Source organism: Heterocephalus glaber, unplaced genomic scaffold, assembly GCF_053883595.1.
Source record: "Heterocephalus glaber isolate CG9 unplaced genomic scaffold, H.glaber_assembly_v1.0 deba00001778, whole genome shotgun sequence".
NCBI lineage: Eukaryota > Metazoa > Chordata > Mammalia > Rodentia > Bathyergidae > Heterocephalus > Heterocephalus glaber.
Window position 1 is genome coordinate 1,405,129 of NW_028258465.1, and position 72,089 is coordinate 1,477,217.

A 72,089-nucleotide genomic window follows, 5' to 3' on the forward strand; every position below is an offset into this window, starting at 1 on the left:
AATGGTGCTGGAAAAATTGGGCTTCAACTTGCCAAAGATTTAAACTAGACCTGTATCTCTCACCATGCACTAAACTAAAATCAAAATGGATTAAAGATATAAATATTAAAATAGAAACTCTGAACCAGTTGGAACAGAGGTTAGGTAGAACCTTTGAAGACATTGGTGTAGGAAAAGATTTTATGAACAGAACCTCAGTTACCTGTGAACTAGCACAAACAATCAACAAGTGGGATCTCTTCTTATTAAAAGGCTTCTGCACAGCAAGAGAAACCACCAGCAGTGTGAAGAGACAACTCACAATGTGGGAAAAAATCTTCACCTGCTCTTCCTCAGACAAAGGTCTGCTATCTTGAATCTATAAAGAACTTAAAAAGATCAGACCTCCCAAATTTAAAGGCCCAATCCAAAAATGGGCATCTGAAATGCACAGACATTTCTCAGACAAAGAAGTAGAAATAGCAAATAAATACATGAACAAATGTTCAACATCACTGGTCATTTGAGAGATGCAAATGAAAACAATGCTGAGATTCCACCTCACTCCAGAAAGAATGGCTGCTATCATGAAATCAACCAATAGGAAATGCTGGTGGGGCTGTGGGGAAAGAGGAACACGGCTCCACTGCTGGTGGGGGTGTAGACTGGTGCAAGCACTGTGGAAATCAGTATGGAGATACCTCAAAGAACTAGGACTGGAAGTCCCATTTGACCCCACTATTCCACTGCTGGGGATCTTCCTCAAAGAATTAAAAGAATCATACCACAGTGATATATGTGTGCCCATGTTCATAGCAGCACAGTTTGTGATAGCTAAAACTTGGAAACAGCCCAAATGCCCATCAACTGGAGACTGGATACAGAAAATGTGGTTTTTTAATAAAATGGAGTATTACTCAGCCATAAAAAATGAGAAATTAGAGACATTTATAGCTAAGTGGATGCACATTGAGATGATACTCTTAAGTGAAATAAATAGGACACACATTTATAAATACCAAATAGTTTCTCTGGTGTGAGAAACTGAAAGTGTAAATAAGGACTAAATGTATAATAGGTAATGTGAAATAGGAAGAAAAGGGGCAAAGGGGAAGGAAGTGGGAGGGCTAGGGGAAAGGATAGAAGGGAATGGGATTAATATGAGAAAATGGAAAAACAGGAACAAAATCTTTGTAAATAAGGAGGAATGGAGGGGTTGAAGGAGGCCTGGGCCAGGGTGAAAAACAAGAACCAAGAGAGACTATGTAAAGGTACAAATTTCCAATGTTGAATGTCATTATATTGTATACCTAAAATGTACCAATGATTAGAATGAATAATTGATAATGTAAAATAGGAAGAAAAGGTCCAAAGGGGTAGGCTTAGTGAGAGGGGCAGGGGAAAGGAAAGAAGGGAAAGGAAAAATGCTGAGAAATGGATAAAATGGAAATAAAGTCTTTGTAAATAGGGAAGGGTGGAGGGGGTGAAGGGAGGGCTAGGAATGGGGAAAAAATAAGAACCAAGATGCATCATGTACAGGTACAATTCCCAATGAGAAATGTAATTGTGTTGTATGCCTACAATGTAGCAATAAAAGAATTTAATAAAAAAAAGAGAAGTAAATGGATTAATAACACAGAACCTCCCAAAATTTTACCATTTGGAAATCAATCTAGAAATGTGGGGTGTCAGCGTGGAGCCCAAACCCTAAAGAATTCTCAAATTTGGGTGAAGATATCTGTCCCCTAGGTCTTCTACGAAGTTAATTATATTAGGGTAGGCCTATTGCCTGTCCCTTGTATTGGTTTGTATCAGTTACCTATCTATAACACCATTTGACATATAGTCTGAACCAAACTAATACACATGAAGTGATTATATCCCTTTTCAAAACTCATATAATGGACGATTGTTGATCCTTGATTTTCTGAAATGGTTAGAATACCCGAGAATGCTGGTAAGGTGCCATTGTCATTAGGGGTTCAGAGCAGTAGAGTCTCTGTATTCCTCAGTGCACCTGGTGCTGACCCAGCTCCCACACACATCACTACTGAATCCCTGTGGGGAAGCTGCCCATTGCTCAGTGAAAATCATCTAGTTTTGTGCCTCTTAAGTTTCTTTGAAACCTGACCATTAACCTATTTCATTCATGAACTGAGATGTTTCAATTAGACCCTTCTTAAATGTCAGCGTAAGTGAAAAATAAGAACATGAGACACTTAAGATAAACTCATGAAATATGGAGACTAATGATCTCAGAAAGATATAAACACTGAAGAGATCAAGGGGAAAAATCTCAAAACAACTACAATAAATATCTCCTAGGAGACAGGAGAAAGCAGTATATCCATGTATTTATGGTACAATAAAAGTGAACAGTCAAGTAGAATGATTCTCTTGGAAATTCCCTTTGAAATATGACAGTGTAAGTAAAAAGACTGGAGGTTACATGTTAAATTTCAGAAGATTTTTCAGAAAATAAAAGGTTAAAAAGTTTTCAAAAGTAGCACAATAAAGGAATTAAAGTCCTTAATATGATAGCTTATGAGAGCAGAAGATCATTAAAAACTAATAAAATACTTTATAATGACAGCATCTATTGTACACTCAGTGCAAGGAATGAATTATAAAATTCTAACAAAAGTACATTAGGAAATTTCAGGAACCAGCATTAAAGATACAAAAGTCTTCCAGAAAGAAAAATGAGTAGGACATACATTAGATTTAAGATGTGAATGACATTAATTTCTCAACTAAATCCCAGGATTTTTAAGGAAATAAGAAATGGATTACAAATTCTGAAATACATAATTTGCAAGCTAGTATTCTATAGTATTATAGAATAATACTCAAGTATAAGGATTGATGACATTTAAAAACAAAGTTCATGGTTACCATTTATATTTTATTTTTAAATTAATTTTATTGGTACAATTTAAGTATATGTAATGATCACATTCATCAAAGGGAATTTGTATCTGTACATGTATATCTTGACTCCTCTTTTTCTCCTAACCTTCCACTCCTCCCTTCCTTATTTACAAAAGCTTTGTTTCCATTTCTTTCTTTTCTCATTTGTTTTCTTTTTCCTTCCTTTTTCTCCCTCCCCCTTCACAGTTTCCCTTTCCTTTTGAACAATGTCTTCCTATTTCACATTATCTATTATACATTTTAGTCCTAATTTAGCCTTTCAGTTTCTCTCTCACTCTAGATAAACAATGTGAAATTTACACGTGTCCGTATTTACACATATTTCACTTAAGTGTGTAGTCTCAAGGTGCATCAATTTGACTAGAAATGTCTAAAGCTTGTTTTTCTTTATGGCTGAGTAGTACTCCACTGAATAAAAAAAAACACATCTTTTTTATCCATTTATTGTTTGATGAGCATTTGGGTTGTTTCCAAGGTTTAGCTATCATTGAATGGGGATGTGCAATGATTACTCATTAATTGGGAACAAATTAATGTTAAATTAGAAAATTAAATATTTTAAAATGTGAATGATGTTTAACATTATGTGTCAATTTCACTGGGCCCTGTGAGTATATAGTTGTATGTGAGTGTGTGTGTGTTGATGAACACAATGATAACACAAAAAAAAGATGGAATAAAAACAGACACCTGCTTGTCCCTCTTCCCTCTCTTCTGCCTCCGGAGGACACAGTTTTCCTTTCTTCTGCCAAATTCAGCTCTGAGGTAGAAATTCGGAAAGGGGGAGCAACCCTGCTTAGACACCAAGCCCGACAGCATCTTCCTCTTGGGCTTCCAGCCTCCACATCCAGGAAAAACAAATATTTAGTTTTTGAATGACTGATTGTGTAGTATCTTTAGAACATTGGGAACACAGTAAAATTGACATTTCACTCAGATTTCACCCATTCCACTGTGCTATGTATGTGTCTCTGTGTATTTAATTCCAGGGAATTTTTGTCCATGTGCAGACCCAAGTAACTGCCACCTCAGTCGAGTGTTCTTTGACCACAGGAAGATCTCGATCTGCTCCCCAACTCTGACATTGGGAACCAAGTTTATTCTGCATCATGACACCTTCTTTAATACTGGGGCTGTTACAGACTTAGAGGCTGTCTTGAGCCTCTAGGAGGTGCAAGAGCTCATCATCTAGGCTGGAGCTCATCAGTGGGTTGGGAAGAAAGAGTCACTGAGATCAAAGGAGAGAAGGGTGTGATTCCAGAAGAAGCACATACAGCTATGTACAGTACACAGTACTTGACAGTGTGATAAATGACTGTTACTGTTTTAGGTACTTACCATAACATGCTGTGCTTTTCATCCTTTAGAGCATAATCCTACTTATATAACAGAGTTTACTGTAAAACAGTGTGCTGCTATGCCCATGGTAGCCTCCTGTATCTCATGTTTAACTGTGTATTTGGATAATATCAAGGGGCCATCACAGATGATTGACATATGCCTTCTCAGTTTTCACTTAGAAGTTGGCATTCTGTGTGGTACTTTGCGATACACACGGATGAAATTGCCTAATAACGTATATCTCAGATTATATTTCCATCATGTGTCACCTGACTGTATGGAAATTTAAATTAAAAAAAAATTGGGCCTATGTGGAGTCTACTAGTTAATTAGAAGTTTTTCTCCAGACCACTATTTGTTCAATATTAGTTTTGAAAATTCTTCTAAAACACATCACATCCATTGATGTCTTGTTAATGCTTGAGATGTTTTTTAAATTATATGGAAAAATGTTTAAGTGCTTTTCAGTTTTGCTTTGTTTAAGTTCTATTGTATTTGAATATTATTATAGTATTTTTTTCCCTTGCATTGCTTTTCTTTGAATAATTTTAATTTTTGTATATGTGTGTGTTTAGTGAATGATAATGAAGTTGCACATTTATTTAAAAAATTTAAAGTAAGGGGTACTGCCAAATTCATCCCTGGAAGCCAGCATTACCCTGATACAAAACCACACAAAGACTTAACCAAAAAAATTTTTTTAAAAGAGAGAGATGAAGAAAAGAACCTAGAATCCAATCTCCATAATGAACATAAATGCAAAACCTTTCAATAAGATGCTAGCAAACATAACACAAAAAGATCATGCATTGTGACCAAGATCTTTGCTCTTGTACACCTTCCCTGGGATGCCACGGGCCATTGGACATAAATCAGTGAATGTAATTCATCACGTACAAACATCACATGCTTTTCCTTTTTACTTGTCCTTCAGCTCCACTCCCTCCCATCTACCCTAAACTTCAAATCCTCTTCCCATTTCCAAAAATTCTACCTTCCTATTTCCTATCACATACCTTTTATTTTGTTCTTAAAGATATTTATACTTCGATTTCATGCTATGAGAAAAAAACATGAAATATTTAAACCTTTTAACTGACTTACTTCACTTAGCATCTCAAGATGCTCTTTGCCCTCCTAGGTTTGGTCTTGCTTTGGTCCCATGGTTTTCTAAGCCTCCATTTCTCTCTTTTTGACTAGGAATGTTTACCTTGTACTGGTGTACCTTGGGATTATGGAGCTTGATTTTTTTAAATTTTTATAGAAGTGTACAGTTAAGAGGTTGCCTTGAGTCTTAGAAGAGACTTGGTCTTGGACTTTTGAAAAATTCTGTAACTACTGAGTCTTGGGGGAAAAAATGATTGCACTTTTGGACATAGGAAAGGTCTTTGTATTATATTAGCCAGAATCATGAACTTCTGTTCATTTAGGGATTAAGTATGATTTAAGGAGATGAGTTTGGGTATCACATTGACAAAAGGTAGGATGTAATTGTGTCAACGTATTTGGCTTAAGAGATTCTCAGAGAATTACTAAAACACATTTCTGAGTGTGTCTGGATGGTTCATCAAGGTGTAAAGCTGGGTACTATATATGATCCCTGATGCTTCCTCTCTGGCACTGTTCCCCTTCTGTTTCCCAGCTTCCACGGACAGAATGTCTTTGTTTTCCCACACTTTTCCACTATAATGTTTCTGCTTGGAATTAGTAAACCATGGACTGGGTCTTCTGAAACTATGAGGGAAATGAAACCTCTCATCCTTAAAGTTGTGAATGCTGTGTGTTGTGTCTCAACTGATTAAGGCGGTGCTTCAGCCAATCATTAAAAAAAAAAAATCTGCTCATTGGCCTGATGAATTATTTCCCCCTTTCAAAAAAAATCCTTAAAATTGAACAATTTTGTTCAAAACAATTTCCCAGAGTTGCCCCAGAAGTCATCCTTGGGGAGGTTATGTCACTTCAAAAGAGAGGTACTAGAATTAGGATTATAATAAGAATCCATAGAAGGGCAGGCATTTAAAAAATTTGTTTGTTTTCTAGAAGAAAATATTTTAGAGTCAGACAATTCCATGGGAGCTGGCAGCGGTTGGTGCAAATGTAACTCTTCTGCACACTGAGTCTTCAGCCACCACCCTGAAAATTGATCTCTGACCATGGACCCAGCGATGTGTGTGCCCTGGGCATTGGAAAGCCAGAGAGGAGCTCTGAGGAGCTGAAATGTGAGCTCTCAGGACACGAACTGTGGATGGATGGAGGAGAACCTTGTCTAGTTAATTACATTGATGTGTAACCCAAACTTCTATTCAAGTACCTGCGCATTTACACTCAGTGGGCTGTGAGGCTCACCTAAACCGTAGACTTCCACCTGGGTTCTTTCCCTTGATTTCCCTTCTTCTGCCAAAAAGTTTTGAGGTACTGGGGATGAAACTCAGGGTTCTCTCACTGAGCTACATTTCAAGCTTTTCTTTTCTCACTAAGTTGCTGAGCTCAAGCTGGTGACCCTCTTGCTTTAGCCCCCCAGACAGCTGGGATTACAGGCCTGTGTCACAGCACCTGGCCAAACACATTTTTAAACAACATGAAACAACAGCAGAAAAGAAATCAAAAGCAACATAAAAGATGTGGAAACAAAGTCTTTGTAAATAGGGAAGGGTGGATGCGTCGAAGGGAGGGCAAGGGAATGGGAAAACAGTAAGAACCAAGATGTATCATGTAAAGGGACAGATTCCCAATGATGAATGTCAGCATATTGTATACCTGAAATGTACCAATAAACTTAATTTTAAAAATTACCTGATTCCACCAAAGATGCCAAAAAATGGAAATAAGAAACCAAACTCAGATACCAAACTGAGAATAAAAAGCCAAGGGGCTCAAGGCAAAGAGAGGAGAGTTAAGATGCATGCTGACTTCAGACATCCATGGAGACCCCACATGCTTCCACAGCCAGCCCAGGAGCCTTGGGTATGGAATCCGACAGAAGGCCGGGCCCGCTGACATGGAGTCTCCATTGCACCTCCAGGAAAACTCTGGAAATAAATGAATATTACCCAAATGAAAGCAAAATAAGGCTGTTGAGATATTGCTATAGAAATAGAGCCAACGATTACAACTTTCTTTCACAGAGACTCCAAGGTAGACAAGGGAGCTGGCAAGTGCAGTAGTAGAACAAAGCAAAGGCTCCAGGTGGGCCCTGACTGGAGAGCAGGAGGTGGAGCTCAGCCCACTCTAAGTGCACAGCCTTGTGAGTATATTGGTCTTTCTATGATTAACCCTAAGTTACAAGTAGAGGCCAAAAATTAGGGAAAAGGAAGATAATTACTGTTCAAGACCTGGCTCAACTTTTATCCAGTTGTTAGAGGCCGTGATTTGACTACCTGGATTGGTAGATTATGGGTTAGAGTTCTATTTTTATATATGGTTTGGCTGTTGTAAGTTACTGTATTCAATCTCTTAACTGCTTGACAAGAATTGGAAGTGGGGAAAATTGCATGGCTACAAAGAAGCAAGAATGATTGTTCCATGTTTTGACTCTAGTGGTGGTTGCCACATGTGAATATGCTTATGAAAACCATAGCACACTATTCCTACAAAAGGTGGATTATACTTTATTTCCATTATAGCTTGATAAATCTGGCTTAAAATAAAATTAGATGTAGCCTTATTATATTCTCCAACATATTTTAACTTTTTTTCACGTGACTATTGATCTACATAATAACTTCCAGTTAGTACAAGAAAAATGGATGAAAAGAAAGTGGAAGGAGTCAAAGTAATTTGCAAAGAGTGGATATGTTATGCCAGGGAATCAATGCTGATCAAAGAGCAAAGTGAATCTGAGAAAGACTGCGATGCATGGCATGAAAATGATGGGTTCAGGATCTCCCAATTAAACAGATGAAATTCATTATTGCAACCAGTTATGGTTCTGAGGTAAAAGTTTCTCCTAGCAATGATTTCTCTGTGTGGCTGTAGAGTAGATATGAAAAATAATTGGAAATAAAAAGTCCAGGCAAATGATAAATCATGAGAAGAATGGATCAAACACAGGGATGGAAGAGGTAATTGTGGAAGAAAGAAATCTATTCCCTAAAGGTATTAATTTATAAAAGAGAGTATACATGAATTATATAATTAACAAGAATAGAGACTAGAGCAGGGAAATGGGGTCAGATTACACAACCCTCGATGTGAAATAAGTTTTCACTTTATTTTTAAAATGAGAGAAATAAAAATTTGGAGAGGAATTTACATCGATTCAGGTGAATGGTAATTGACTTAGTACTCAACCCTGGCATGTCACGAGTGCCTGAGAATCCTTAGTCTCCTGCAAAAGGTTGTGCAAGGAGGTAGTATCCTTAAAATACAGTGAAATTTCAGTTTCAACAAACACTGTGGTTGGAAAGTGGTTGAATGCACATGGGATTTATTGATAAGAGAGGGGGACTTCGTTTTATGGCTCAGATCTAAATGCTCCCCAGAGCCTCCTGGGTTTGGAAGGTGACTGGCTTTGGAGGTGCTCTGTCCATTGGATGTTCTGCAGCAGGTTGGACCTGGGTGGATTTGATACTGCGAGCACCATCTGGAAGTGAGTAGCCGTGGCCCTGCTGTCCCTTTTCCCTGGCTGCCTGGCCACTTGGTGTCAGGCACTTTCTCCCCGCGATGGGAAAACAGTGAGAAATTGAATAAGGCACTTCCCACACAGTCTTCCTTTCTGAAATCTTCTTGGTGCTGTTCCATCCTTCTACACGAAGCTGTGTTTTTGCCTGTGTAGCGTCTTTGCTCTTCATCGGGTATCTTTGACTGTCTGGGTCTTTGCCAGCTCCTCTGAATTTAACATGCTCAACTCACCTCCTTCTCCCAACAGAGATGAGGATCTAGCCATGGTGTGGAGAGAAAGGAGGAGACACCTGCAGCCAAGTAGTCTGGGAAGTATAGAGCAAAGCTTTCCTGTCTCTTTAGAGTCGACACACGGTCTCCTTTTCTTCTGCATGTATTTTTGTTCTGTGTTTTTTTTTTTATCAGATAGTAAAGGTATAGGGAGGTCTTTTTATCATGTAACTCATCAATTTTAGATGTGTGGTTGGTTATGTAACATATGACAACATCCACCAATAAGACGCTGTAAAATATCTGAATATGTTGTTGAAATATTTATTCTTACCATTCCAAAATTCAGATGAAAATATACACAGGAGAGCTGCACTTTTTTGTAATAATATCACACATTTTTTAAAGAAAAGGTTTTTATACTAAATATATTTATATATTTTATTTTAGCTTCTCTGTCAAACAACAATTTTCAGGCTTCTGAAATATTATTTGTATCCTTTTCCTTTTCCCCCAAATTGCTGGTTAATGCAAAAATAAATCTGAATATGTAACACAAGGATTTCAAAATACGAGCAGAAGTTATTTACTGTACCTAGCTGATTACCTGACTGAGGATATGATAACAATAAGAGACTCCTACGTGCATGGCCTTTACAATGCTACTGTAACAATTTTAACACCACAGTAGCTTACTAGTACACTAATGAGCAGAGTGGCAGAAACCCTTGGATATGAATGAATGTGCATATTTTTAATATTCAGGGTATTAGGAGAGCTTTGGTACTAACCTCTGGGAACACATCCTTCCATATCTTAATTATATTTCTAACTTTAGGAGGGAGATCAGTCATAATTTTAAAAAATACTTTCTTAAATCAACCCAAATAGCCTGACAAACAAACCAGCAGTAAACTAGGGTACTATTTTCATTACTATCAATGGATACAATCCCATTCCTCTAAAATATTGTCATTATCCTATATCGGTTCATTGTTTTGTTAGTTAATGTTATACCAAAAGAAAGAAGAAAGGAAAAAAAGGGAAGAAAACAGTTGGTGTTGCATTAAGCAGATATACTTCCTCTTTCTTAATATAATTTCTGTTTCTAATCTTATTTGTTACTGATTACTTATGGGACATTATGGAACTCAGTAATTTCTAGTCAATTCAAAACTATTTATTCTATATTTAAAAAGACATAAAAATGCAATTGATTTTTAAAAGCTAAAGCAAAAAATAAATATCAGAGCTATTAATTTCATTTTTCTGAATGAACAAAAGCCAAGAAAGCACAGAATGCACATATATTTGCCATCATTTGATATAACCCAAATATGCTGACTAAGCTGTTATCTGAAGCAAAAGTTTATTTGGTAAAGAATAACAACTAAAATACAAGAGTATAAGAAATAGCCATTTGGGATTGTACTTTAGATCTATGCCAATAGATTATTCTGATAGGAAGGTGCAGAATAATTATCCATGGCACCAGAGCTTTCCATTAATTTTCATGAACTACCTTAAAAGTTCAAGGTAGAGGTTAACCAGATATTTAGGTTTTAAAAAATTGTCTGTTATTTTTATTTTTTAAGTAACTGAAAGTTTGTCTTAGAAATACAGCTAGTAAACTGTTTAGACTAGAGAATAAAATTTATAAAACAAAGTAATAATTTTAGAATCTATTCTAAGAAAAATGAAATGTTTATAAAATCACAACATTTACCTAATAAAAATTAATGCTGTCATATTAAAATAAAATTTATTAAAATGTAACAAACAATTTCACTTTAAGTTGCAATTCCTTAATAAAAAGTCTAGTCAGTTGGTTTTCTACTGTAACAACTTGTCAATAAATGACAGAAATCCCATGGTTAGTTCCACAAAATATTAACGTTCAAATAAGAATGATATGGACAATTTCTAAATTAAGTTTGATTCTCCTGCTATGTTATTTTCTAATTTAGAAAAGTTACCATTTCTGTATGAAAATATAATAGAATAATGTTTCTATAATCTTCCTGAGATTATCCAAGGGCTCACCAAAATAAGTGACATCTAATGTTAGCAAGTTCTTTAAAGAGGTCTTGAAATCAAACTATTGCTGGAGCCCCAGGGTGTCTTCCTTTCAGCATTCCCTCTCAACTCCTCTCTCCCTCCTGGCTGCCTCTCCTTTCTCTACTCCCCTTGCCCTATGAGTCCTCATCTCCCTCCAAGGCAGAAACTTTCCAGCTGTGGTTTTGAGCCTCTGATTTTCACCCAGGGGGTTGTCACTTTTTACTGGCCCCACTCACACATACACAAATCTCTGTTCTGTACACAGTCCACTGTGGTTTGAATTCTTGTGAATTTCTTAAGAAGAGAATGCTTCCTCTACCTTCCAGACTTAGTTCCCAAAGAAATTTGTCCAGCAGATGAAACATCTCTTCCCCTAAGTCTTACACAGGCCTTGATGCTGTGCCCAGCTTCCTCCTCCTTCTGGCTCCACTTCCTGGTTTCTCTGCTCAGTTCCTCCTGTGTAGAGACTGTGAATATAATGCTCACATTCTCTCTTTCACCCCTGTTCTCAATTCACCAGCACTTAGGGCTTTAGCACTTGACTGTCAATTTCAATCTGAAAGCTATCTACTTCCACAGTCACACTGATGTCACATTTAAACCTTTAACTTAGGAAATTTCTTAACCTTTTCCATTCTACAACAAGGGTAGCAAGCAATGTAAATTTTGAGGCATCTGTCCCCCAACATTTGCCTGTAAAATTTCCCTGATTATTTACTATGCTTTGAGAATGTCATTCATAGAACATCATCCTCTGTGCTTGGTTCCATGATTCAACTTTCTGTATCTAAAATACATGACCTGTGGTATATCCAATCCAAGGTCTTGTCATTCATCACCTTTTGTTGATCTCAGTGCCCTTGAATCTTATTTCCCTGAAGCCACGGGAAAATTTGTAGTAACAACATTATTACTTAACGTTGAGTACTCAAATCAGTGCCTAGAAACTAATAATGTCTGAAATACTTTTTTTTCAAAATTAAATGCATTTGAGATAATTTTATTTGAACATATAAAGGAATGTGCTAAAGCAAAGAGATCGTAGATTAGAACTTCAGCTGTCATTTCTCTATGCTTGGATATCCTTAATATCTCAAGTAAGAGGATTAAATGTAAATTAACCTTTGAAATAAAATAAACAGGAAAATATTAAATACAAATCACCAAGTTAACTTCTGTTTAATAAATGACTAGGTGCTCTCCATTAGTCTGTTGGGAAGTCCATAGCTGCGAAAACTGGGAAGTGATAGCAAAAACTGGCACAGAGTTCTGGCCATTTTATATGCTTTAGAAAAATTTGATGACTGAGATAAAAATGCACATTGTAGTATGTGCATCACAGTATATAACGTCCTTCAATGTTAAAATTGTCATTGGACCACAGGTGTCCAAAACTACATCCAGGGACTATGGTGATTCAATATCATTTAGGAATGATGTACAACTAAGAAACATAATTGTGAAAATATGTATGTATACCATGAGCAAAACCAACTAACTATGCATATCAATTTAGCGATACACAACCCTTTTATGTTTCTCCATTCTTAGTTTTTCTGTCGTAATGATGGATTTTTCCCCAGCCCTTCATTTCTTGTTTTGTCTCCATACTAGCCAAAGACATACGTGTGAGGCATATGGCCAGACTTTAAAAAGGGCATAAAGTCACGGAAAAGGTGAAAACAAATAGACAATAACAAATAGTGAGAATCTAACCTAATAGCATTTGTTTCATAACATGACCGTTCATCTTCAACAATAGATACTTTGTCACATGATTCAGAACATTCTTATATATAATAAGAATTTCTCTAAAACTAAGCTAATGTATAGTTATTTGATGTCCAATTTAAAACTATAACTTATATTTTATTGTATATCTTCTGACTTTTTGTATTCAGGAGAATTGCTTACCAACAACAAAGACTGCACTAAGTAAACAACCATACATTTTACTTGAAAAATTTTCAAAAGTTTGTATAAAAATTATACAATCGATATGTTGTAGCAATATAAATTTCAAGAGTATGGCTTGTCCCATAGAAACACGTGTTTTCCTTAAAGTAAATTATTTTTAAATTTTCTTGTATTTTTTTTCTTAATTAAATTTTATTTTTTCTAGTTGTACCTACAAAGAAAGAAAGGACACTTTTGGTCTCTTTGCAAATGTCAGTTGTCAAACCACTAAGTATCAATCTCCTGAATATGGCCATAAATGGATCATGATTACTGAAACTGAATTTTGCTTGTTAAATCTAAATGTCAGGGAAAGATTTTCACTATTTCATTTGTCCAATGTCCTTTGCAAGTCATTATTTAACCTTTGGATGTACTAGATTATAACCGCCCCCCCCAAAAATATTTAAAGTGAAAAATGCATTTGCTATGAAAAACCCCCAATTAAAAGCTAGTTGTAGATTAAATATTCTGATATAGATACCATGATTGGAAATGTTAATATATTAATCTTGTAGAAACAATGTTATAAATTATAGTTCACCCTAGCTTTCTAATATTCATTTTTAATCCTTATGAAAAATGGGAGCATTTACCATGTGACTTGTATGCATTTAAGAGAAAGTGAATTACAAATGTTAATGGACTGATTCTCAGCCTAAGGGGAGCGCTCTTTACAATACCAAAAAGAAGTTAGCTTCATTATTTTAGGAGTTTCTGAATGTGAAGAATTTCAAGAGCTTTAGAGGTTCAAGTCACTTGCTTTTAATTACCAAACATATACTCTATGATTTTTCTCCTTAGAAAATGTTTCACTTTTTATTTGTCAAACAATTAGTCTTTGACATGAAGAAAGAAGATACATGAAATAAGGATATGAATAAAAGATAGCACCAAATAAAAGAACAAAGGGATAGTCAGAAATTAGAGCGAAGGAAGTAATTAGATTCATTTACAGCTAAAGGGCAGGAATTGAGAGAGAAGAGGGAAGGTATTAAAGGAATCTTTTCTGACACATTTATAAAGGTGCTTCCAATCCATGAAGTTTAAGATACAAAACTATATTTGGTGATATGGAGTTTAGGTGTGTTTCTTATAATGTCTCTATAATTGACTCCACCCTAGCAGTAAAATCAATATATTGCTTCTGTCTGTGACTGCCCCAGTGCACTGTGTAAAGGAGATACCAATGTGTTTTGCTGTTAACAAAAAAATAGGCTAAATGTTTTCTACTTCTTCCAAAATGAAGTGTCTTAGTTCTGCACTCTGTTATTTTGCCCTAATTATTTTGCCTACAATATGTGGACCATGAATCACAGAGATCAGGTAAGAGAATATTAAAATGGCTGTTATTTTAAGAATTAACAGAAAAACTTAGGTAAAATATAAGTATGAATCCTGGCTTTTGGTCAGCAAAATCCATATATGTACACTGTGACACTTCAGTTCCTTGCATCAAGGCAGAGTCTGTAGTCCTGTACCTAGAAATTTGAGGAAGCCTGCGAACAGCTTGTTCTCTTAGACCCTGTTGAGCTCCATGGAAACCCCAATCCAAGGTCAGTTCCTGGTCAGTTGATGAAGGAAAGGACAGTCAGTACATTGGATAGGTCAAGCCTTAGGGACAGGAAAAGGCCAGGTAACATTAGCAAACATTTTTTCCTGATTCACAGTTGAAGGGCTGTTTGTTCATTCCTGAGAAAGTCCAATTAAGACCAGCTGAGTTTCGAGCAAGAACAGGACTGCCAGTGGATACACAAAACGGTGAGATAATGAATGGTTGGTTTCTGAAGTGATCACTAAATTTTTGGAGTGATTTCTAACGTGGGGACAGCTAACTGATAAAGTATGAGGGAAGGTGGTTAGAAGCTACCATATTGCTTTTTCCCTGAGAAAGCTTTGCTCAATTGACCATAATATTAAACGAAGGTTTGGGTAGTCAGACACTGCTGTTCTAGAATGAATGTTTTTCCATTTTTGAAAAGCTAGAGAAATATTTCCTATATCTTTATTTGTCCTATACTTATTTGAGGCTTCAGTGAAATAAAAAAATAAAATTATATCCTTTGTTCTCCATCTTACAATGGAGAAGCTCAGCAGCAAGGAAATAGTCTAAGATAAGGCAGGCTTCAGAAGCCAAGGCCTCTTATGACAGTACGACTTCTAATCTACTCAGCCAATAGCTTCCAAAACAGAGCAGCTAGCAAAGAAAATCAATACTAAACTCTGAGCTCTGGTACATGTAGCTTTCTTTCCTGATTACTTAATCTTCCACAAGCAAAAATATACAATTTAAAAATTAACTCTGCAAAACATAACAGAAGGTTTAAAAATATCTGATAAATACAGCAGATTCGATGACATGGAATCCATTGTTTTTACCACTGTGTGTTTGTGGCATAGAAGAGCCACGTTCCTCTTGGAGAACGTTACACACATCTCACATTGTGATAGTTCTTACATTTACACCCTCTCCCTCCCTTTCCCTTCCTCCCCTAGAATGTCTGCCACCCTGATTTCTGCTCCCTCTTTTATTTTTGTTTATGACTTTTTGATTCTGGAGGATTCTCAGTATCTTATTAAATAGATGTGGCCCGCCACCTCCTACCATGGGAGCACAAGCTCACCTTATGTTGCTGTGGGGCACCAGCCTACCAACCCGCTGACCTCCTTTTCTCTGTCGATTCCTATCAAAGACATCAAAGAAGATGTGGAAGTCACAAAGTTAGAAAGTTTTATAGTTGACTTCTCACAAACTTTGAAGAGAAAAGGGCTGTTTCCAAAATTTTATCTTTTAAAATACATATATCTTATTGACTCAATATGAATTTGTTATTAAATAAATAACACTATTTCCATATAGTAGGAGGCCATGCATTAATACATTGCTTTGTATGATGTTTAATGAAGTTAAATAAATTAAATGAATTTTAATGTAGTCAGATAAGAACTATGTGGTATGCTTCAAAAGGGCAAATGTCTGCATATGTACATTTATCCACACACCCAGAAGTCCCCTGTAATATGAACAGAAAAACTGTAATATATTTAAAAGTGATCACACACAGTTATTTCAGGTTAGGATTATGAATGGTTAAAAAATACTCTTACTGCTATTGTAGCTTTTTATAAATTTCTTAAACTACCTGAAATAAAAGCTAACTTTAATGGAATCATTAGAGTTAGGTAAAACATAACATTTTCTCCCCCCATTAAGTTTATTGGTACATTTTAGGTATAAATTACATTTACATACATCATTGGGATCTTGTACCATTACATGAGTATCTTGGTTATTATTTTTTTCCCCCTTCCACTGCCCTCCCTTCACCCCCTCCACCCTTCCCTATTTGCAAAGATTTTGTTTCCATTTTTCCCTTTTCTCATATTTTTTCCCTTCTTTCCTTTACCCTACCTCTCCCACTTCCCCTGCTCCTTTAGACCTTTACTTCCTATTACATAATATCAAATATACATTTTTAAAATTAAAATATCAAGACCTAGGAGATATTACCACAGATTTTACAGAATTTAAAAGGAAATAAATTTGAAATAAATTTGACAACTTCTAAGAAGTACCTTGGAAGACAAATTAATGAAACTAACTCTGGAGGAAATATAAAATTTGAATAGCTACTATTAAAGAAAGTATATTCCTAGCTTGAAAACCTACCTATGTGACAACAACAAGCTCACATATGTTTTAACTGATAAATTATATCAAACAATTAAAGCAGAAAAAAAAGGAACACTTCTTCCCTCATTTTAGGAAATCAACATTGTGCTAATCCTAAAACTGGAGAAAGATAATAGAAGAAAAAAGTATGAACATAGATAGAAATTTGTTTAACAAAATGAACTATTAGAAATCAGATCTGGCAGGATATAGTATAAAGTGGTTTTGTTATAGGGATGGCAGTGTTGGTTCAGTATTGGAAGATCCACCCCCAAAAGTCATCATTTTAATAGAGGAAAGGAAAAAGCCATATGATCCTGTCACTAGTTGGAGAAAAAGTATTGGACTAAATTCCACAGCTGTTCATGGTAAAAGCTATCAGGAGAGTAGAAGTAGAACAGAAACTTCTCAGCAGATTAAAGACATATACTCTATACTTCCAGTGAGAAATGCCTTATATGAATGGAGAAGATGCAATGATTTCTCCTTAAGGTGGGGAACAAGGGCAGATATGCTTATTCTTTATCTGTCCATTAAACTTTGAAACCTTGGCCCAACCAAAATAGTCTGGCAATAAAATGACACAATTAGGATAGGATTGGCAAGGTAGAAGCAAAATTGTTAAATGTAGATGAAATGATCATCTACAGAGAAAATACTAGGAAATCTCTAGGAGCCCCTAGAACTTGTATTTGATTTTAGTAGGATTAGAAAACACAAGGTATATATAAACATTCAGGTTTGTGTATACTTGCTATAAATAAAGAATTGGATATAGAAATTTAAAAGTTATGTAGAAGTAAAAAGGACCTAGAAAAGTTAAAAAAAAAACCCAAAACCAAAAAACAAAACAATGTTGGAAGACGTTTAGTACCTAATTTTAAGACTTCTTCTAAAGCTACAGTAATCAAGGCAGTGTTGGGGTAAGGAGAGACATATAGATCATTTGAATAAAACAGAGAATCTAGAAATAGAACCACACATATATGGTCCAGTGAGTTTTGAAAGATTATTTAACATTAGCATTTTAAAGAATATAAACTCAACTCAAGAGCCAAGGAAAAGATAGTGTTTTCAGCAAACGGCACTAGAACACCTGGTATCTGTATATAAAAAATTAACCTCAACCCTTCATATCCATACATGAAAATAACTTGAAGGGATCTATGAACCTAAATATGAAAGCCTAAAAGTATAAAACTTTAAGAAGAAATCATAAGGGAAAATGTTTATGAATTTAGGGTAGGCAAGAACTTCCTAGGATACAAAAAACATGATGTATAAAAGAAAAAAATTGATAATTGAGATTCCATCCAAATTTAGAACTTTAAATGACATCATTTAAAATGAAAAGTAGTCCTTAAACAGACCATATTTACAATGCATATAACCTATGCCCAGAATATATAAAGAACTCTTACAGCTCATTAATAGACAACCCAATTAAAAAGTAGACACAAGAAGATGATCAATAGTACAGCACAAGGAAAGGTGTGCAACTCTAGAATCAGAAAAATACTAATCAGTACAATAACAAGACTGAATTATACAATCATTAAGGAAATGAAGTTAAAAGTTTTAAAAGCCTTGTCATGACTTTTTCTTTTTGTTGGATTCTCCCTCTTTGCATTTCATTTGTCATGGCCAATGGATTCATTCTGCTGGGTTTCCTGGGGTTGTGATCCTCATTGTCTTTTCCTAGGGTATTGTCTAAAATTTTCTGGGGTGCCAGTTTGGTATTCATGAAGTTTCTGAGGTGCTCTTTATCATGAAAGTGTCTTATTTCTCCATCAATTTTGAAATACAGTTTTGCAGGGTACATCAATCTGGGTTGGAGGCTGTTCTCCTTTAGGGCTTGAAATACTTCACTCCAAGCTCTTCTTGCCTTGAGGGTTTGCATTGAGAAGTCTGCTGTGATTCTGATGGGCTTTCCTTTGTATGTGATTTGTTTCTTTTCTCTCACTGTTTGTAGAATTTTGTTCTTCTGTTGGATTTCTGGAATCCTAACTATTATATGCCTATGTGTACATTTTTTCGATCAGGGCTAGCTGGAGTCCTATATGCCTCATTTATCTGTATGTGAAGTTCTTTTTCCCTGCTTGGGAAGTTTTCTGCCATCACTTCTGTGAAGTTTTTTTATGTCATCTGCACTCTCTCCTCTTTCTTCATTGACTCCAATCAGTCTTGTTTTATTCTTCTTTGCATTGTCTAGCAGCTGCTGGATTGATTTCTCGTGTTCCTTTACAATTTTAAAGCAATTTTTCTTTTCCTGGTCACTGATTGCAATCTTTCCTTCTATATCTGAAATTCTATCTTCACATTGGTTCATTCTGCTGCACAGACTTTCGATGGAGTTTTTAATCTCTTGGAAATCTGTTTGTATCTGTTTTATGGGTTCCATTTGTTTCCTATGTTGGGATTCCATCATGTTCCTCAGATCCTCTATTTTTTTATCTGTGTCCTCTCTAGATTTATTAATCATATCTTGCACTATGAGCACAATCTTTGCTGTTATCTGAGTAATTATTTCTGATTTCATTTTTCCCAGATCCTCTTTTGTTGCAAGTTCAGAGAGTCCAGGTGGTTGAGTGTCAGATTGTATCAGATTGTTTCATCTCCTTTCCCTTTGGGCTTACTGTAGGTGATCCAGAAATCTGTTTTTGAGGCTTGTTTATGTGTCTTCTCATTTCCACGGGGTGGGGGGGGGGTACTTCTGGCACCCATGCAGCTCACCTTCTCTGCCCTAGGAGCATGGAATGGTGGCGGGGGAGCTTTCTTCCAGGTCCTGGGACCGGCTCAGCTTCTCTGCCCTGGGAGCATGGAATGAACATAACTTTTTATATTCTGAAAATTTGTCCTTCTTCTCTACACTCTCACACATGTAAACAATTTGCTTTCCAGTATTGTAGACCATTTAGCTTTGATCCTGCTTTTTCCTCTACTTAATCATTCTTTTTTCTCTTCTAACTTCTATTTATTCTTAAAGATGCAGCATAGTAAATGTTCCCTTAGTCCATCATATCTGTCATATTCACCCTGTTTTTGTAGCTGGAGAGAACCCAGTCACCAAAGTTAACTTGTCCCCAATTCATCTGGAATTGTATTGCAAATGCTTGCTTATGTTTCTGTCTTTTCCATCAGACCACAAACATTTCAAGGAAGGAATCAGGTGAGTCACGTTTATGTCATGAAGCTTACCATAACAACAGTGTTATAATACTTATTAGAATAATTTTATCATCCATTCGTTCATTCATTTGTCCACTCAACAAATGTTAATGGACTCTTGCAATGTTCCATAACAATACAAAAAGTGAGAGAACAATGAGGTAAAAATAAATTAGGTGATTTTTACATAACTCCTACCTTGACACACAGATTTGACATGGAAGTGGAAGGGAATTTAAAAAAAATTGCAATTGGAAATTATGTGTCAATAGGTGGCTTTCTGGGGAATACTTCTCAAAAATATGTAAGAAAAAGATAAGATTTCTGATACCCCCCCCAGAAAAAAGAGTTATTATATGTTATAGCTCAAGCACTTCAGCTTATTTCCTGCCCCTATGGGCCAATTCTCAGTTTCTGAGTGAAGGAAAGTTAAAGCATTCAGTGTTGTCGCCAAGGCTGTATGAGATTACTTGGATAAGAACACAGTGGGAAATAGCTATAACTGACCTTAGAAGAGCACCAAAAGAAGTTTGTCTACAATGGAAACAAAGACATTCATCCACTTCAATGTTTGACTCTTTCTGGACAGAAACTGTGTCAATTTTGGGGCAGTCCTGGTCAGCAGAGTAAGAAGTAGTTCTTCAAGAACAGTTGACATTTTAAATACAGCAGAACTGCTACATGTGAGATTAAACCTTCAGTCAACAGGTAACAACAGGAAATAAAATCCAATGACTTCTTAGCATCCAGGGAGTTTTTCTCATGTTTACAAATACAGTTTCCTTGGGATGTACGTGTGTGTGTGTGTGTGTGTGTGTGTGTGTGTGTGTGAGAGTGAGTGTTGCAGGGAGGGATAACAAACAGGGAAACATGGGGGAAATCTCAGATTTATATTTCTGGAACAAAGCTTGTGCAATAACTAGAGTAGTGCAATAATCACACCCTAGCAGTGTGTACCACCCACCAGATCAACAAAGTGTGCCTCTGGATGATTGACACATAGGTCTCACATAAGCGGGAACACCCACCCCAGGTGTAAGTAGCACCATACAATTGGCTCATAGCATGGATAGAATAGAAAGAGAAAAAAAGAAGGAAGTCTCCCCCTTTTCCCTTTGCAGGAGCTCCACTCTGCCATTGCCTTCAAATGTTGAGCTCCAGTTCCCTCCAGCATCCAACACAGAGTCTCAGCATCCTGACATTGACTTGTACTGATACAGGAAAGTTTTAGATAACTTAACAGATTGAATATTAAGGTAGTTGTAGAAGCAAAATAAGTAATGTGTTCTTTTAAGATTTGCTTTTCCATAACTCCTTGTTTAAGCTGACAGTTATCTGACTCTATCTAACTGGTAACTTCATTAACCTAACAAAGTTACCCTGCCAGGGTGAATTTACAATACATATGTGCCTATCTTGTGTCTGTGACTTGTAAATAGGAACTGGAATTGTATTTACACATCAAAGACCACTAGGGATGAGATAATGGCTAAAAAGGATGTAAAAAGGGAAAAGCTGAACAAAGGGTGCAAGGATACTGACCAGACTGGTTTCTGGCGTTCCCGCCCGTTAGCGAGAAGAAATTTTATTATTTTATCTGAATTCTGTGTCTCCGTGTATTTCTTTCCGAGATTTCTGCAACAGTACCAGGCTCTGCGTGAGTTCCAAGCCTTTGACTTTGACCAGACACCCTGGCTCACCAGTGTGCAGATGGCCACTCTGCATTCTTTCTCCTGTGGCCTGGCCACCGGGGTCCTTCTGCTTCTGATCCGGGGAGCCTACCTGGTGAGTTATTAGTATGCACATCCATATATGTTCCACTAACCCTGCTCCTCCAGTGCATCCTAACTAATCCACATGCACTGCTGACGCTGTTCTCTGCACCCGCAGCACAGTCAAACCATGAGTCTTGGCAGTTCCTCTGCTTCTTCTGCTTCTGGAACTCCACACCCTGCATGGACTGGCCTTCTCTCAGCTTTGGGGATAAGTTATGCTTCCTTCTATCTCAGTCATTGCATGTACAGGTAAGTCTCCCTCATTTGACAGTAACACATCTGAAATTCCCCACACTCTGAAATGTTCTGAATACAGTCACGAAGCTGCAAGTGGAAAATTAAATACTATAAAACAGCTTAATGCAAAAAATATTTTAAAATATATTTTATCAAATTAACTTCAGGTTATCTGTATAAGGTGTAAGTATGAATGGATTTTCTGCTTAGGCCTTGGTCCTACACTCAAGATAGCTCATTATGTGTTATATGAATATTCCAAAATCTAAAAATTTCCTAAACCAAACACTTCTGCTCCAGTGTTTTGGATAAGAGATCCTCAACCTACACCCTTACATTCTGTGTTTAAAATCTCTGTCATCTCTGAATTTTCACTGTTAATTTTTATTTATCCAACCATTCTTAACTAAAATACTGTTTTCTAAAGAAAGATTTCTCCCTGGTTGTGTGTCAACATTCTACTCTATATTTATATGCAACATCTTACATTTCTCCTTCATTTACTGAACTTGTTGTTTAAGTTGGTGTATAATTAATTTAAATTCTATCTTTTCCACTAAAATGTATGCTCTAGAAAGATAAAGATGGAGATTGTCTTGATCTTCTTTTATTACTTATTCCTCAATGCCTGGGTTTGATGCCTTCTGCATAGAGGATCAACAGTATTTGTGGATGAATTAATTGATATTTAAATGAATAATGAATGAAAATTTATCAACATGCCACTTCTCAATTGATCATAAGGTCTTTGTGGATGCAGTTACACTTTTTTTATTTTATAGCCCAAGAAAATAGTATAAGCACTCAAGAAATGTTCATTTTATATTAGTCTACATTTTTTTACCCATTCATCTGTTGATGGAAATACAGGCAGCTTCTAAGACTGAGTTAGTATGAATTGTGCTGCTGTAAACATGGGTAAGCTGTAATATGATGTCTTTAACTCTCAGGAAGATATCTACAAGGGGAAGAGGTGGATCAAATGGAATTTCTAGTTTTAGTTTTGTGAAGAAACTTCATACTGATTTCCATAGTGTTTGTATTAGTTTGCATTCTCACCAACAACTTAGAAGGGTTCCTTTCCCCCCGAAGCTTCACTAGCATTTATTTTTATTTGATATCTTGATGATGGTCATTCTTTCTGCTACTCTGTGATTAAAGAAGAATAAACTTGAGTTATTTATAGGAAAATGGATGCATCTTGAGACTATAATGTTAAGTAAGATATATCAGACACATGAACTTAAACATAGCATGGTTTCTCTTATATGAGAAACTCAAATCATTAATAGAGAGTGAAATAAAAGCCAGATAATAGGAAGATAGACAGGGGCCTAGATGTTTTGCAATGAGAAATGGTACTAAGAAATGGAGGGGGCAAAGAAATGATAAAAAGAGTTAAGATGTCTTATGTACCAGCTCCCTGTAAGGAACGTGACGAATGTGTATAGCAAACATAAAAATTTGAAAAGAAAAAAAATATCCATTGTAGCTCCAGATCTCTAAAATTTATCCTCTAGTCTAAGAATTTGCACCTAACCAACATCTTCCATTTCCTCATTTCTTCCTCTTTTCCATGTCCTTTGACAACTGCTTTTGTCTCTCATTCTCTGAGATCAGTATTTTTAGGTCCCATAAAAGTGATGTTACATAATTTTGTCCCTCTATGCCCAGCTTATTTAACTTAGTGCAATATTTTCCAGTTTTGTCTATGTTGCTGCAAATGACAAACTTTCCCTCTCTTTTTAAAAGACTAATTAGTCCTCCCTTCTGTCTACCTACCATATTTTCTTTATTCATTCATCCATGAATGGACAATTAAGTTGCTTCTCTAGCTTGGCTGATGTGAATCCATTATGCATTTTATACCTTAAAAATACTCAATGTATACATTTAATATTCAACCACAAAAAATAAGAGCTAGTGAAGTAATGGATAATTTACTGAGCTTGATTGCCTCATTCTACGATGTATGCATTAATGAAAATCTTGCATTGTATCTCGTACGTATAAACTTGTTATTTATTGATCAAAGATAAAAATATATGCTTACTGAAGCTATCAATAAATGCAGATAACCTGTAAGTGAAAAATCAACCTTCTTGAATGAGAAATGAAGGTTTTGTGTAGTTTATATACAAGCGCATTCTGTGTTTTGTTTTTCTTTTTGCAGTATTGAAGACTAAACCCAGAGCCTTTGCATTTAGCTATATCACCAGCCAATTTTTAAAGTTTTTTATTTATTTTTTGACAGAGTTCTATTAAGATGCTCAGTTACTCAGGTGGGGATTGAACTTGGACTCCTCTGTTCTCAGCCTCCAAAGTGCTGGGATTAGGAGCTTGTTTTACCCCTTTTGTCTAAATTCATCTCATGTTTTTCAACTTTGATCATGAAGGTTATCTGTGACAAACAAGTAACTGCGTGAACCACTGGAGCTTCTCCTGAAGCCAAGGAAATATTGAGTGAATGGAATGAGACCAGTCTAGAAGTGCATACGCCAGCTACAGCAGTGGTAATCCACACTCGCTTAATAAACAAGTCAACATTTCACAGGAACAAAGCATCCCAGGGAGAAAAATGGGTAGATCATCCTCAGTCAGTGACTACCACAGCATTTCTATACTAGTAATTTACTACACATTTGCCATCATTAAGCTATTAGTCTAGTGTTGAGTATATTTCTCCCATGTAGTAAAATGTCACATGGTATTCCATGAATGTGGCTAATTTTTATATTATAGATCAGTTAAAACAATTTCAAATGAAAAACTCAAATTGTGCTTTCTCACACTCAAAAGTAAAAGGATGTTATCAGTTAATCCAGAGACACTGATATTTTAATTTACAAGAACTTCTAAAAATAAGTCAAATGCTTCTGGTAATAGAATGATTTTGATGTGATGGAAGTGTTGGACTTTCAGTTCTCATTCTGTGCATCCATTTCTCTCCCTAGGGTTTATGATTCTCTTCCTTGTCATAAAGAGTAGAATCTTATTTCTTAACTATCCATAGTGTGCATTTGTAATATTCACCAACCTGTTGCAACTTTGTCCTTATTACACCACAAATGTACAATTTTGAGTTATCAGATAGTCAAAGTAAGTATTTTCTTTCAGAAATCATGAGAGCAGATAGTATTTTATTTGAAAAGAGGTATCAGGTTTGCTAGCAGAACTTTTGGACATTTCAAAATTACTGTTTGAGGTCATATTTTAAGGAGGAAGCTTAATGGGAAGGTGTAAAAGGGGGCAGCTTAACGGGAAGCAGTTTGATGTGTTCAGGGCTTGGCTCGCTGTATTCTGGTGTTACAAACTGGTCAAGCAACTTCTGCCCGCTTTGTCCATGCTCTGGTTTCTTCTTTGTATAATGCCCTTCCTGCATACCTCACTGAAATCCAACCAGCCTTGCAAACAAAAATGCAACCCTAACTCCATGAACTCTTGAGTCAAAACAAGTAAGGATTTTTTTTCTTTTATTTGTGATAAAATCTTATATTATTGACAAGAATTAAAACTTAAAATCATAAAATATGTTTCATGTAATGGTCATTAGTAAGTATGTCTACACACATTTATGAGCTTAAAAAAATAAAAAAAGTATGTCTCTGGAGTCAACCATAAGCATTTTGAAGTGAAGGAGATATTAGGGCCCCATAGTCAACAGCTCATTAATGTGAGGGTCAGGGAATTTCAACTGTTTCTCCAAAGCCAAAAGGTTGGTAAGGTTAGAAACAAAAACTGCTTTTATCTGACTTTTTATTTTGTTATTTTTAGCAAGCTGTCTTGAACAGTGCTGTAATTAACACGTGATGGATATTCAATATAGTATTATTGGGTTTAAATATTCAAAAAATTATAAGTAACTCAATGTAATTCATAAATAGTCAAGAAAATACTTTGGAATGAAATTTTACCTTCTGTCAACATACTCTCCTCCAGTGCTCCCATTAATCCTAAATCCATGCCATGTTAGGGTGTCTTAGACTTGTTTATTGGTTGTTTATTTATTTATATTTATTCCCAGAACAATTGAAAGTAGTTTGCTCCCCCAAATCACAAATTCATTGTATATTATTAAAACAAGAAAAAAGACGAAGAGCCAGGTAATAGTCTAAAACCCAGGCTGAGACTAACTACTGATCTAAATATAAATCAAAGCTTTGAGCCTCCTTGAAACTGAGACACATAGGGGAATATGGTATACTATGTCATTCTCTTTATTTATTTATGGAAGTCAACCAAGAAAATGCAATGCAATGTTTTCTAATACAAACTGTTTGAGGTTTTATGTGATGAATCTTTATACATGGGACATTAGACACTATATTGGAAAGTAAATTCAAGAGTACTTTCAGAAAATGTTTAGGGTATCATTTATATAGCTCTTTTATAGATATCTTCTTAATAAAAGGAAATGGCACAATGATATATATATATATGTCATAGTATATATATTGTGCTTTGTGAAGACAGTTCTAAGTGTAACAGACTGAGATATAATTCAAGTAACTTTCAGAGGATTTTCTTTTTCAATTTAAGTCTAAGAGGCTGTCTGATGGTAAGCCTAGTGAGTGGACGATTAGTATATTTTTTTCACTTGTGTCACTACTTCCTTACTTAAGAACTTGAATGTAAATCATTTGAAGTGAAGGTACCATGGTTTGGACCTGAAATACAAATGCATTTTTGTATGACCGGTGGAAATACTTGTATGTAAATATCATGAATTGGGTGGTACAGCACCTTGTTCTGGAATTGAGGCCATCCACGGGTCAGTGTACTTCTCCAAAGTGGTCGGCTATAGAGCTTTCTGTAGGCAGAGCCAAGTCTTTCTCAAGTTACCTTGCTCAGTCTGCTCAAGTGTTTAAACAAATACTTTTTTGAAGTCTTCAGGTTCTTCCCCATCAATCTTACAGGATATGTACTTAAATGTTTGAGATTTTTAAAATCTGAATTGTATAATTCTTAGCTTTGGGGGAAATGTAATGGTCTCGAGATACTTACAATTCACTTGGTGACTGTGTGTGTTAATATATCTCCAGCGTGTCCAAAGGATGTATGACTTGCCTCCCTCCTATTCATCACCAATCACCGTAGAGTTATTGATTTTTGAAGAGAAAATAGCTTTTATTCTATTTCAAGACCTGTAAAAGTTACAGTTTTCTCTGCTCAGATCCCATTTGTTGCATCCAGCTACTATGTGATGGTCAGATAAGGACATGGAATTGTCATCAGAAAGAAGCACTTCCTACAAGTGGTCTTTGCCAATCAACTCAAAGGCTGATGACAGATCAATAAATACTGTGAAATGTCATAAGTTCTTTCCACTTTCTTAGTAAGTGGAAGCAGAATAATCATTGTTATGATCTTAAAATAACAGACACATATGCCCTTAACATTTAGATAAGGAGAGCCATGATAGGAAGGAAAAACAAGAAAAATAATAGTAAAAATAATCCCATGTTTTGAGAAATCATGTAAAAAATAAAGCACACAGTGCAAGGAAATATTTTTAATATCTAGGTAAACAAGGATATTGCATCAGACCAACCTCTTAATACTCAGACTCGCTAATTAAAATAGGCTCTATGAGATAGTGGCCTTCTGATGACAGATCTATCCATGCATAAAACGCAGACAAACATTCTGGGTGACATTGTTCAATGAGTCATTGGCAGAAATTTGTACCTCGGCAATTTTGTCTTCAAATATTCATTATGTGAATGAATGTCAAGTAAAATCCTTCTCAGGTAGATATGTTTGAAAATGATGTGGATTTCACACATGGAATCATATTCACCTTTTGCAGTCTTACGTTGGCTTCACGGATGCTGTCAATACTGTCTTTGCTTAGATTTGTCTTTTCTGTATGATTTTGTTTCGTCGCCAGCCCCCTCTTCCCCAGTGTTCAGGTGGCCGTGGTCTGGTGACTTCAGGGAGAGGAGCATCGGGTGGTTTTGAGGTGTCTGTTGTCTATGGTTACATATTTCCCTCATGGCTCATAGTAACCTACCATGGTGGGCTGTCTGAGCTGCCCCAGAAGGAGGCAAATCAAGAACAAAAATAAAACAAAAAACAACTTCCTGAAGAAAAATGTGCACTGCTACGAGAGCCAAGATCGGGACTAGATTCGCTACACTGTAGACAGCAGACGAGCTTCCTGCGGGCTGCAGAGGCCCTGCGTGGAAGGCAGAGGAGCATGCGCTCTGACCTGAAGATGCTGAGCTCAGGCGCGCCCAGCATCCCTGACTTTCCTCTTGGCCTCGTTCCTCTGTTTCATCTACAAATTTCTCGCAACCTCTGTGCTGGGTACAGAATCAACTCTGAATGAGATATGTGCTTTACCCTGTAGGCAGGAGCTTTCCGTCCTGATGCAGGCAGCACAGCGATTACAGGCCGACTCTACTTCCTGCTAAACACATACCTCCCTCTTGGGGGTGAGTGCCATTCAGGGCCTCGGTAAGTGCCAGCGCGTTACTCCTGTGAAGAGGAGACACCCAAGTGTGGTTGTGATCCATCTGTGCGAGGCTGCTGACACCTTCCCGGCCTGGCCTTGGGAGCGTGATGGTGACGGGACAGGACAGATCCGGGCTCTCGTGGGGCTTCCCCTTCAGCGCCTGCCTGTGAGCACAGGGCCTGCGTGCTGCACGTGTCTGGATCCAACGCGGACTTAGCAGCGCTCAGGCCTTGGCTCGCAGTAGGGTCCGGACCACACTTGGGTCTCAGATTATAAAGAACACACTGCACTTAGTTTGTAAGACGTGTTTTGTTTCAAATATAGTAAGTGTTCTAATATATTAATCCAAAGATGAAACAAACAGGTAACTCCATTAACTTGTTCCAGTCTCCTTTTTTAAGTGCCATTCTGCCAGGTTTCATGAGGAAAGGTAAGAATGTATTGCTTGTTGACATTTCCCAGAAATTCCTACTCCTTGTCTGCTATTGTTTATCTTGTAGGGAACAAATGGGATTCTTATGTATAGCACCAGAAATTCAACAAACAAACACGGACTTTTGAATGTCATTTCAGAACTGAAGTACACACACACACACACACACACACACACACACACACACGCACACACAGGTGGGTTAAGGAGGAGAGAGAGAGAGAGGGAGAGAGAGACTGACTAAACTTGGCTAGAAATCCCAACATTACTATATCTGAGCCAAAACATGTCATTGCCAAAACATTTGAGTAAATTTCAGTTGGAATGCTATGCCAAATCCATCACCGTACATTCTTGAAAGTCCTGTAGTGACCCATAAAATTGTTCCCAGACTATTTATAATGAGGCAAATAAGAGTGAAGAACTGTTGAAGATGTGTTCAATATGGATACACACAATACACACAATAAGAGTTTTCTCACATTTGAAAATCGTACTATTTAACATGAACCTCTAGATTTCAAAATTCTCATGGAAAATTGAAGGCTTGGAGAACTTGTGTGTGTGTGTGTGTGTGTGTGTGTGTGTGTGTATGTGTGTTATAGTAACTGTCTCCTATTAGAAGGGGAGTTATTTCTTTAGTTTGGTCCACAACTATTTATGACCATCTAACTGCCAGTTGTCATGGTTTTGTTTCGTATCTGCTGGATTTACTCATTTATCTCCTGAATCTGGCTCTTTAGGAATTTGAGGTATTCCCGCACGGTTGAGAAGTCATAGAATGCCTTCCCATACTTAAATAATTGTCTTCAAACAGAAGTTTCTCATGCTTCCATGTACCTTTATTTATGGGCAAGATGTCTGTCCTCTTTCTTCTTCACATTTTCTAAGTGTACTTATACTCTTGACCTTTGCTTTGACCTTATATTTATTATGCAGGCAAGATTTGAACAATTGTAGCAGATATTTTCCAAAGCGTTAAGGTTTCACATATAGCTTTAACAATATGAGGTGCTTAGATTCCATGCACTCATGAGCCCCTTATTTTAAATACATTACTAAGATTTTGTCATTCTTTTCTTTAAATAAATGGATCATATAATTTTTTGTGAAGATATTGTGATTAGTCTGGCAAAGGGGTTGGATGATAGAAAAGATATTTAAGTTGCATGTTCATGTAAAAGCCAGTGGAAGAGCAGAATGTGCTAAATCAAAGTCTTCACTCTGTTTTGCCTTCAGGATTTTGTGGCACAGCATACAATATGCTGATACATTATCTGATAAAATTTCTGTTGCAATGATACAAATTAATAGAAAGGATTTATCATTTTTATCAAGTAATAGAAACAAGTACCCTCCTGGGAAATAGGACTTATCTCTGAATTAAAGCAATTAAATTCATGCCACTGAATCACACAACCTCAGTCCTTTGAGGTTATTTAAAATTGCTCCTGGTCACATGAAATACATTTTTAATGAGTAGCATAGAGCTCTGGAAGTACTTAAGGGTAGAAAGACTCCATGTTAAACATCATTTCGAACCCTTGCTAATGCGTATATCACATCCAAATAATCCTGTTACTCAGGTCAACAGGAAAGTTATACCCCACCACTGTCTAGGACAGTGGTATTTTAAAGGGTTAGAGAAACTCATGTTGCACGTTTTACTATTGATATGTATTTCATTTCTTTTATAATTACTTGTGAATATATTTTAATTTATAGGTTATATGTACAGGTCATTTTTACGTACTTAGGAATGCATATTCATACATATTTTTAGCATTTTGTCTATTGATGCACTTTAGGAAGAAAGTAATTTTAATCTTAATTGGTGACTGATGACACGATGGGGTTACTCTGATTATCCTGTTAGCCCTCTGAAGCATGACAAAATTCATAATTTAGGCTAGCAGTTAGATGTGGCTTAAAATACTCTGAAAATGAGTGTGCTGGATTGTATTTTTTTAATCAAAAAGTCACTAAATTATAGAGATAAAAGTGACATTAATATCACTTTATAAAAATTTTACTTAAACATTTCAGTTATAGTAATGTAAAATTTTTCAAGGGAATGTTAGGCAATATAATGCTAAATGTATATTTCCATTACAATAATATCAATTAGTTTGGGAGAAATTTCTGTATTATATAATATCAGAATTAATCTTTTAGAAATCAGACCACTACAAAACTGGAAAATATGTTAACAAATGAATAACTTGTTTTTGTTTTTGTTTTGTTGAGAGAGGGTCTCACTATATGGTCCAGGCTGGCCTTGAACTCGCTGTGTAGCTGAGAGTGTCCTCAAACTCGTGGCGATTCTCCTGACTCAGCCTCTCCTGGGATTACAGGCCTGCACCACCATGCCAAGCTTAACAAATGAATAACTGTAAACCATGTCCTATTCCTCAGATTTTTCCCAAAACAGTTTTAGGAGAGTTAGGTAAAAGATGCAAAGTTTTTTTAAGTTGATAGTGAAATGGTGGAAAATTTAACTGGAGACAATAAAAGAATATAAAATCTTTCAAGAGATCACCTCCAAAGCTAACATTGTTTTCTGTAGTATCAAGGCCATTTTATATATCAATATTTGGACATCCTTAGAAAAAAATGCTGTATATTTGTTGCAACAACTCAATGAGATAACTTTCACCTTTCACTGGAAGATGAAATTTTCACAGTTTAGGTCTGACAGTGACACTTCATCATTTATTTAACTGTCAAGTGTTTTTCCCTCCCTCAGATTTTTGTTTAAATAAAAATTTCCAACATAGTGTCTCCTCTAAAAAGATCAACTATTTCTTTTATTTTTAAGAGACTCGGTACTCTAAATGCCTGGTTTCCTCTAGACTTTCTGTATAGGGACCAACTTGCTCCATCAACCTGGCCCACCCCAGGTCTGCATCACAGAGCAGTGTCTGTTATAGTTCTAAATTTTAGCAGAACTGTCCGAGACAGACAATATTACTTCACTTCACAGTATTACTTTATCCCTATGTATTTTGATGTATCATTATTGTGATTGGTCCCAATTAACCAAACACATAAGAATAACACTACAATGATCAAAATCAAAAGCATATAAACCGGTATACAGTTGGTTCAAATGTCCAGTTGAAAAGATTTTGTAATTAATTAGATGAATTTTTCAGAGGATGTAAACGACAGATGTATCAGAATCTTGCTTATATTAGCAAGGAGAAAAACAAGTGTGGAGAATAAAAGACAGTGATACTCTAGGATTATTTTAAATGTTCCACAATAATAAGCAATTATTAATATAGGAACTCTGAGATATCAGTTTATTGAAAGTATTTGAGATTTATGTTTATTTAAAGAATTTTAAATTTTTTATATTTATAATTGTTTACATATTTACCCCTTCGGTTTTTCCCATAAATTCAGAAAGTCATGTTCTCCTTGAGATATATTATTTTCACTGTTTAAAGTATTAAGACAACTTATCTACTTTACCACACCATAGACCACAATATCAAGTTAAAATGTTGTATACTTGGTTTTAGAAAATGTGATTTAAAACTTTTTATACCAACAATTACAACTAAGATTTTACTTTTTAAATCTAGATAACTATTTTTACAGTAATTATACTTTTATTAGAAGACAAATGATGAAATTGATATATTACAAAAAGGAAATTCTAGCTTTATGTGTCATTTCTAAGAAAGCAAGCATGTATTTACAAAAAAACAAGAGGATTGCACTCATATAATTATATTTTTGACTTTATGCACTGTGCTCATTCCTTGTTTCTCTATCATTTGTTTGTATACAACTTTTCATGCTTAATGTCCAGATTTTTCTCGAAAATGAATTAAGTGAATTAATGAAAATTGTTGGACAATATTTCATATTCACCTTAAATAAATAAGTATATATTCATATTGAGAGGAAAATGATACATCAAACTTTTCCTCAGTCTATTACAAATTCATTAATTTAAAAAATTACAATTTTTGCACTGAAGTTCATATCATTCTCAATTTATTTTAAATGAATCATATATATTCATAATCTAGCAAATAGTATGTTAAACTATATATGTGCATGTATTAGATCACAATTATCTATGTATATGCATTTGTAAATCTCATTCATATGTCAAAAATTTGAATTTTAGATTAAAAATATCTGCTGTGTTAGAAAATTGTATACAAAAGTACATGCCATTTGTCCTAATGACACTGATATTATATCAGTCATTTTCAAATCTAAACCAGTAATCAAACTATCGAGATGGATTATAAAACAGAAAATACATTCCTAAGAATTCAACATGTAGATGATTTTTTTTTACTTATGTAATTCTCTTGAAAATACTTCATGTAGATAGAGCAGTATCATAAATCATTTGCTTACTAGCTCATTTGACATTACTTTCTCATGTTTGTTGCTTAAAAAATTAAGCTGTGTGTGTAAAAGTCAATGACCTTTTGTAATCTTTGTAGCTGAGGCAATATAAATCAAGAAACAATCATGTGCTATTTCTATCAATGTTGGTTACTGATTAATTCTTCTACCAGAAAGTAATTTCTATTCATATAGGAACTTTTCTTCCCTCATTCAGCAGTATAGTCCCATAGCCCAAACTGTGTCTTATATACAGTAGAAATCAACAGAAATAAAAGAAAGTAAATCATTATATCTTCAAAATTAGTATAAAATCAAATAGTAAAGAATTTTGAGCTATATAAAAATCTTCCCCATTACAACTCTTGATTATGTCAATAAAATCACCTTACAGTGATGAAAAAGACACTACATTATGGTCTTTTTTGTGATAAAAATGAAAACTGGCTCTCTTGGTGAGCCTATTGGGATAACATAGATTAAATATTTTAACATTTTCAGAGCCATGATTTCAAGCAATCTATGCATACAGAGCATATTGGATGTATGTTACTATTTTCTTAATTGGCATATAATCAAGTAAATAATTGTTTTAAAAGAATTCCCTTAAATCACTAAAGAAAAGCACCCCAAACTTGATGGTAGCTAATAAGGGGGAATTTAAATGTAGGAAGTATGGGAAATATTTTAATAGATTTTATTTATGATACATAGTGGAGACTGTTTGTAATGTGATTTGTCACTCTTCCTCCATCTCTGTAATCTGGGCTTGGCCCTGGGGCTTGTTCTGGCTAATAAGATGTTCATAAATGTGACACGGCAGATACTTGAGAAGCTCCTTGTTCACTAGTGTGTATCCAGCTCACTGCTATCAGGACACAGCTGCCATATGCAGAATCCACACCAGGCTGCTAGGTGTTAGACACACAGCTGCCCTGGCTGGACACCGAGTCCACGGCCAGCTTATCCCAGAAGCTCCGTGTACCTGGAATTGCACATGTGAGCCAAGTGAACACAGTCAAATGAGACTCTGCAGAGCCCAGGACTGATTCCAGCCTGCAGGATCACAACCTAGCAAATGGTCGTTGCTTTAAGCCACTCGTGGTCAGGGTGTTAGTCATGCAGCAAAAGCCAAATGATACAGATGGAGATGGGTTGAATCACTTTTTTCTTCTTGTCTCTGTTTTGAGTTAAATTTAGTAAGAATCATAGGACCAGTGAAGTCATCTGAAAGTCACTCAGTATTTTTACTCGTCTGCAGGAATTCTTCACTCATAACCATGCCTGGACAAGTTTGAATTATATTTCTTAGCACTGTTACTTAAAGAATCCTAAGGAAAATGGCAATATGTAATAGAAGTAACTCTTTGGGAAATAAAACCTTTCCAATTGATTAAAAACTCATGCGTACAAGATTTAAAAAGTTGGTTTCCACTTCAAAAGCAGTGAGACTAGAAAGAATAATCACAGTAAAATATCTGCAATCCTACTAAACTAAGAAATAGGCTGAAAGCAAGGTAAAGGATGGTAAAAATTATTAGACTTAGGTCTGAAATAACAACCATCTTCCTTGGAAGCACAGATGGGCATTAAATGGAAATACGCGATAAGTAAAAATGCTGAAAGAGATTTAGGTAACCACAGTGGACAGTACAGGAGAGGCTTTTAAAAGGCATGGAAGAAAACCAATTTAACAAATAGGAAACTGTCCCGGATTTGTGTAATATAAGAAAAGCGTCTCCTTGAGTTTGATGTTGATTTCAAATACAGATTCAGAAAGAGAGAAATTGTGGGGAGTTATGAAAAGATTCTCCCACATGATTAGGGCGTGAGGTACTAATATATGAAGAAGGATTAAAGGACAGACGTGTGGAGTTCTGGGCTAAAGGTGAGTGGCTGAAAATACAGCAGCAGTTTCCAAACCTGTGAAAGACACGAGAGTACTTTAAAAAAAGATTTTCATATTTATTTCTACACTCGGAACTCTTTGAAAACTGAAATTCACATTACATCATATTAAAAGTTAAGCAATTTTTCTTCATATACAGGAAAGCACATGACATAGAAAGGAGATTTAGTGAACAGTAATTGTTGCTTGAAAATGTATCAAAAAAGCACATATTTAAAATTTTAGCCTTGGGGAAGTTGGTGGTGTAATTGCTTACTATCCTTGATTAAAGTACCAAAAAGTTATATAGAGAATGTCACTGTGTATATTTATTTCCAGTTGATTACCTAAAGGATTTGTAATGATATTATATAGAACACATATAAATTAAATTTTAAAATATCAAAACATTTGCCAAAATATTAGTTAATGTATTTGCTGTTTAAGCATTAAATTTACCTTTCCCAGCAAAACCTCAGAATTTCTAGGTTATATCATTTTCTGAGCAAGTAAATTAAACATATGTATCAGAAACCATAAATAAAATAATGATGATTTCAGAAGATCTAGAAAGTTCCTCAAATGTTATGTAGAATTATTTTTGTTTCTGATCTTATTGGTGATTTTTTCTAACAACTTGTGAAAAGTACTTAACTTTGTCTCAAATCTTACTGGGCTATACGGTGACAGTTATTAGTTCTGTCTCAGGCCCATATTTTAGGATAACTATATTTGATGCTATGAGTCAAATTCCAGTAAGAATTGTTCTTATCCAAATTAATAAAATACATACTTTTATTTGCAATGTATCCCGATTACTTTCTGCTATATTAGCAGGGAAATCTATAACCTCAAAGACCACTGTGGCAAATACTAAGCCATCTAAGTCTACTGGGAGAAAGTCAGAAAAGGTAGGAGGTTGGCCAGGGAGTAGACATGCCACTAAAATTTAAAATTAAGAGGTGAGGTTAGACTTCATCTAGATATGTAAAGTAATCATATTTTTGGTTATTAAACGCTTTGAAAATGTGACTTGTGTGCTTTGAGAAGAAAACGTTTAACTTAGAACAAATTTTGGGAATAATAAAACCCTCACTGATTCTCAATTTTCCATTACCGATCACTTGTGAAGAATTATGATGGGTTTATATGCCGATTTGGCATTAGGAAATGTCACATGTGCCAATGACAAGAGCTTCCGTAGGGTCTGCGCTGCCCACCCAGGAGGTTGAAATCAATTTCATGCACTTTCTGGGCTGTGCCCACTTTTGCCAACTATTTTCCTTTCCATCTTTTCACTCTCGTGGTCATCATTATGAATTATAAACCTCTCACCAATAATTCGAATGACCTCAATTTCCTTCCACATTTTTCTTTAGTGCTGGATATGTTCATTTTACTTTTTAACATCTCACATTTTAGCAAAGTTGTCATTTAAAATGCATACAGAGCTAGAAAGTAAATTACTAGGGTAAAGAGCATTTCAAGATGATTGAAAATCTGCCTCATGAGCTGCTGCCTTTTCTATTTTGCAGTTGGATTTACTAAGAAGGTGTTAGAAATGAGATTTCCCAGGTAAAAATAAATGTGCTGTATTCGTTTTCTATTTTATTGTGCCTTTCTTTAGGGTTTTTACATCATTATTCTCTGTATGGTAAAACCCAGAATAAACAATGCCACTTATGACATACAGTTACAGAATTTTGCACATTGGCACACTCAAAATACCCAGACACTTAGTTGAAGTTTTATATTTCAGATTTCATTAAAAATGGGTGAATCTTTTTCACAGTTTTTTTAAAGTCCTTTTATCTGTTGTTTCCAGACAGTATCAAATTTCACAACATTTTCCATATTTTACTCAAACATATATATGATAGAATGACTTAGAACAAGCAGTATTTTTGTTAAGATGAAATTTTAAAAATTAGATTTTGAAAATCATTTATCCAAGTATGGTCATTGAGTGTAATAGTTGGCTGTAGTTACAGTAGTGTGAATTTTATAAACAAGTGTATATTTTAGTGCTTCTGTATTGTTACCTCTCTCTTCCTTATTTCAATTTTTCCTGCAGAACTAATGCAATATGTTAAATATGATTGATTTTCTAGTGTTTCTTCATTAAGTTGAGATTATTGCAAATTATAATTTCTCTCATTTCACAAAGCTTGCATTTTGAATATTGTCAATGGTTATGCCAAGGAAAAGTAATTTGAGCTTAAGAAAATGTTTCACAAATCACTATATTTGATTGCCCATTAAATGAACATTGTATCCTTTGTATACTTACGGTTGTTTTTGAAATAAGCCTTTACTTTTGAAAAATGTGCCAAAAAAAATAGTCCAAGTATCAACAAGAAAGGCCCTTAAAAGCAACTTATCTATTCTGTTAGCATTTAGTCATCCATGACATAATGTCAGTCATTTTTCCTGAAACTTTATCCCAGTGCTTTTTGGCTACAGTCCAAAGGCAAATAAACCTAGGTGAGTTCTAATTCACATGTTTTTTTAAAGTGACATTTAGGTTCTTCCAACAGAAACAAAATTCTAGCTCTTGGTATATGCACAGCACTCACTGTCTTATATTGGGTTGTTTTAGCTTCCTACCAACCTGACTTGTTTTACCTGCTTTGAAAAAGAAGAGATGATTCTCAAGGAGTTAGAGTAACTAATCCCATTTAACCAGATAATGACAGTTAGTTAGCACTGGGTTCTATAGAGACTTCTTTTACTGCCCAGAAAAGAACTAAGAAGAAGGACAAGATGCTCCATAGTTAGAGAATGCATAGGAATAGAAAAAACAAACCAATATAAAAGGATGCTGTAAAGGATGCAGAGGAGCAGGAGGATGCTGAGGATAAACTTTCCAGTGCTTAGCTCTGGTGCAATGCTATCTTAGTTACTTTTTATTGCTGAGCCAAAATACCCAACACCCAAAGTTAAATGAGGAAAGGTTTATTTCAGCAAAGAGTTTGTAAATGATTCAGTCCATAGTCGGCTGGCTTCAAGGCAGGTTGGCACATGGCAGAGGGCATTGCAGAGGAGAAACAGTCCATGGCATGGTCGGCAGGAGGTAGCAAGCAGAGGGTCTGTCTTCCTTCTTTTTCCTTTATATCCCACTTAAACATAAACCTATCGTTGGTGCCACCCACACTTAGGGTGAGGCTTCCCATTATCCACACCCAGACCCATGCTAAACAGAGGACCAATTTAATTATCACACCCATAATCCACAGTCACATGCCCTAGATCCAGCCACCTCAAAAGCACAATCTATGAGTGCAGAGGGGTTTGTGGGGACATCTAGATACAAACCATAACAAATGCTATAGGTGATACATGTATAAGCAGTATGAATTTTTCAGGCTTATGTTTGTACAAATTTGCATATAAAAGAATAATAAGTGGAATTTAGAGTACAGAGAAGATTCACATCAGAATGAACTAGGCTGCATTCATAATTATGGTAACATATTTGAAAACTTTATTTTTTCCATGATGTGCTAAATCAAATCACAGATGACTGTAGAAGATCCAGGTAAATATATTCATATTTATTAATATAGTCTTACATTGCTGTATTTTACTGTGTTTGTGTGTGGGTGGATGGCTGGGGGGAGTCACATAGTTCTCCACAAATATTTTCAAGATTTCTGGATAGTGTACTTAACACTAGGAATAAAATTGCCATCAGAGTAAAATAGCCTGATAGTTTTATGCAAGTGAGTTAAAGTAAAATAAGGTATATATAAACCTGAAAGGAATGAGTCCTTTCAATAGTTATTGTATGGAGGAATTTTGTCTTGATTCTCACTAAATTAAAGCTGAGCATAGGCTGTTAGCAACTGCAGTTTTACTACAAGTCTAAATATTTTCATCCTCACAAAAGGTATTAGAAATTTTGACATATTTAAAAGCTCTCTAGATATCAAAGAAATATCACAAAATGAGATTGCAATGAATTTAGCTTTATATACTCACAAGTTTCTCCTGCCAGCCAGAGAATTGGACTGACTCATTTTCCCTGCTGAAGGTCTTTGCCTCCTTTGAATAGAACAAAAATTTTCAACTTGGAGTCTGTGAATGGACTGTGAGTCCACTGAAATCATAAAAAATTTTATGCATAAGCCTAAGTAAATTTTTTCTGGGAAAAGAATCAAATTTGGTACCGACTTTTAAAATTACCCAAGCGACTCTTTATATAAAATTGTATGGGTATGAAAATAAAGCTTCTCATTTCTTTATTTAATCAGCACGTTTCCTGTTTACTTTTCCTTCCTATTTATATGTGTTCATTTTTGGTACTTTATATAATTTTCTATGACAAATAGCGGATAATCTCCTGGACCGCAACAACTATTGCCTAGTTGTAATTACATGTAATTTTTAAAAACTTTTATTGGTGATGTCACCTCTTGAGATGAAGCCAATGAGTGGAATCAGATTTTACTAAGTATAAACCTAGATTTGTTTTTCAACAGTGAAATGGTATTTACCAATCCAACATGCAGTATTGTTTAAGATGATTTTCAGTTTCTTAAATATTTTCTGAAAAATTTTATAGAGTGAATTACTCTTGAAACAGAGAGAGAGAAAGAGAGGAAAGTGATGAGAGACAGTTTAAAAAGATTTCAGCACAATAACATTTGATATTTTGTCTATATATTTTGTGGCATAATTTGCTTCTCTGTATCCTGAATTTTGATCCTGATTGGTGGTAATTGTTGTTATAGTTTTCATTGAGTCTGAAATTATAGTGAGGTACAGAATTAATCATTTTGTTGAGTTTCAATGTTTTGTTACACTGTTATTTTGTGAGAAATATATATGTACATATATAAATATATGAATAAATATAAACTCAAAGAAATATATATATCTCCAAGACATGTAGATAAAGAAAGAGGAGAGAGGTTAAAATAGAAAATGAGAAATGTCACGTACATGTGACAACTTCCCATGATGAATGTAATCATAATGTAGTACAAACACGTACCAATGAGAAAGAAAAACTACAAACATATCTCTAAAAAGAAAAGTTATATTTGAAGTCATATTTTTCTAGCATGGCTTATCTCCGCTGGTGGGTACTCCAAGTTTAATTCTCCTAATCTTTCTGATTTCTAATTTTTTTGACAGTCTTACAGATAATTCCATCTTCCCAAAACTAGCTTGGAACACAAAGAGCAAATATTCTCCAATTTATATTTTAGTTAATAACTTAGTTTAATATTTTAGTATAATAACTTAGTAGAGAAAATGAGGATTATAATCACAGTTAAATAACATAATTGATACAGCTTCTAATTTACTAATTGCCATTTAAAATAGGTGAAGATTAAAATGTTATATTCTAAAAGATGAAACTCAGAACAATGAAGCATCAATAATAAGGAAAATTATTTCTCATTCCTTTCCATTTTTTAAAATTCGATAATCCAATGGGACTTTGCATATAATTTAAAATATATAAAATCTAGGCTTTGAAATAAGATGAACTGTGAAATTATACACAAATGTAAGTTAAGTTTTGATCTAGTATAGAAATTGGATGTACAAATTGTTCATAGAATTGAAATCTAGCAATGTTCTTTTCTTCGAGTATAAAATGAGAAATAACAAAAATTTTGATTGTTAGTAGTTTTGCAGCTAATTCTGTTATTGTTGTTTGTGTTTATGGTTCTTGAGCGAAGAAATACTTTACATTTATACATAAATGTAATAATGAGTAACACTAACAAATCTAATTATTTGAGAAGTAGTAATCTTGTGGCATAGTATATGAACTTAATTTATGCTATATGAATTAGGTACTATTATTAATCTTGAAGTCTAAGGGCATCAACTGGTAAGTGGTCTCAAGATGGGATTTTAGTTAAATAATCTAGCTTGAGACATTAGGCTTTTATTTTTGGTACAGGGGATCGAACTTGGGACTTGTGCTTACAAGGCTGGTGGCAGAACCACTGAGCTAAATCCCCGGACCAAAACATTAAGCTTTTGATCATTAGTTTGTACGGCTTTTCAGTATATAACTGTCAAACATGACAAATAATTTAGTTTTTATTTTCATAATTTTATTGGAAGTACTATTATGAATTCACATTCACAAATTATTTACACTTCTGCTAATATGATAAAATGTACATAAAGAATCTATTGTTACATTGATTACATTTCAAAGTAAAGATGTTTTAGAAATCCTGGTTTAATAGCAGCTATTAGTTCTATGAATTACAAAAGAATTGTATTAGAATTGGTAAGGTATCCTATTTACTTGGAAGAGTGCTTGCTTCGGCAGCACATATACTAAATATTTGGAAGAAATTCACCAGTGAGGCCATCTAAACTAGGGTTTTCTTTGTATAAATTTAATTTAAAAAATGAGAACTTCAATTTGGGTGGGCCAGTAAATTCTGACAGAGAGGAATGAAGACAGAAGAGACAGAGAGTATCTTTGTGTGTGTGTGTGTGTGTGGGGGGGATGGTTCAGAGGACCTCACTGAAATGAAGCCCTGAATTGAGTCAAATCCCAGATGTATTGAGGAACATCAAAGGCATAGTGTTCCTCTGAGTGCAGAGGTGTGTTTTAGGCTAGCAAGGCATGGTGATGGTTTGTCTGAACTATTAACTTTTATCTGATTGTCCCCTAGGGAACTTCTTTGTTTTCCCTATAAGGCTCATCTCTGCTCAAGTTGGCAAAACTCTTCAAGATGTTCCAGCTCCTGGAAGTTAGCAGTCTTCTGGCCCCTGAATCCATCCTAGCAGACATTGACCCATCCGGTGTTGCAAGGAACTCCCCATTGAGTTAATCATATATTCTATTTCTTCTGTGTGAACTTTTGTAATTTCCGTCTTTCTCTCAAAATGACAAACCAAGTGACCTAATGTTTTCATGCTATTTACTTTATATGCTTTTAACATCTGTAGAATCTGTAGTGATGTCACAGTCCTTATTGTTGTTATTGATAATATGTTTCTTCTCTTGAAGCAATAAATTTGGTGACATTTTTACCTCTTTAAAATTCGATTGCATTGTTTTCACATTCATCCAATATAGATTCCTTCATTGGCACATTGATATGTAAAATTATATTATTTAGCTTCATATTGTATACATATTTTCTAAATAACTTTCTATTATGAATTTGCAATTGAATTCTGTTGGGGAGAGAAAAATAGTTTGTATGACTTATTTGAATTATTTCAAATACTAGATTACTAGATTTATTCAGAATTTGACAAATATTTCATGTGTATATGTAGAGAATGTGTTAGTTTGGTTTGGATTGGGATTTCTACAGCTATAAAAGTGAATTAGGTGAAAACAGTAAATAATGTTGTTTAATTCTTTTACATCCTTTCTGATTTTCTAAACTCATATTGAAATGTAGATTAGTATTCTTATGTTTTCTTGATTTTTATTTTAAGTTTTCTAAAGCTTTCTTAGTACAAAACATTTGATTGTTCTGTTCTCTTGGTAAATTTATATCTAATTATTTTTAAATGACCTTTATCTCTGGTACATACTCTATTCTGAAATTTAATTTGAACCTAAATGCACTCCTACCATATTTCTTTTGATTAATGTTTGCCTGGCATATATATTTTTCCTTCTCCTTTATTTTTACCTGTTTTTTTGTTTATGGTTAACAGGAGTGGGACTAGAGTAAAATTAATATAACACTTTCTTTGAATAAAGACATAAAGAAAGTAATAGTGATACTAACTTTATCAAGAAAAAAATTATCAAGACAAAAATTTAATGCAAAAAATTAAAACTAATATCATCCTTTAATATTGTTTAATGAAACAATCCAATCATTTGCCTTGATTTAATAATCAAATTATAAATAAAAGTAGTATCAATATTGTGTTTTTTTCTTTTTATTACAAGTATTTTCAGGATAGTACTAATATTTAAAATCAGCTTACTATTTAGTTAGCTGTTGAACTTTTATTCAAGCAGAATTTTCTTGTAATTGATGTGTTAATTTCATTTACATTAATGTGACTGTTGATAAGAGGGCTTATCCAGCAATCCATATTTATCAAAAGGAAGCGAACTCAATATGTTAGAAATGTCTATACTATTGTGTTTAGTGTAGCACTTTTCATAGTCACCAAGTTATGAAAACAACTTGTGTCCTTTTCATGAATGGGTACAGGAAGTGTGGTACATGTACGTCTTAGAATATTGTTCAGCCCTAAAAAATGAAATCCTGTCATTTGCCATAGCCTGGATCAAATGGGAAATCTTTATGTGTAATAAGCAAGGAAAGACAAGGACTACATGTTCTCACTTATGTGTGGAATCTAAAAATATTTAGTTCATAAAAGTTGAGAGTACAGTAGAGGAAACCAGAGGCTGGGGAGCGTATCAGACAGTAGGAGGGCTGGACAAAGTTTGATCAGTGTGTTTAATTTATATTTAGATATTAGTTAGAAGTTCTGTTGTGCTATTGCACAACAGGTCATGATGTATAATGATAAGTCACTGTATATTTATAATAAAAAAACTTGAAGAAAGGATTTTGAATGGTTTCAATATAAAAAATCCTAAATATTGTGAAGACAGATATTTACCTTGATTTAAATAATATATATGTGTATGGAAATATTCCATGATATTCCATGAACATATATATATTTTAAAAGTTGTTATGTATCAGCTAAAGTACGTTTAAAGTAAGATTCCATTTAATCTTCATACATTATAATTTCATGTGAAATATCTAAAATGTATATTGCTATTGACTATTATTAGTGGTCTTTGTTATTTCAAGGTCTGTTTCTATTGATCAGTTTTTCTTCTCCTTATGATTCATATTTCCCTGCTTCTTTGTGTAATAGAAAATTTTTATCCTATGACAAACATTTTCAATTTTACTCTTTTGGGTGATGGGTATTTCTGTATTCTTACAAATGTTACTAGGTTCTGATTTCATGTAAACTATGTCACTCAAAAACATTTGACACATTTATGGTTTGCTTTTAATCATTTTAGGGCAACTAGTGTAGTCTTTAGAGCTCATTTCTCCTACTAATTAGAAGATCCCCCTTTGAGTTCTGCACAGGGCAACATACTGAGTCTGAGCTGTGGCTGGAAGGTTAAGGAAAGCAGCGCTTGCTCACCCTGCGGAGAGAGCTCCCTTCCGAGCTCTGATCTTCCATGCATGGTTCCTCATCCACTGATGCAGGGACTACGGTCTCCTTGAGAGGGACCCTGAGAAGATTTCCAAAGCCCTCACTCTGTGCAGCCCTTCCTACCTCGTTCTTCATCATGGACCGCTACTTGCCTTCTCCATGAATCGCCGCCATCACCTTCAACTCTGAGACTAACTAGGTTCTCGCTGGGTTACTGTTCCCTGATTCTCTCTTGGGTTTAAACTGGCGATTCCAGGATAGTTCTCTTGCTTGAGATTACTGTTCCGCTGTGTTTGTGTTGTCAGATATCTAAAACTTGTCCAGTTTTTAATTGTCACAGCTGCAAAGTTGAATTCAGTTCCTATCACATACCGTAAAAGTGTAAGTTGAATGATTAAATTGTAATTACCCGATTTGTGTGAGATAATTTTCTTGATATTTACTGACTTGGAATGTGCAGTAGATGAGGCTTTCTTTCTCAGTTATTTTTTCTTTAATTTTTGAATGCAACAATTTCACGAGTATAAGTAAGCTGTGGTTTTATTTTTACCTCATAGGTAGTGATTCTTATTCACCGGTGAATGTTAATCTTAGATTCAAGTCCTACGTGAATTTGTTTCCTTATTTAGATGAGTAGTTTATTTTTTTATTTTTATTTTTATTTTTGGTACCGGGGATCGGACTGGGATCCTTCTGCTCGCAAGGCAGGCGGCGGAACCACTGAGCTAAATCCCCGGCCCCAAGATGAGTAGTTTAAATTGACATACATGGGACATAATTTTCTGCTAAAATACCATGCACATTTTCGTCTACTTGAGATGGAGAGAGATTGGGAGGAAAGGAGACATGGCTAGAGAGGGTGGGTAGGTGGAGAAGGAGGAGTAGAAACTGCAGGAGCAGATGAAGAAGCAAATGCAGGCAAGAAGCAATGGAGAGAAGAATACATGAAATAAAAAGGCAGAAAAGAACAAAGGTATTATTAGCAGCAAAATAGAAATGAGATTGCATTTTCTCATATTTCTAAGATATAAAGGCATGATATATAAGATATCACCCATATATGTTGGTTGGCTATTGAAGAAAAGGAAGCTAAGAACCTTCATACCTAACCTACAGTGGTGTGAAATTATGAGTTTTCATGGAATAAATGCCTTTACACACAGAGTTTCTATGTCATAGCAAGTTATATACATCATTTAAGAATTTTAAATGAAGTAAAAGATTTAAATGTGAAGATAAAAATTATGCATAAGTCTATATAGTCAATAGCTGTATTCAATATTGAGTTTCTTGTTCAATATTTAACATATCAATGCCCACTAATTCAGACCTTATCAAGTATGCTATCTAAGGGCTTAAAGGCAATACGTCTACAGCATTCTATTCTATGTTATAGTTAATCATGAAAATATGTTTAGTCAATTATTGTGATGTCACACACCGCAAAAGGAAATTGGAAAGTATTTGGGAAGTGTAAAAACTCTATTTATACAGTGTAAAAGACTTACTAATTAATGTGGTATACAAAGACATACATACATATTATGTACTTACATTGTCATTACATTTCATGAAAAAATGTTCATTTGATGCTTTATTTACTGGGAATATTTGTTTAAATTCCTGCCATTGCTCTGATTGTCAATGCTTTGTCTATTCAGGTCTTTAGAAGTGTGTTATTCTTGACTCATCAAGTCATGAGCAGCATGAAGCACACCTTATATTAACTTACTCCAAAAGGAGATTTTATTGTTTTTTTTTTGTTTTTTTTGGCACCGGGGATTGAACTCGGGTCCTTGCGCTTGTGAGGCAGGCAACGGAACCACTGAGCTAAATGCCCGGCCCTTAAATGGAGATTTTAATACAATCATGGCTCATTTCTTTCTTACTTTCTTGCCCTAAAGCTATGTTCCCAATCTGAAAGCCAGCGGAGGTAACTATCTGACAGCTTATGTTATATATGAATCTTCAACCATGACACAAGTGAGAAGGTGAGCAATTAAGGTTGGCAAAATGTGGATCATTTGTCCATTTTTTATTGTTGTGAAAGGAGGAATGGCAACAGAATTGGAACTCTACTTAATATTTTTATGAGAAAAAAGTGTGGAAAACACAAAAGAAACAGAACTGCTCTCGCTGTGTTTCATAGCTGTTGTTTAATAAGAATTCTTCCTTTTCATTTCTTGCTGTGTGACATAATCATACTTTTCTAACTTGTCTAGTATATTCCTTCTGTAAAACCAAAGGAGCTCGCCAAATTGCATCACGAAGACATAGTAAATATATAAAAATATGGTGAATATTTTTAAAGTGAACACCATATGTGGGGGAAAAACGATGACAATCCCATGTAAATCTCACAGTAATGGACGCTTTCCCCTGGTCAGCCCATTGTGAGTGATGTGTGTGTATCTCACACCCTAAATTCCAGGCTGTCTTTAATCAAGGCTTAAATTTCTATTGTTCACAGTATTCCACCAAGAAGGTATCATTTACCAGTACTACATTTTCTTTTCAGATACCTGTTTTCAAGGGAGAGGAGAGATTCTTTTGTTGAATAAGAACATCTATCATAATTTAGACAGAATTCCAGAAATGACAGGTTTCTTATTTAGATAAGGTGACACATTACAGCTTCCTCTCTCCTTCTTTTTCTTAGACAGTGAGATCATATAGAGACAAAATTACTCTATCAGACCAAGTGAGTGTCAAAGCCTGTCCTCATCTTCTGCGCCCTCCTTTCTGCACCCCTTGCATTCATCTCTGAGCTGTGGGAAGGACATTTGAAGTGGATTTCTGGTTTCTGTTGGTTACATTGAGTGATATTGCTGACTGAAATTATCTTTTGGAGAAAGGTTATTGGCAGGAATTGTAGGGCTTGTGAAATGCTGTTACAGGCTGTTAAGAATTGGATTTAAAAAGTGAAATAGCTCTGAATGTCATTGTTCACCATTTAAAATGCATTTTAAATCTTTCTAAAGTTCTAATTCACAATGGATTTCATGTGTGGCATGGGGAAATACCACTCCTGCTGTTTTATTCCCTCTATTGTGCCTTTATGTGCAGCAAAAATCCTGAACATTCAATCAGTTAATGAAATAGGATGTGTGTGAGTTTTTCTGTCTCCAGTCTTAATTATTCAAGTTGACATGGCAATGAGAATGGAAAATAATTCTTAATCAAGTAAATACTTAACATTTTAAGTTATAAAAAACTTGAAACTGATTCTGAGAAAATTATAAAATAAATGAATATAAAAATATGTATAAAATTTCCTTTATGTTAAATTGGGGCTACAAAGAGCACGAGAGACAAAAAATTCATCCGTACATTTAAATGGAGCAGTTGCCTATGTGATCTAATATAAGCTGATAAAAATATACATTAGCTCCCAGGTGACATCGTCCCTGCAAAGTTTGTTGTAAAAGTCATTTCGTAATTCCTCTAACAATTATCCATGTGTCCCGCAAGGAAAGGTGACAGTGGATTTTAATATAAAATATAACAGCCCGGCAAAGAGCACATTAATAAAAGAAGGAACACATTTCTGTGCAGTGTTTTAAAATATTTTATTATTTGTCATAATAATTAAATGTTCAAATATACACGCAGAAGAAACAAGAAATCATCCAACTTTAGTAGAAAAGTTAGACCTATCAACACATTTTAAATATCCTTTGCTTTCAGTTTTTATTTTTAACTGTTCTGTGAGAAATGACACTTTGAAATAATGAGATTTGCAAACAACTCAGAAAAATATACAAAAAATCTGAATATGTTCATTCATAAATAAACACGATATTGGGTAAGCACTTTTGTAGAGTTTTCATAATTAATAAAGAATTGTAGTGCTAGGAATCAAACCCAGGACTTTGGGTATGTGAGCCAAGTTTTCTACACTGAGCTAAACCTTTAAGTTTGGATTTGTAGAAATTTTATCTGTGTGGATTCTGTATCCACTATAGAATTCCACCACACATAGGAAGATGAAGGTATGAACAGATTGATAAAATGCATATAAACATATAAACTGTATTGAAATATGGTAAATAAGAGGACCAAATAAGTCCATGAAATGTAACTTGAGGGCACCAAGCCCTTTTTTTTACCTTATGATTTTTCTTCAGTTCTTTGATTATGAATTAGTTGTTATTTGTGCATCATATATGTTCTTAACCCTTACATCTGTCTTCTCTAATTTTTATAATTCTTAATTAGTAATTCAATTTTAAAAGTAAATTAGTAGTCATCACTGATCTGTTAACATACCTTTCCTTTCCTTATTTCTTTATTTTTAGTCATCGGATAATTCCATAGACTTTGAAATTAATGTTTCTAAACATCCTATGATGCTGGGATCTATTTTATTAATAGTTGGCTTGTGTTTTGGAATAAGTGTTCATTGCTTTTACCTTTGTCAACAGCACTGCTGTAACACAAACTTGTAACAGTTAAGCCTGACTGTGTCAAACAAGGCTTAGGTTCCTTGCAGGGGATGGGTGCCCTCCACCCCTGGGTGTGTCTGGGTGGTCATGGAAGGGAGATCCTGGGTATGATACCTGCCTGTGGCCCCTGCCTCTCTAGCACTGCTCAGCCAGCCCCTCTGCTTCCCAGCAGCCATGAACTAAGTAGCTGCGTTTTGTGCTGTCCTTTTGCCACCGTGTTTCTGCCTTAACCAAACCTTTTCTCCATTAAGTTGTGGATATAGGGTACTGTGTTCCAGCAACAGAAAAACTGGCTAATGTAACACTGATAAGAGTTTTGCCAAGAAAGTTACAAATGTTTTCACAAAATTTTGAAATTAAATATTGCTTAAATAACTTTGAAGATAATCTTACTGTTTTCCACATTGTCATTAAATTTTCTGTCACAGTGATTAAAGACTTGTTTCTCTAAATTCTCAAAGACTATGAGAATTTTTTCCAATGAAAATTTTGAGTAATGCCTAAAATCCTGTGAGATTTAATATTTGTTCTGCTAGAGAAAACTTCTAAAATTAGGATAATTTATTCTACTTATTTTCAAATTTCTATGTTCATTGTATTAATATTCTCAAATTTTAAAAATTAAAACTTCACATACTATATGTTATAGGAAAGGCATACAATGCTATATATCATAAGATAGGCTCATTCGTTACTTTGCTAATTGCTCTAACAACTTTATATCTATACACTGTATTAATTATGATGATTATGAATATTCCTTGGGAAATGATTTGGTGGATCCTATTCAGTTCATCTTGTTTTTAATTTATTTACTAGCTTACTTATGATTTTTTCAATAATACCTATTCCATTGTGTCTTTAATTTACCCTTTCAATTTCTATATCATTGTAATATTGAATTTAATCATTTTAATTTGTTCTGTGATGTGAAGAAATTGTAACTACTTTCATTTTCTTCCATAGATATATTCTTCCTAAGTATCCAACTTTACTTTGTACACATTGATTTTATATACTTAGTTTGAGTTCATAGTTACATTGCCAATTATTTTAATATGATTCATTCTTTGATGGCTTTGCCTTGAAATTGTCTTTACCCTGATATAATATAGATAACTAAATTTTATTTTCACTGACTATGAAGCCAGTTTCCCTCTCCTGTTCAATCTTGAGATGAAAGCTGGAAAATAGGCACTCTATCGACTTTTCTATAATCTGAGCTACTGGTGGCAATAAACGTAGAGGAAGGACTTAGAAAGGGGAAGGTTCAAAATTAGGTAATAAAGATACATGACTTTTTAAATAAGATTTCTTTTACATATTCCCCTCTGAGATGTTGCACTTATCATTTCTTGGTAGAATGTGAACCCTATTTCCACATTAGGCTGCCCTTCATTCGGGTCAATCTTTGTAGTTCAATGTGTGGACACGAAGCATTCACTTTTTTTTTTCTCACAAGGTGAATAAATTCTATCATCAGGTTTCTCATTTTCAACTATGTATGCTTTCTTGGAATTATTACCACTACTAAATATGAAAAGTAAAGAAAATAAATTAATATAAAAGTACTACATCATAGTTGTAGTTGATGCCAAAATGTGTTCCTAAGCGGTGTTCTGCCACTTCCACCAACCCTATTGAAACTTATGCTGCCCCACATATAAAAATTCTTCATGTTTTTAGGGGTTTTTAGCTGAAAATCTGAGTATGAAGTAATATTAAATTGAAGTTTTAATTTATACTACAATGGTTACTAATATATTTGAACATATCTTGTATGTTTATAGAACATTTATAATTTATTTTCTGGCAGAAATCTACTCACCAATGTTGTGCATTATTCCTTTTATTTGCTCAGCTTTCTGATTGATGTATTTATTCCCTTATAGAATATGGACACATCTCATTTGCTGACATTTGTTCTTGAATTTAAATATAACATACAGGGCCAGGGATTTAGCTCAGTGGTTCCACTGCCTGCCTCGCAAGTGTAAGGACCCGAGTTCAATCCCCGGTACCAACAAAATAAAACAAAACAAACAAACACACAAAACACATACAATTTAATGTATTTAATTTATCATTACTTATATTTTGCATTTTTGAATATTATTTTAAATTTATTTCTTATTTTGCAGTTTTAAATAAATCCTTTTGCAAAACAGTGTAAAAATTTTCTTCTTGGCCTTTGGTAACTGCTCATTCTGGAAGAGAAGATGAGATAAGAGTCATTTTCTTCTCCACTGTGGACCTCTGGGTTGAATTGTGGACCTTCAAAATATGTGCAAGACCCAGCCCCTGGAATGTGTGGCCTTATTTGGAAGAAAGGAATGACACGTGATTATGTTGAGAATCTTGAGATGAGGTGGTTCTTGGTCAGTTCTCGATACCTAGAGCCAGTGATGAGTGGCTTTGCAGTAGGTTGAATGAGGGTGCCCAGAGCAGCAGGCCTTGTGAAGGAGGAGGCAGATGTGACTGTCAGGCCACCTCAGCCAAACTCCAGGAAGCTGGACCAGACAAGTGAGGATGCTTCCCTACAGCCTGCTGCAGGTCTGCAGCTCTGCCAACACCTTCTGTTCCCTGGAATAATGAGAAAATAAATTTTGCTTTAAGTCACCAAGTTTGAGTTAATTTATTATTGCATCCATAGGAAAATAGTAGATACAAAATATCCCAACACCATATGGAAAAGCTCACCCTTCCCCTACACTTACCTACACATTTCAAACGCCATGTGTCTTCACATGCATGTCTTTACCTCTGCTCTCTTCAGCACCCTCCAGGTCTCCTTCCCCTTAATGGGAGAAAGGTATAATCCAGGTTATAACCCACATTATAAATCAAGGCAAAGGCCCACCTCAAAACTGATATTTAAACATGGTATTTTACATATTCTCCCACATCCTCAGGACTCCGATATAATTACTGTAGATTACAATTGAAAGAGCTACAAGGAACGGGCTATCTAAATAGCAATTATGAAAGAATCCAAAGAAAACAGAGGAGACAAAAACAGGAATAAATGGGGAATTTGAAATTTCTGGCATCTGTAGTAATAATAATCATTAAATATAGCCTAATTCATAACCAGGGTAACATAAAACTTTACACTAAAGTCCTATTTACTTTGCTCTTAAAGACCTAATAGCTGCTGTTACACACAATATAATATCCTGAGTTTGAGGAAAGTGTTCAAGTCATGCAAAACACAAATGTAGTCTAAAAGTAAAGTGCAATAATCAGAGCTGGGCCATATGTCATGGAGATGTCAGAATTATCACGTTACATCTAAAACAGATATCATGAATACGTCCAGAGTTTTAATCAAAAATGTACATAAAATGCAATACCAGATGGGCAATATCAGCTGAGCATCAGACACGCTCAGAGAGACTTAAAGGGAAAGGTTGAAATAAAAGAAAGAAGGAAATTAAATGTTTCTCAGTAGGTCTTTATTAAACTGTACAAAGCCATGGGGAAAATGGGTGCGATGTCACAGTTAAAGAGGAAACTGCTGCACCGAAATGCAAAGGGAAAAATAATGATAAGAAACAAAACCAAACCTGTAAGGTATGTGGGACAATATCAAAATGTCTAAACTACCTATAATTGCAACAATCAAAGGAAAAGAGAGAAAAGACTAGGAATGGAATATTAAACAGAAATGGTTGAGAATTTTTCAAACTTAACATCAGAGACCAAACCACAGCACCAGAAATTTCATAAAAAAATCATGCAGGATAAATTTTGAAAAATCTGTACCTACGCATAAGTCAATCTGTCCATACTGGCATAATAAACTGCCAGAGACTGAGTGAGGTAGAGAGCAGAAATTTCCTTCGCACAGTGGGAAAGGTGGAAGTTGGAGTTCAGGGGCTTGAGGGTCCTCTTGTGCTGAGGGCTGTGTTTGTGACTTGCAGATGATCGCCTGCTTTCCGGCGATGCTCTGACATGGCTCAGAGAAAGAGAGAGTTCCGCTGTGTTTCTGCTTGCAAGGGCATTCATTTCATTGTATGGGTCCCACTCTCATGACTGCCTCTAAATCTAATTGTTTCATAAAGCTCCCACCTTCTGTTTTCATAGGTACTGCAACTACACGCTTCGAAGGGATGTAATTCATTCTATAGCAGTACCTCCTACTCAAACTCGAGAAAGCTACAGAAAAAATAGCCTCTAAAAACTCCAGGCCCATGAGTGAAAGGACAGCATTCATAATGAGACAAAGGGTAAGAACTACAGTAATTTTTATTATAATGTACATCAGCAAGAAGAAAGTGGAGTGAAATATTTAAAAAATTGAAAGAAAAATGAAACAGCAACTAGACTGCTATACAATGACATTCCTGTTCAAATGAAATAGAGATAAAGACGTTCTCAAGTAAACAAATACTGAAGCCATCTGTACTCATTGCCTTTAGACCTACTGTGTGAGAAATGTCTGAACTCCTGAGACATAAGGAAAATAATATTGGTGAAAGCCTGGATCTAAATGTAGAAAGGGACACTGTCAGAAAGGAATAAATGATGAAACATTAGCTTCCTTATTCTTAATTCTAAATGGTAGTATTTCAAATGATACTAATAACATCTACAGTACTGACCACACATAAATAAGTGGAATGATACCATAAGGCATAGGAGGGAAGACTGTGTAATAACTTTCTATGTTATCTCCTATTATCTCCTGTTTCATTTGAAAGAGGGCTTAGATTAAGCATTGTATTGTAAACTCTAGAGTAACCACTTAAACATTATAAAAACATGTCTAATTTATATGCTGAGAGTGGAGCTGTAATAGAATAAAATGTCCAATTAAATAAGAAAAGAGAAGGTAAAATTTAAAAACAAGTCCAATGAATAAAAAGTTATGTATATGTAATTATAAATATAATAAATATATATAATGAATATTACTCAACTTTGCACCTACTTGTGCTTTAAACGTGAAAAGACTAATTATACCTATTTTAAAACAGGTTGTCAGACCTGGGTATAACTCAAGACCCAACTATATGAGAGTAAAAATGAAAATATCAGGAAAGATATACCATATTCACACTAATCAAAATAAAGGTAGAGCAGGTATATTGATTTCTAACAAGGCAGAATTCAGAACAAGGAGGTCATCCAGGATACAGAGGAGAATTTCAAAATGAAGAGTCTGTTCTGTAAAATGTCATTAATGTGTTTGCACCCAATAACAGAATGTCAAAATATATGAGGTAAACACTGGTGATACTGCAGAGAGAAACAGACAATTCGGCTGTAGTTGGACACTTCAACACCTCTCTTTTAAATTGATACATCAGCTAGTCAGAAAATCAGTGAGAATATAGTTGACCCCAGCCACACTATCAAATAACTTGATCTAATTGACGTTTATAGACTACAACAGCAGAATAAACAATCTTAAACTCTCTTAGAATACTCACCAAGGTAAGCCTTATTCCTGCCTTTAGAATAAACCTTTATTCATGGAAAATGACACATAGCATGCAAAGTATGTTCTCAGAAAACAGGGGCATTCAACTAGAACTCAGTAATGGAAATATAGATGGACTATCCTCAAATATGTGTGAGTATCACAGGAATCAAAGAAAAAGTGTAAAGAGAAATATAAAGAAAACTAGTACTAAATGAAAATGCTACTATTACAAATTGGTAGGATATGAAGAAAAGTACATTTACTGGGGACTATATAGTATAAAACACATATTTTATTATGAATTAAGATATACTATCAGTAAACCAAGGTTCTTTTTTAATAAACTAAAACACAAGGGCAACTCAATCCTAAAGCAATTAGAAGAAAATTAAAAACATATCAATAAAATTTTGAATAAAAAGTTAAATAAAAGTCTGATTCTTTGAAATATTAATAAAATTGATAGACCTCAAGTCCTACTAGCAAGGGGAATAAAAAAGACACAAATTATAATATCAGCAATGAAGAAAGCATTGCTATTACCCATTCCACAGACATTAAACATACACTAATAGAGTTACATAAATACCTTCATTTTTGCAAAATTGACAACTGAGTTGAAATGGGACAATTCCTTGAAAGAAACAAAGTCCAAAATTCATATTTTAAGTGAAAGGAAAAAATCGAATAGTCAAATTATTAAAAATAGAAAATAAATAATAATTATTACTTTTCTTTCATTGCCGTAAAAACTACGATAAACTTAGAGGCACAAAGGAACATAATTTTCTCCCTATAATTCTGGATATAGGAAACAATTATGGATGTTGGGAGATTAAAACAATTTTGGGAACAACTCTTGGGAGCTGTCTTCCTTGCAGCGCCTGCAGGTAAGCCTGGCTGAGACTGCTCTTGTCCATACTGCCATTCCCAAGGAGCGCACACTCATGGCTCACCGTCATTTTGTTCTTCTTCAGAGCTAGGCTTGTTGACTGGTTTCTGCCTCTAGATAAAAATTTAATACAGGGGAACACTTTCACCTGGATAAAGAACATTTACAGAGAATTTGTAGCATCATACTTTTTTGTGAGAAACTGGATGCTTTCTAGCCAGGATCCGAACAAGGAAATCCTCTTTCATCATATTTATTAACATCATGTTTTTATTATTAGCTGTTGCAGGAAGAAAAAAAATGAAATAAAAATATATAGATTAGGGGAGACAAAACTGCCATTCTTTTTACACATGACCTGATATGAATACCTAAGTCAAAATGATTGCCTAAAAGTAACTTTTCTACACTAATAAAGCAGCATAGTAAGGTCACAGGTACAAGATTTAATACAGAATGATGACTGCCTAGAGATGTGCATATCTGGATCCCCAGTACTGAGCACCCACTTATCTTACCTTACATGACAAAGGGCACATTGAAATTGTGACTAACTTGATGATTTGGGGTAATTTTTTTTCTTGAAAAATAGGAAAATTCCTCTCTGCCTGGGGCCAGGACAGTCAGAGATTCTTAGACAGAGGCAGGAGGGATGGTCAGAAGGAAGCTGTGATGACCCAGCGGCATTCGGAAGGGGCGCAGGGTAGGGAAGCTGACTTCCGACCAGCTTTACACAAGCTGGTGTGTGTGCGGGGGGCCAGCAACAGACAGTGACATTTTATAACACAAGGCATGTCATTCAGAGTTACACACACAAGGAAGTTATGTTCAAGTACACATGCGGGAAACTTGAACACTAATAGAAACCAAACTCCAATTAGAGAGAGAACCTATATTCAAAGAATATTGAAATTGATATTCAGATGTCAAATCTGCCAAAATTCATCTATGGATTTAAAATAATTTTCATTGAAATCTTAACTAATTACTGTACAGATATCGACTAAATACTTACAAAGTTTACATACAAAGGTGAAAGATCTAGAATGAACAAAGTTCTGAAAAATTAGACTTTTTAAAGTTAAAAACTGTTCTGTGAGAGATATTACCAGAGAGTGAAAATACAAATAATAGCCAGAAAATATTTAAATAATATATTTGATGAAAGATTTACATTAAAAATGTAAAAAGAACTTTGAAAATTCAAAAATAAGAATGCAAATTTCTAATAAAAGAATCACACAAAAGATATAGACTGAATATCTGTACTTAGAAGACCCACAGTTGGCTAACGAGTATAAGAAAGGTGCTGAAGATCACATCTCTAAGGAAACACAGGGGAAGATAGCAATGAGGTACCCACTGCGCTCCTATAGGAAAGGCTATGATCCAAGCCACAGCAATGCAGAATGCAACCACTTAGCAGTGCAAACATGACTTCATAAAAAATAAAAACTGAAAAAAAGAATCTGGAAAGGAAAGAAACTTTCAGGGTCCTCAAAAATAAGTTTAGTCCCTCTGAGAGCATCCATAGCATTCTGAAATGGATAAATCAGAAATAAAGTTAAAAATCTTAAGGAAATGGGAATAAATTATAGGCTTTAGTAATAGTAATGCATGAACATCAGCTCATCAATTGTAACTAGGGAGTCATGCTAATTTAAGAGTAAGGGAAACTCATTGGTGCTTATGTGGAAATTCTGAATATCAAATTATGAGAGCCAACACTAAAACACAGGTAAGCCATCCAGAAAGAAAAATAAAGAAAGAAGAAAAAAGAATGGAGAGGAAAGCCAAAAATTACATAGATGATATTTTGTTTATTGTATAGGAAAATAATGCATTTGGTTATCAAGCAATAGTTCAGTAAAATTAAATGGCACAATGAAAGACAAGGAAATGTTGCCTTTTCTATGAAAAAGCCACAAGTGTGATTAGAAAGTACTCAGTAATATATGGACGTTCTCTGCACTTTCTACTCAATTTTTTTAAACATCTGATTTAGTTTAAAAATAAAGTATATTTAAAATAGACATTTATTATTTCACAGTGTCTGTAGGCTGGAAATCTGAGTGTAGCTGTACAGTTGGCTCTTTTGTGTAGAATTTCACAGAGGTTCCACTGAGATATCAGGCAGTGCTTGTATTTGGAAGCCTGGCTATGAGAGAATCAACTTCAATACTTGTTCCAGTGCAAACGAATTCAAGTTGTCATAGTCATATGATACAGAATCTCGTTTCTTGACGTTTACATGTTGATGATTCTCTCACTCCTGGAATTGCCCCGCAGTCCTTACAAAACTGGTCAAAGTTGCTTATCTTGTTGGAAACTCCTAAGAAAACTATGTTGTAGATAATGTAAGTGACAGCGACATCTTATTGCCTTTGCCATATTCTTCCTGTAGAGAAAGAAATCACATTCAATAGAAAGAAGCTTTTCAAAATCATGAGTACCAGAGCTGAGGGTCACAGGGATAAAGACAGACTTGGAGTCTGCTGATAACTGTTTTTAATTTATTGCCAATTATCATCTGCTTGGTTTCTCTCTAGTTAAGTTGTCTCTAAATCTATACAAACACATATTAGAGGTCATTATGTCTTCGGAGGAAGTTGTACACAGAGTATTGAGATTGTTTCTCTACTGTCTCTCTTTTGGTAGCCCAGAGATTGGGTCTACTTATCCCAAAGGTGCTTTTGGAAGCTGTTGCTGCTTCAATCTGTTCATTGTCAACACAACCAACTGTAACTCTATCTTTTGAGTCTGCTTTGTATTGTGTAATTTTAATAGCTAACAAAGGTAAGAGCAGTGGTTTGTCCAGTTCTGTATCAATGTCCTTCTCCTTCTAGGCTAGACAGAATAATGGCTACTTAAAGATATCTGTTCTCTAATTTATGAAGGTTGTGAATATCTTTTCTTACATGGCTGAACTGACTTGCAGCTAGAATAAGAGTTTACTAATCTGAGTATAGCATCCTGGACCACATGTCTGGGTGGTCTCAAAGAAATCACAAAGTCTTTTAGATGAGGTAAACAGAGGTGACTGAGTCAGAGAACAGCATAGAGAGCCAGAAGCAGAGGTTGCAGTGACTTGGTAGCCAAGAAGCAGTCACTGGACGGGATGCATGAAGCCCAGACAGCAAGGTGCTGTGTGCTCCCCTCCAGAGTTCACAGCTGCTCTCTACCTACTTTCAGGAGCTTGCTTCCTCAGTTCCTATTGTCTATTCCTCTGTCTCTCCATCCTCTCTCCTTCCTTTCTTCTTTTCTTCCTCCCTCTCTCTCTCCTTCCTTTCCTCCCTCCTTCCTTTCCTCCCTCCCTCCCTTCTTTCTTTTTTCTTTCTTTCTTTCTTTCTTTCTTTCTTTCTTTCTTTCTTTCTTTCTTTCTTTCCTTCTTTCTTTCTTTCTCTCTTTCTCTCTTTCTCTCTTTCTTTGTTTCTTTCTCCAGACACCAAGTTGTTCTCAGTGGGAAGTTTCTCGAATACCAACTAATCCATCATAAAGGAACCATGGCAGGCTTGATGGACTTAATAATCACAAACCATCATTTAAAAATCTTTGCAATGTGAATTTCCTTTCTTTATTTAGCCACAGAATTAAAATATCAATAGAACTCCTACCACTTGACCCTGGAGATGATATGGAGTAGCTTAGTGAACTGTAGAGACCATGCAGTACAGAGATATGAATAAATGTCGAAAGGTGAGTTTTGCAGATGGGGTTGCCAGGAAAGTGATTTTTAAAGTTTGAAAAATTAAAATACATCCTTCAGCAAAATAAAAAAAAATTCTACCTAGTCATTGACCTTGGAGACAGTTATAAACAGGTAGAAACAAACTGATTAGCCTATAGAGCACAAAGAACACCATAAAACAGATGGATCTTTCAGCACATCAGAACGATTGATATAATTTGATTGAGTAATAATGTAAAGAATGTCATTGTGATAAATCTCTTTGGCAATGTACTCAACAATATGTACACATATTTTGCAAGTTTAATTCTGTTCTGAATAGTATTATGCAAAATTAACACATGGTATACTTTCTGGGGAAAATGTCCTTTGAAAAAATAAATAATTGCCATGATTTTTCAAAATAATATGCTTCATTAAACAATAATCATATATAAAGTAGTCATTGAGTGCAATTTAACACTAAAGTAATTTTAGTGTTACTCTACTTTGCAAAGTAATATTCTATGAATTTTACTACTTTATTTTGAAAATTAGTAATGTATGTATGATTATATTAGAGTTAGAAAATTTGAATATTAAGAATATAATGTCTCCCAGCTAAGGTAGACTAATAGAGAATGTTAAAGTTATTTGTAGATGTGGGTAAAGATGCTTTCATTTTAGATGTTCATAAAAAGATGGAAGACTTCAAGTGACCACACTGATACCTGAATACTATTTTATAGTGCTTAAAGAAGCCAGAAATTTTTAAAGTTGTAAGAACACAATAGCCATGGTAATTTTTAAAAATTCTGTACTTAGAACAATTTTCAACATATTATATTCACATTTATCTGACTCAACTCAAAATACCCCATATTCTTCTTTTAGCTACCTATATTCTACATTTCATCTTCTAGCAAGGATATGCAATGATTTTATATAGTAAGAAATATGTAAAAGAAATAATTTATCCACAGTCTTTCTGTTAATAAATTTTCATGAAAGAACAATAGAAACAGAACAGCTTCATAATTGTAATTATTGTGACAAATCACTATTAAAATGATTTTTCTACTGTATGCTATTTTTTAAAAATCTCCCTTAACATACCACTTGTATATTTATGTCTGCTCCAAGACATGAAACAAATAAATCCCTTCTTCTATACTTTATATTGTATTTATCTATAATCAAATGCTCACCTGATTAAACTTTCCCAAGTGCAAAATTTTGTCAAAACACATACTTTTTAGCATACTCTTAAATTGCAACTATAAGTCTGAAAATTCTACACAAGGGCATTTCATTTGTCTGTCTCCTATGAATTTTCTAGCCATAAAACATATTTTTTAAACAATTTGAGAATTTCTTCCTGAAGTCTCTAATTTTGTCCTCTGCTGCCGCCGCTCTGACACAGTTCACATGATGACTTCATTCAGATCACAGTGCTTTCTGCAAACATCACTGTGATCTTGGTAATAAAAATTCATAAACTGAATTTTTCTATGAAATTATGTGTAAAACACTTTACTTGTAATTCTATCTGAACATGTGGCAAAATCTTGAGCCTCGTTGTATCACCAACGAGGTTCAGATTATGAACAAGGAGACTCTATATGAGCTGTTGTTGCCTGGCAACATCTGGAGAAAACCATCTGTGGAGGGAGAGGAAACACCAAATAGAGCATTGTGTAGCCCAGCCCATTGCAGTCTACATTTTGTGGATCAGTGTTCAAGACACCTGGCTTTCACAGCCTAATATCCAAACCTGAGCAGTGATATTGTGATAATCAAATTACAATGGAGCTTACTTCTGCATAATAATGTGCAGTGAGAATATGCTCTTCAATTTTCTTTAGATCCTTTAATTCAATCAAATAATGTAAATATTGGTTTAAAATATTTAACCTGTGGAAATACCATTTGCACTGGCATCAGGACAGCTCCAAACCTGAATCAAGTTTTGTATGCTGTCACAATAAAAAGTAAAATGATACCTGCAAATATCTTCTCAACCATTTAAAGCATGAGAATTAGAAGGTCAAATGGGAACTAGAGAGGTTAATTAACTAATATTTTTGATATTTGGTAGGAATGAATGTGCCTATATCTACAGATGAGAATCTCTTTCCATGAAGAGGATATATGATCTGAATTTCTTATCTACTTCAATAACAACTTTGACACAAAATTTCACTAGTAGCACCATACAATAAGTGACTGCAGATTTAGAAATGTAAACATGTTTCTCTGTTCCCATTACATTCGGCATATGGTACCTGGCAACTGCCTGGGAAGCCCAAGAAGGGATCTGGAGAAGAGAGGATCTTTGAAATGTGCCTGGGAACGTAGCATAGCCGAAGGATGTGCACCAAACCTGTGTCTTTTTCTCTGCACTCACAGAAGCCAGAGACACTGGGAGACTGCACTGGAGCCTGGTACAAGCACGTGGTTCAGTAGTAAGGAGTGGAATGAGAGAACAACTGTTTGTGGAATTCCAGGGCTTCCCCACAGAACTTTCTTTGTTCCTTTCCACTAACCTGACGCTGATGGACATGATAACTTAGAAGTCATGAAATGAAAATGCAGAGTCATGTGACTAGAGAAACCAGGGATCCTGCATTTCCTTGTGTAGGAGAGTTGCTTTCTAAGATGGAAGACTTGTTTGGAGTTTCTGGTGAAAAAGAAACATTAGAAGAGGTTATCTTGCACATGATTTATCTTAATTTGACTTCATTTAATACCACCTTGAAGGATTTGGGCAGAGAAAACTGAAACAGGGAGAGAGAGACATAGACAAAATAGTTGTGTGGCCCAGCCTGAGAAGGGTGCAGAGTGAACGGAAGCAGGTGACCAAGTGCTCAGTTCCCAGTTCTGGCTGTGGGACTGAAAGCTGTAGAACATACTGGAAGTTAATCAGAGTTTAAAGCTCATGGGGATGGAATTTTGGAAGTCTCCAAGTTCCTTATACTTAACTTGAGAACTAATAGGGAAATCAAAAGGCCCATCAGAAATGAACACACAGAATTTGAATTGTGGCTTAAGTACGTTAATTTGTCAACTATACATAGTCTGGTTTGGAGGCAAGAAGTGATAAAATCTTTGGAATAATATCCACAGATTAAAACCATGTAATGTGAATAGGTCAAAGAAACACCCTTGGATTGCAGGTGTAGGGTCTATAAACTTGAGTATTGATTATATGTAATGTCAATAATATAATAATTGTATAAACTCATGTTTATTTTCTTCTTATAAATTAGGCAACTTGCTAACCATTTTTTGCATTTTTTCCCTTAATCATCATAGTAACTGTGTAAAACAATACAGCTACTTACCCTATTTTCGAGGAAGATAAAAAAATTAGGATACAAAATTAAGAGAGGCTTAACATACATTTACAAGGAATAAGATTTTTGCCTGATCATTCTGGTAATTATTTACACTGCTAAAATTCTGAACTCACAGAAAAGTTTCAAGAATAGTACAAGGAACTTCAACATCTGTTCTACCCAAATTTGCCAGGTATTTATTCTACACACTCAATGCTCAGAATGACTTTTGCTTTTTTTTCACTGATTGAATGAGAAATAGCTCTATCATATTTACGTAGTACCACCAGAAGTCACTTGGAATTGCATATTTTAATTGACCTTTCAGAAAGAGTTCAAAGCTCAACATAATTGTATGGAATAAATTAGGATGGATAGAGATTGGAGAAATCAATAAAATCTATAATATTCTAAGTGCAAGGAAATACAGAAACATAAGAGAATTTAATGAAAATGGTATCATCATGTTTAATAAATGCTTAGGGAGGAGAAAATTATAGAGATATAATTATAAGGTCAGAAATTTCAGCGAGATAGAGAAATCATGAAAAAGTTTAGGTTTAATTGTCACCTTTAATACAACATTTTGGGTAGTATACCAAAAAGGAACCTAAATTATAAAGGTTAAGGAGAATAATCAGTCACAAAGATGAAAATAAATGTAAGAAAAGAATCTTCATATATTAATACTTAACATATTCTATTTTTTCTTCTGGATTTTGTTCTTTATAATCTTTGCTTTAGTTCCATAGGGTTTTGGGTCAATATCTGTCAAAATCACTTTACAGTGGACAGGCAGAGGGTTGGGGATGACCAGTCTTGGGAGTGGGCTGCCCAGTGACAACCCCTTCGGTCTTCTCAGGGACAGACGGGGCAGGTGGAGACCTCCTGCTTCCAGGAGCACTCAGAACTCTGCATTGGCCTCCAAAGCCTGAATGTGGGTGTGAGCAGATGACGGAGAAGTGTGGCCATCCCCACTTACTCGAGCAGCCTGGGGTTTGGTCTCATGTTTTACTGCATAAATACTAAAACAAAGAGCAATGTCTGAATATGAGATTTTGGGGCACATTTAGAAGATAAGAAAAATATGTCCTAAATATACAAATGTATACCTGTAGGTGGGCATATTTTGCATTGTATGTGACTCAGATTTAGAGAAAACTTGTTTTTTTCTACATCTCAACAGTCAGTGAGTGAATCTTATGCATTAATGAACAATTCAAAATTCATTTAAAAGGTTTATAATTTCAGTAAAGAATTTGATTTTCCTCATAGACATGTATTACCCACATTTTGTTAACTGCAAAGATTATTTCCGTAAGAAATAAAAGAATTGTATAGCTAATAGCTAAAATATTTGGTGCAAAAAGCTATAGGTCATAGTAGAAATAATAATATTTGGTATACGATTGAACAATATTATTCTTCTGGTTATGTTCTTCAAAAAATTATTCACTGTGCTCATGTAATCATTAGAATAAAAATACCTTACATTTTTTTCTGCTTCAGTTTCGTTGTCTTGTACCTGGAGACAGTATTTGTTGTTAAGTTTTAGTGTTTTTGTGAAGTTAAACAGCACTGCATTTTGAAATAATGTCTTTTGCTTCCCTGATCCTTTTGAAAGTATCTGATTGGAAAGGTATTTAAGTGAGAAGTAGCAAAAGCTCAAAACAAGTTACCTACCGTCCATATTAGGGTGAACAGCGCTGCCTACTTCACAAGGGTAATCCTTCAAAGACAATTGTGAATGGGAACCAGTTGAAAAATCTTACTTATAGTTGTCTGTTTTGACACATAAATCTTATTTCCTTCATGGTACACGTTAATCTCCCATTTCGCCTGACAACGTGGCATCCATAAAGTTTTAAAATTATTTCCTTGTTGCTTTAATTTATAAGACTAGACAAGCTGTGATTAGTGATACTGAAGGGGTCTCAAGAAACCATTTAAATGAATACATGCTGGGCTGGCTTGGACTACTATAAATTGATGGGATATGACCCTCACTGCTCTGCTATGGATCCCAGAGTTGGAGAAGAGCAGGAAACTTACCTGCAGCAGTCATTTCTCTATGATAGCTACAATCAAGCAGCTTCAGATTTTAAAATAAATCAGTAACCCGAAACCCGGAGTTCTGAGCATGGATGTTCATAGTTGTAGTAGAATCAATGTTTGTGATTGTATTGGCTGCATTGCTTGAAAACATGTTCTGGGGAAAGAGGTGTACTCTGAGGAGTTGACCATATTTTATTTCCACCTTTCAATTTTATCACAGCTTATTTTCTTTCTTTATTTCATTTCTGTCTAATTATTGCCCCTCTTATGAAAGAGGAACCATTTGAATCCAGTGATGAGCACAGGTTACCTCTGTTTTATCCATTGATATATCAACAAATTTTCAGCTTTTTGTTGATTCTAGTTCTGTAGCATGGGGTTACTGTTATATAGTAAAAGCCTTAAAAAATGACATTTTTCTGGAAAAAATTCCATATAGTTTTATACTGGGTGAGAACAATGGGTCTACTTTCAGTCTTCTATAAGTCCTTGTCCAGTTTTCCCAGCACCATTCACTAAGGAGTGTGCTATCTCTCCAATGCATATTTTTTACTCCTTTGTCCAGAATCAGATGGCTATAGGTGCATTCACTTGTCTCTATGTCCCCTATTCTGTTCTCTTGGCCTACATATCTATTTTTGGGCCAGTACCATGGTGTTATGGTTGCTATAGCTTTGTAAAATAAATTGAAATTGGTTATTGTGGTGCCTCCAGCCACGTTCTTGTTCCTTAAGATTGCTTTTGCTATTCTGGGTCTTTCATGCTTCCATAGGAATTTCAGAATAGTTTTTTCTATCTCTGTGAAGAATGCCATTAGTATTTTGAAGATGACTTTGTTGAACCCGTAGATCACTTTTGGTAGAATGGCCATTTTAACAATATTAATTCTGCCAATCTATGAACATGGGAAGTCTTCCTAAGTTCTAGTGTCTTCAATTTTTTGCAGTGCTCCAAAATTTTCACTGTAGAGGATTTTCACGACTTTTCTTAATCTCTTAGTTTTTTACTATTTTTGAAGCTCAGTTTGTTTCTTATTATTGCTTTCAAACAACTATTGATTTTTTCAAAGTTGCTTATACCTTGCTGCTTTGCTGAATTTATTAGCTCTAAAAGTCTTTCAAGGGAGTATTAAGGGTCTTCTAAGTATAATATTGTATTGTCTACAAGCAAGAATCCTTTGAATTTTTTCCCTATTTGTAGCCTTATTTCTCTTGCCTAGTGACACTAGCTAAAATTTCAAGAACTATGTTGAATAAGATGATAGTGGACATCTTTTCCTTATTTCTCATTTTAGATGAAAGGCCTTCAGGTTTTACTCATTTAGGAACAGGTTGGCTGAGGTTTTTTCACAGACAGCCTTTAGTATGTTAAGAAATAATCCTTTGATACCTGCTCTTTCCAGGGTTTTTTTTTTTTTTTAAATCATGAATGGATACTTAATTTTGTCAGAGATTTTTTCTGCATTAATTGAAGTTATTATGTGAATTTATCCTTGATTCTGTTTAAGTAGTGTATTGCATTTACTGGTTTACTTATGAAGAAACATCCTTGCATCCCTGGAATGAAAGCAACTTGATCATGGTGTTTGATCTTTTTAATGTGTTGTTGAATTCAGTTCACAAATATTGTATTAATGTTATTTGTATCTAAGATCATCAAGTATATTGATCTATGGTTTTATTTTTTGTTGTGCTTTATCTGGTGTTGTCAGTACAATGCTGGCCTCATAGGATGAGTGCAGAAGCAGTCCTTCCCTTTCTAGTTCATGGAATAATTTGTGGTCATTGGGGTTAGTTGTTCTATAAAAGATCTGCAAAACTCAGCAGGGAAGCTCATCAAATGCTATGCTTTTCTTTGTGGAGAAACGTTTTATTCCCACTGCAATGCCATTCTTGCTATTAATCTCTTCAGGTTTTTCTATATCTCCTGGGTTCAATTGTGATAAATAATGTGTGTCTAGAAATTTATTCATCTAGATTCTCCAATTTTTAGAACATAGGCTTTCAAAGGAGTCTGCACTAATCCTCCAGATCTCAGTGCTGCCTGATGCAACATTCCATTTTTATCTCTAATTGTATTGATTTGTGTCTTTGTCTTCCTTCTATTTCTTTTAGTTTGGCTAAAGGTTTATCAATCTTTTTTATCTTTCCAACAACCAACTCTGTTACTTTGATCTTGTGCATTTTTATTTTAGTCTCTATAATTTCAGTTATTATCTATATTATTTCCTTCTTTTGTTTGGTTTTATTTTGGTTTGTTCTTGCTTTTCCAGATCATTGAGGTGTATCATTAGGTTATTTATTTGATATTTTTTGCTGTATGTGCTCATAGCAATACATTTTTTTCTTAGAACTGCCATTACTGTATTCCAGAGATTCTGGTACATTCTATTTCCATTTTTATTTGAATCTAGGAATTTTAAATGTTTTTCCCTATTTCTTCAATAACACAATAGTCATTCAAAAATTATTTCTTGAACATCAATGTCTTTGTATAATTTTTGTGGTTTCTTTTACTGTTAATTTCTAGCTACATTCTACTATAATATGATAAGATGAAAGAAATTATTTTCACTTTTGCTTTTCATAGGCTTGTTTTATGAACTAAAAAACAATTTGTTGTGAAGAATGTTTTGTTAGATGCTGAGAAGAGTATGCTTTCTATAGTTGTTGGATGGAATGCTTTATACATATATGTTCAGTCCATTTGATTTTTAGTTTAGTTTAACTCTGCTTCTCTGTTGATTTTTAGGGCTTGGATGACCTATTTATTGGTGATAGTCACCCACGATTATTGCATTGGGATTATGAGTCTCTTAATGTTCAGTAGTGTTTGTTTTATGCCATACTAGAATTGTTATATTTTCTTGGCAGATTGTTCCTTTAATTAATGCACAATATATTCATCTTCTTTGTCTCAAGTAACTTTGTCCTGAAATCTCTTTTGTCGGATATGAATACAGCTATTCCTGCTTGTTTTGGGGCTGTATTTGAATGAAATATTTTCCCCAACTATTCATTTTCAATCTGTTTATGTCTTTGGGAGTGAGATGCACTTCTTGCAAGCAACAAAATGTTGGCTCTTGCTTTTTAATCTAATCTTCCAGTCTGTTTTTTAATTTGTGAATTAAGATCATTTACATTTACAATCATCCTAGAAAGGTATATATTTATTTCTCTCACTGTTATTGTTCTAATATTTGCATGTTTCCTCATTTTCAATATTTTGAAACTCTTCTGTGCATGGGATTCCTTAAGGTATTTTTTGAAGTGGTGGTCATCAATTTCTTCAGTTAGGGTTTATCTGAGGTTTTTATTTCTCCTTCAATGTTAAGGGTCAGCTTGCTAAATATAATAACTGGGTTGGCAGTTATTTTCTTTCAGGGTTAAAATTCATCATTTCATGCCCTCCTGGTCTTTAGGGTTTCTAAAGAAACTTTAGAGAAGTTTGAAGTTATACTGATTGGTATGCTTTTATGAGTAATTTGGTGTTTCTTTCTGGATTTTCAATATTCCTTCTTTCTTCTGAATACCTGCCATTTTAACAATAATACAACACAAGGAGGCTCTTTTCTGGTCTTGCCTGTTTGAGGTTCTGAAGGCTTCCTTTCCTAGATGTCTATACCTTTCCCAGGATTTAGGAAGTTTTCTGTTATTATAACATTAAATAGGTTTTTATGTATTACTCTGAACCTTAGCAGCCTCTTCTAGGTCAACATTTTGTAAGCTTAGTCTTTTAACAGTGTCTGAAATTTCTTGGATTATTTTTTGGTGATAATTTCTTTTTCTCTCTTGCTTAGCATCTCTGGGTAAGAGCTTCTCAATCTTATCTTTGGGAATGAAATTCCAACAATATATTTTAAGATATATTGTAACTAATTGAAAACAATTGACAAAGATAAAAAATTTCGATTTACCATGTTAAATTAGTTGAAATTTTAACTTCAAATTCATTTAAGACATTTTCAGTTGCAAATAAATTTTGTTATTTGATTAACTTGAAATAGTCATGGTAAATAAGAATTTTAATGTAAAACGTCATATTGACACTATAATACAATGTCATATTACTCTTTTTGGTTTTTTTGGGTTTTTTGGTACCGGGGATTGAACTTGGGACCTTGCACTTCTGAGGCAGGCACTGGCACCACTGAGCTAAATCTCTGGCCCGTACAATATCATATTTGAATAGAAATTATGATAACATTTTGGGTTATTGACTACTTAATGCATTGTTGTTTGTTTTACATAACAAAAATATACTTTGTTTAATTCTTTTTCTTAAGATTTAAACTCTCAAAGGACAGAATATTTATAGCACATTGACTGCAAGGTGCCAAGTTATCCTGATAACACAGTGTTAAAATTTTGCTAAAATTCCTTTCATGCAGAGACTCTCATTGGAATTAACATATGTCACACTTCAGAAAACCTAGCAGCATTCTATTTAAACTAGCTCATTCTGAAGGAAAGAATGTTCAGGTGTTTTTTGTAGCACTTCTGGGAGAAATGCCAAACACCATGAACATTAGTATTCCCGAGATTTTATGTTCTTTTTCTTAGGTTTTTATTCTGAAAAAGGTATGATTCTGTTAAAATGATAGAAAATTACACATACATGGAAATATCTGTAATGATTTATTAATAGATGAGAAATAACTAAGCAGGTAAACAATAATATTTAAAATAAAGGATACACCTGTTATAGCTATGCTTTCTTATAAATACTATAGATATATAGATATTTCAGGATGAGTGTATTGTTATTATTGAAATATCTACCTTAATATAATAGCAGAATAAAAAGTTATAAAGAATTACAATACTCTTGATGTTTTACTTGTGTGATGATCACTTGTGTGATCTCTTTTAATCTTTATGGCAACCAAAAAGAATATAAGTATTATTAGTATTTTTACTTTGGAAAAACTGAATTTTAGACAAGTAAAGTAAAATTTTCAAAGTAAATAATAAGACAACATTACTTCTTGCCTTTGTATTCTCAGGACTTGGGATGAAGTTTTGTGCAATATAAATGTTAAGTAAATATTTACTTTAAACTGGCCTTGGAAATAAACTCACTGCAGCATGGTATAAACGTCATCATCAGGAACTACAAGACTCACGGAAAAGGATGCGGTAGTTAAAGTCTGTAACGTCTATGTCATTGCAGTGAGTGACCACAGCGAGATGAGTCCCTGTAGGAATGGGAAAATGAGTAGGGTTTGGAAAACCAGAGATTTCAGTGAGCAAGGAGAAAGCAGGTATGGAGAGCAGCGCACAGGTGATTTCAGATGCTATGAACTCTACTGAGTGGCATTGTGTGTGCAGTGGCAGCCACAGTGAGGGGCAGAAAGCTGAGGAGTTAAACGTATAATTGCACATCTTTTTATATTCTCCTTATAAGGTTTTTAATTAGTTTATGATTGAATTAATATGAGTTTAACTAATTCATGCTCTGAATTTTAAATTTGCCTTTTCCTTTTATTTTTTTGCCACTGCCTTCCCAGTGTCTGAAACTCATGGAAGGCTGATACTCTTTTACCAAGCAGGATTAAAAACAAACAAATCAAAACCAAAAATCAAGAACCAAAGAACATTATTAGTGGTTAGAAATGCACACAGAGGGGAATGACAGAATTCTGTGCTCTCAGATAGATGCTGCAGAGAGAGGATTTTTCTGATAATGGATGTGCCATAGTAGTGAGTAGTTGAAGTGTAAGATATTCTGTCATTAATTTTCCAAGTTCTTAAAAGGAGTAAGCAGAGGAATGATATTTAATGAGAATCTATTTTTAGACAAGTGCCGGGGCTCTTATTTCACTTATGCATCACATCGACGCTACAAAGTAAGTATTGGTGATCCCTTTTACCTGTGTGGAGGAAAAGGTTGATAGGGTTAAACATGTTTTGAAATTCAATTTCACTCGTTTTGATGAGGAGAATTGAAACATAGTTTTATTTTTTTCCCCTAACCACAGCAGAGTCAAGGTGCTCTTTCTCTCTTTGTCTGTTTCTTTCAGTATATATGATTTTGGTTTTGAGAATCCTTTGTTCAAAATTGAGACTTTAAAATTTGTGCTACAAGAAATATTTTTAAACTTTACCATGTAATTAGGAATTTTCTGTGCTTAATAATAAATTGAGCATTAGTAAATTCAGCATATACTTCTCACGGTAAAAATTCTTTAAATCCATCTTCTACTCAAACTCACTCACCACTTTCTCTTTCCTTGCTCTTGAATAAAATCCTAATGAAAGCATTTTGGAAGTGAATTTCCCTCAAGAGCTATCCTTGATCATTTCTCATACCAGAAAAAAACAAAACAAAACAGAAAATATCCAACTTAAACCTCTGACTCTGGCTAAAGACAAATTTCAGTCAAACATATTGATTATTTTTTTCTTTTTTGCACATTTACCACATTCCTGAATGAACTCAGAAGAATTAAGGATACTTTCTAAAGTTATTAAACATTTTTTTCATTATATTCTGAAGTAGTCATAATTTTTGAACCACAGCATGCCCGTGTGGAACATGCACGTACGTGTGCTATGGTTCATATCTAGATATCACCCAGCCTCCTGTGCTCATAGGTGGGGCTGGTGGAGGTGCTTTGATTACGAGGGAGGTGTTGCTGGCTTGTGTTGGGAGGTGAGGTCTGCTCAGAGGAGGTGAGTCACGGGGGGATATGATTTGAAAAGTTTCAGTACCTCCCTGGCCCTTCCCTGTGCTCGCTGCTCCCTGTCCACCATGCCATGAGGACATTTCTCTGCTCTGCCAGTGGGCCATATGGTCCTGTCTTGGGGCCAGGCCACTGCTGACTGAATCTGCTGCACACTGTGAGCCAAAGCAAACCTCTTCTCTAAGATGTGGGCACCAGGTATTTTGTCCCAGCAAGGAAGGACAGTGACTAAAACAGTAACAGGACCTTCATAGATGGCACATGGTTCATGTGCTGATGTGTCTTCATTCAGCTAGAAATCATTGAAGACCTTTCACACACTGCAAAAATAGTACAATTATTTTCTGACCTACAATTGTTTTTTCAATCCTTTTGGTCAATGACAGCTCAAGTTTTGCTCTTCTAATGCTACTCCTTACCCTCCAAGTAGTTTAAGCTGTTTCCATTTCCTACTTGCTTATTTTTCTGTTGTTCTTCTGTACATACAAACTTTAAATATAATCAAAGAATTTGTCATGCATGTCCTAAAATATTCAAAATACAGATAATTTTAATAAGTTTAATAAAGTTAATTCAATTATCTAAAGAAATAAATTTCTTAGTGTTTCAGAAGGTTGGTGAACCATTGTGAAATCATTAGCAACTATTTTCACACTATATGCAAAATGCCCTGTATTTGAGCTGTTTTGCCAAAGGCAAGAACAAAGTTATATATGTTCCAGCAAGAAAAAAAATTATCCTCAGAAATATTACTAATATTCCTGTGTATTTAATACAAAGGGATTTTTTTCATTCTATAAAGAAAATAACCAATGGATATATTATATGTGTAATATCCTATGAGCAATTTGTTTCCTATGGGAAATTATCTTCATTTTCCTCTCTCGGGATTTGCTCAAAATAATATTCCTTTATTTAATCATTTTATAATGTGTAACAAAAATCCACTGTGACATTTTGCACGATACATCAATGCTAGCACAGGGACTCTGTTGATAAAGCTGTATTTTTGAGTTTAGGGAAAAATAAATAAAATAACATTTTAAACATATAAGATTTATGTTTTGTTGGAGAAAACCTGCAAATTCAGTTACATGATTAATTTTATCCAAGGTGCATTAAAAGTATCCATAAATAAATATCTCATATAAAAAAGAAAACTTTATCAGAAACTAACCAAAAAAGAAGCCTAGATCTACAGTGGAGGAGAAAGAAGAACTTTAATAAAGTATCTGTGTTATAAATATTTCTGAAAAAGCTTAGCTAGGACCAGAATGTAACATGGCCTCTGGTAAGTACTAAGTACAACACATCTATTATTTGAAGATTATG

General features: G+C 34.7%; 1 long non-coding RNA gene across 1 annotated transcript; it reads left to right on the forward strand.

Annotated features, from left to right (window-relative positions):
- Nucleotides 1–14,730: 14,730 nt before the first annotated feature.
- Nucleotides 14,731–42,449, forward strand: LOC147820995 (uncharacterized). The gene is made up of 5 exons (XR_015447853.1): nt 14,731–14,856; nt 20,526–20,644; nt 21,568–21,721; nt 21,827–21,960; nt 41,754–42,449. It is a non-coding gene; the product is annotated as an uncharacterized LOC147820995 (long non-coding RNA).
- Nucleotides 42,450–72,089: the final 29,640 nt, after the last annotated feature.